Source organism: Aquila chrysaetos, chromosome 10, assembly GCF_900496995.4.
Source record: "Aquila chrysaetos chrysaetos chromosome 10, bAquChr1.4, whole genome shotgun sequence".
Classification (NCBI taxonomy): domain Eukaryota; kingdom Metazoa; phylum Chordata; class Aves; order Accipitriformes; family Accipitridae; genus Aquila; species Aquila chrysaetos.
In genome coordinates this window covers 4,415,740-4,487,622 of record NC_044013.1, presented here as the reverse complement: position 1 = coordinate 4,487,622, position 71,883 = coordinate 4,415,740, and the positions used below count along the sequence as shown (strand labels likewise).

General features: G+C 43.3%; 2 protein-coding genes across 4 annotated transcripts; one reads left to right on the top strand and one right to left on the bottom strand.

The window, feature by feature from the left end:
- Positions 1-39,032: 39,032 nt before the first annotated feature.
- LOC115346925 (WAS/WASL-interacting protein family member 3-like) lies at positions 39,033-56,370 on the bottom strand. 3 transcript variants are annotated; one of them, XM_030027562.1, is made up of 3 exons: positions 55,337-56,370; positions 51,796-52,138; positions 39,033-39,211 (listed from the first exon to the last, which is right to left on the bottom strand). In XM_030027562.1, the coding sequence occupies exons 1-2, from the start codon at positions 55,954-55,956 to the stop codon at positions 51,802-51,804; spliced, it is 957 nt and encodes a 318-aa protein (XP_029883422.1). In that variant the 5' UTR covers positions 55,957-56,370; the 3' UTR covers positions 39,033-39,211; positions 51,796-51,801. The 3 variants fall into 3 exon arrangements, with proteins under 3 accessions (XP_029883422.1, XP_029883423.1, XP_040982592.1); XM_030027563.2 differs by lacking the exon at positions 39,033-39,211 and adding an exon at positions 43,446-45,516 and having other exon boundaries at positions 51,900-52,154; XM_041126658.1 differs by lacking the exon at positions 39,033-39,211 and adding an exon at positions 43,446-45,516 and having other exon boundaries at positions 51,900-52,138; positions 55,337-55,687.
- On the top strand, positions 56,363-61,354 carry SLITRK3 (SLIT and NTRK like family member 3). Its single transcript, XM_030027561.1, is given in 2 exon segments — positions 56,363-60,541; positions 60,543-61,354. Coding segments are annotated over 2 exon segments (2,901 nt in total). The 5' UTR covers positions 56,363-58,342; the 3' UTR covers positions 61,245-61,354.
- Positions 61,355-71,883: the final 10,529 nt, after the last annotated feature.

Genomic DNA, 71,883 nt, shown 5'->3' with positions numbered 1-71,883 from the left:
CGCACAGGCTGGTGACAGTTACAAATGCAGAGGAACGGGAATGTGTGGAAAGCACCAGAAGAAACAGCAAAACAGGGGTTAAAGGAATGACATTTTAATCACTACAGAAGATGGAGACCAAATGATATAAAGATAAGTGACGGGACGATGAAGAACCATAAAATAATGAGGCAAAATATCTGGCCAACATCAATTTCTAAAGCATATAAAAGGCACACCCAGAATTAGTTTACTATCTTCACTCAAGAAGAACCCAGAAGATAAAGTGAAGATGTCAGCAATGTCCTTTGTCCTCTGTCACACACAGGTGATCCTGACTGGACCACTTGGGCACACACATCTCAGTCCTTAGGAGCATGCAAGGGTAAGACTGAGCAGGTCAAACAAACCCAGACATTCGGCCAAATCCTTCCCCTTCTTAAGGTTTTGCATTTTTGTATTGAATTTTGTTCCATTCATTTCCCACAGCTGCGCTACTTCTATCTGGGTCTTCTTATATCATATTTCAGCTTACTTAGGAAACATGCTCTGTTTTTTAATTGGTTCATTTGAGAGATTTCCATCAAAGCCAGTTCTTTAAAAGAAAGAATGCCTTTGCACATTTGAACCTCTTCACCGAGGAGAGCAGGAGACACAAAGCTCAGAGCAGTGCTGGTCACAATCCTCCCCAGGGAAAGCAGAGTATAAGCAACAGAAATGACTGTAACAGAGATTGCAAAATCAGTTTTAATTTAATAAGGTAGGATATTTTTAGTATCACAGATATTTGTTACCATTTGCAATTTATGACTTTTGATTGGATTGACAGGGACACTTTAAATGAATTGTCCATATTTTTATATGCTTTTAGAGAATTACAAAAGCAGATTATGGATTAGTTTAAAATAAAAAACTTATGCCATATGAGTTCAGATGTTCATCTCCATACATTCGAATATAATGCCCACTAATTCCACTAATACCTCAGAATTGTTTTATTTCCCTTAGTTTTCAGTGCTAATTTTGAAGCAAAGCTTGAACCTTTACTGGATTATCGCAAAAATCAGAGCACTTAAACCCTGCTATATATGAAGTGATTTTGTACCTCTATGAAGACTTTAATGTAGGGTGGAAAGCCTACATTTATTCCTCAGCATTCAATGCTTTTAAAAGAAAAGTCTGGCAAAAAAGTGTGTCACTGACGACTGCATTATCCAAAGTATGTGTTTGGTAAAAACCATCTGTGTGTGCTTTTCAACAAGAAGAGAAAAGTTCATTTTTTCCCAACTTTCTAATTTTGGGGTTAAATCTGTACAGGGGATTGAGAGGAGGAGACTCATGTGGCTGGGATTTAGAAGATGTTGTAAATTGGAAATCAGCTTTTTGATGATGAAGCATACAGAATAAAAGGCAGGTTTGTAGGGGAGGAAGAAGAAGTCTTTGCAAATTGTTGTGTCAGCTGGGTAGAAATCTTGCTAGGAACTTTTCTCTGCTGCTAGGTGATCTTTTGGGGGAGCTGAAAAGGAAAGGAATAGCAGGTAATTTGCCCCAACTGAGAATATTTTACAATAGATGCTAGTATAACAATGCGTAGAAAAATAGACTGATCAGGGAACAAGGGATACATAATTGGCAAAAATTGCTCTGTGGCGACCCAGCTGGGGCAACTGATAGCTTTAGGTAGGTGGCATTCAAGACTTTTGGAGTTTTATAGCTATTTACATATCAAAAGCTGCAATTTTCCTTGAAAATGAATGGCAGTTTCTCTGACTGAGCCCACCTGATTTTTATTTTCTCTAGTAAGACTCTTCAACCATTGATCTTTTGTATTAACTCTTCTTTGGTGTGGGCTTTTTCCCTATTTAGAGCTACTTTTTTGAAAAAAAAGGCAAATCTGTTCCTCTATTTCTCTAGATGAGGCTTAAAGCTTTGGCTGCTTACTATCTTATTCCTCCCTGACTTTTAAAAATTATGTTTTGTTGCATGATGACAGTTCAGCAAGCATTTCTGTGCAAGCTCAGGAGAAGGTGAGTATGTTAAATAGCTCTTTTACTCATTCTAGTGTAAGAGCTCCAGTAGCAGAGGTCTCCCAAAGAAAAGGCTCTGATAAGCTTGGCTTTTAAGTAGGGTTTCTGTTAAACAGCCCTTAATCTTCTTTATCCATCCCTTTTTAGAACAGAGAACACATGAATTATATGTCTAGCATGAAGACTTCTTTTCTAATTCAAATACAGTTTGAATCTTTGTGGATGCAGTAGGGACTAACTAAAGGGACCATGTCCAACCAAGAGCTTCCTCAGAAGGAGCAATGTGGTCACCAACGGGTCAAAGCTCGCCCTAGTAAATAGTCAGATGTGATTGCATGATGCAAGATAGAACTTTCAGCAATACTAGAAAGCTGGTATCTTTAGGACATATGAAGTATATGCAGATGAAGGATGCCTCAGATCATGGAAGACCTTGAAACAGTATTATTCTTATTATTCAGTAGCTACAGATTTTAAAGGAAAGAATTATTTTCCTTTACTTTGCTGGCTTCATAGAATCATATAATCATAGACTAGTTTGGGTTGGAAGTGACCTTTAAAGGTCATCTAGTTCCACCCCTCCTGCAATGAGCAGGGACATCTTCAACCAGATCAGGTTGCTCAGAGCCCCGTCCAACCTGACCTGGAATATTTCCAGGGATGGGGCATCTACCACCTCTCTGGGCAACCTGTTCCAGTGCCTCACCACCCTCATCATCCTTAAATCTAGTCTGAATTTACCCTCCTTTAGTTTAAAACCATTAACCCTTGTCCTATTGCAACAGGTCCTACAGGCTTCTTGGGTAGAAGTTGAGAGGATGGTTCACTGTTTTAAAAAATGATAATTACATCCAAATTCCATTAGTTGAGTCTGTGAGTATGCTATTTTGCGGCTAACTCTGTCTTTCTACCTCTGCAAGATTAATCTCTCTAGAAAGTGGAGAAAGAAGCCATGAGATTTTTCAGATGCTGATGATCTATTTATTACCTTGATGAAGAAACTAGGATACCAGAGCCTCTGATAAATTTCTTGCTCATCTTACAATGCTTTAATTTTTTTTTTTTCCCCCAGCTGCACACATGCTGGTCTTGTGAGGTTATTACATGATTTTTCAGGAAACTGCAATGTTCTTTACGGTTGTCATGTTCATACAAATGGATAAACTCACTAGCTAATCCACCTTTTGTCAATTAAACTGAGTGGAAGGGGTGGGGATGGGGAGAGGATCAGCAGCAACCCAAAAAGACAAATTAAATAAGAGTAGGTCATTTTTGATAGAGCATCCTTTATGGGAGCTTAGCTGCCCAAGAGTTTTCCTACACTAAGCTGCATTTGAAACAAAAGTCTCCTCACTTTGGTCAAACATGAATTATCTACTGAGCAATGGAAGGACTTAGTCCCTTCAGTGTGTTTGATTACATATATCAGGTGATGTATGCATGTGCACCAGCAGTTGGTGGTCTTAATCTTATAGAACATACTAATTAGATATCCCTTTTCCTGTTGTCTTTGGCAAATAAATTGCTATCATCATGTTCACAGATTACGAAAAAAAACCCTGCAAATAGAACATCTGCTTTTGATTAAACACATGCAGAGACATGTCAACACATACCCATTAATCAAACTTAAACTTTGCTTTTCACCTCTTTTGGTTAGTCAAACAATTGTTATAAAGATCTACTTTTTATTCTGTATAGCATGGTCAAAAATTTACAGGGGGGCAGTGTGGTGGGGGAAGGACCTGGAAACATTAAAGGGTTTTTTCCCTATATATTCCCTCACTTGTACAATTCACTTTGGTCTAATTTTCAAAATGGGTGACCAGCTATTTGAGATAATGCAGCTAGGGCTGAATGCCTCTAAACCCAACACTTCTAGAGGTTCATCACTGCCAGCATTATTAAGCTCATTGCCGAGGAAAGAACGATTTGCTGCCTACAGAGGCAACTGCGAAGCTGATTTGGGAGCCTTGCGAAGAGTCATATGAAGGAAGAGCTGAGGGAACCTTTTCTGCCTCCAGCTCTTCTGAGTTCTGTCAGAATTAGCTGAAGAGTCAAAGTTAACAATGCCTTAAACATGCAAGTGGTAGAAGGTCCTAAACTGTAGGGTCAAAATGTGCTAATTAGGTAACAACTAATTTTGAGTGACCTCTAGTGGTGCTTTCCCACAGTTTGCCTTGGAATAGTTAACTGGGATCCCTAATAGCAAGTTCAGGCTCTATATTTAATAGCACTCCCCCAGCAACAGGGTAAATAGTCTGTAGCTAAATGGGGAGGCCACATCATAGGTTTGTTTTTCTAAGAAAAGCTTTGATACCTTGATAAAGAAAATCAAAGTGTTCTTTATTTATACCTTTTTGCTAAAATCCTTTATTGTTACACCGAGTATAGCAGTACACTGGAACTCAGTCCGTGATACAAGCTTTCATTGCATGAATGAGGACAAGTATGCCTGTGCAGCAATAAGAAGATATGATTTTCTCCAGATGCAAGCACACTGTTATTAGCTTTATCCAAACCTGTATGGGCAATAAAATCTGTGACGATGGTTAAATCCATCTCCCATGGTATTCCCACCTGCAGCAGCTATAGCAAAGCCAGTGTGGGACTGAAGTCATGGCTGTACGTCGCGACCTGTAGACATGCACGGAATGCAGCTGTGCAGGTTGCAAATTGAAGATCAGAAAAAGAGAGCTGTGCATAGCAAAAAGTGGGGGATTTGCCATCTTTGAATGAGGCATTTAGCTCTAACAGTTATTTGGGGTTTCAGGTGATACAAAACTATTTTTTATTACCCTGACATTTGAGAATGCACCATCTATCAGTGGGTCAGCTGTAAGTGAGTGCCTTGCAGCGATTGCATTTACCACATTCCCTATCCAATGCGAAGGCAGGACAGTTATTAGCTAATTGGCCATCATGGACACAGAGATTTGTAGGAATATCAGTGGGTCTGTGTCTTTTCTGAGTCTCTGTCTCAGCCCTCCCACACACCTGGGGTTCTTCCATTAACACGTGTGCAATCCAGATATCTCATTCCAGAAACATAGCTGGTACCCGGAGAAGTGCCAAAGGGTCACCTGGAGGTGACCTCTTCTGATGAGACATAAGACCAGGTCCCTGACTACTTATGACTGCAAAAAAATCCCATGAGGTGGTTTATAAACGTGGCAGAATGAGCCCAGGTGTCCAGATTAAAAGGGTCAAGTCTCGCTCTCCAAGTGAGATGCACATACGCATATTAACAGTTATGCATCTCAAAGTGATGTTGGGAGAGGCTGCAGCCAGACAAACTGCTCCTGTGGCCACACTTGCTCTCCCATGGGATTGCCCAGAATTGCCTTACAGGCCAGCAGCTTCCCTGCAGACAAACCTGCTCCCCAGAGAAGAGATAAATAGATATTAAATCACAGGAAAGTCAAAGTGCTCAAGATAACACTGTGCAACGATGGAGATGATGGGAGCGATCTGACTCTCAGGCTCCCTGCGTGGCAGTGTCTAATTGCAGGAGGTGAGGCTTTATGCTAAGTGCTAGTTTCAGTTCAGTGAGGCAAACCTTATGTTTTCAAATGGTCCAGAACACCAGTCAGGTAATAAATTAATCCCCTTAACTTTTCCAAAGCTCTTACCTTGGGGTGAGTTTTGAAGCACATGCCAAGCAGAAATGCTCGGTGTTTGTTCTGTAAGAGTAAGGGGCAGTAAAGAATGTCTCATGTGGGCCAAGGACTTCAAAATCAACAAAAAAGTAATCGTAGACTGTAAAACTTTACTGTCTTCACAATTACAATCCCACGACCCCATGAAAAGTCACGGTAAAATATATGAGTTAGTTCTGGTGTACAGGTTTGCAGACTTTAAATTTGCACAGGTACTGACGCTGGCTTCAAAATACATGACTGAATATTCAAATGCCTTCCTCAAAATGCACCAGACCTGTAGGATGACATGTGACCTGTCATTTAGATGTTAATTTTTATGAATGGTCTTGAATTATTGTGGTACATAGAAAAGTCACTTTTTATTTACATTCGCTATATGCAGTGGTTTTTGATCAAGATTTTCGATCAAATTGTAGCTGACTGACAGTTTCCTTCACTAAAAAGATTTAAGTCCAAAGACACTGTTAGAATATATGACATAATTATTTTGCCTAATGGGAAAACATTCATTTTGATAGCAGTCTTAAATTACTGCTGCCTTAAAGGCAAATGCTTTAGTATATTAAGGATTTGAAAATTGGCTGATTAGGGGTGTAAATCTTGAGCAGGGAGGGCAAGGAAAGCTTGTATTTGGTCCATTATTTAATTCATCATTGAACAACTTGCAAGTATTTAATCCTCTCTTTATTTATTGGGGTTTTTTTCATGCATATATGACCTGCTTGTCTTATGGGCTGAATTTATTTGTTTCTCACTTAATGAAAAATCTTTTAGCTCTTTTATTTCATGAAAAACAGAGATACCCAATAGTACTCTATGGACGATGAAGTAAGTTTTACTAAATACCAAAAAATTTGTATTTTTAATCTTCTTAAGGTGAAAGTATTTCTATAATTTAATCTGGCTCTGTAAGATAAAAAGTCACAGTATTATATTTTAAAAATGCATTTATTAATTCTCAATTATTTCCTAATAAGAGTTTGGTTTTATTATCAGTGGGAGATTGCTATTATTAACTGACTTGGCCCTAGGACAAAGTCGTGATCTTTTCAAAACACACAAGAGAAAAAAAAAATGTTTCCATAGCTTTACAGCAATATAAAAGTAAGCAATGTGATCTCTTCCTCTAGAATCTTACAGCTCTGAAAAGACTTTTAAATCAATTTTACTCACAGTCAATGGTTAACTCTGGTGTGACACATGTCAGTTTGCACTTAATCAATTTTTTGAGGATCTGCTCTTTTTTTGCTCTCTATGCCAGAGTGGGAGAAGCACAGTTAAACACAGGAGCTGATGGAAACCCTTCAGATGAAATTTCATTTTTCAGAGCAAGGCAGGGCAGCTCTGAGAGCCAGATTTGCCTGTCAAAGGAGAGTAAGTTGCTATTCGGTGGTACTAACTACAGGCAGAAATAGGCGTGAGGAACTTAGGCAATGGTTTAGCTTTAAAAAAAAAAAAAAAGACAGAAAATAAGCAAGAAAGAACTCTTCAGATTTCCAGGCTGTAGAAAACTTCTCCAAAACCATGGAAATACAGAAAATTTACTTGTACAGCTCCTGTGGGCTAGCACAGCCTTTGCAGCATGATTGACCTGCATTTTGGGAAACAAATGAGACCTTCTCGAAGAAGATTGTGTCCAGAAGCAAAAATCCCACGGGCATTCCTAACAATTACGTTCCATTAACGACCATAGTCCCCAGTCTGCCAGGTACTGGGGGACGAGCTCTGTGAGCAGGCTGTCTGTCCTCCCTGCCTGCAAAATCTATCCTCTGGGCATAAAGCCAATTTGGGGTAGTTATGGGGTTTGTGCATCCCTTGAAACAAGTCTTCCTTACCGGCGTAAATCAGAAGTGACTGCCCAGAAGTCATATTAGAGGTTATATTAGAGCACAGTGTAAATGTAGAAATTTTTAGTGATTCTGCCCTAATCTCCTCCTAGTTGGGTAATGCAGAGATGAAGAAGGAAATCTGGCAATACATTCAGGGGGTGAAAAGCTGTTCTCACTCATAAGTGTGTTTATTTACTGTTTTTAGGGGAAGTACATAATCTGAATCTCTTGGTTTTGCTTGGGTTATGATTTAAGCTTGCAAGGGTATGGCAGGCTCAGCTGAAACTCTGGTTTGCATTAGGATCCAAGATGATAGCTTTCCAGTAAATAAAGTACAGCTTTGAAGCTGCTTCTTCACAAAGATTGCCACTGTCTTCTGCATCTGTTTTGTGGGGATTTTTTTTTCTTTTAATTCATCAGAAAAATAGCAATGAAAGAAGGATTTTAAAAAAAAAGTTCATAGATAAAAAAGCCACATATGACAGACTTTCCAGATAAATGAAAAGAGAGAAAGCTTTCAAAACCTTCTTATTCTTGAATTGTATTTTATGCAAATGCTGTTGAAAATACAGCTATGCAAAAGAATTTTTGCTTACCAGTAAACCTACAGTTTAAAGATTTATGCTGCAGTTGCAATGCTCAAAGTCTCAGGCTTTCTGCAAGGCAGCGAGATGGATTCTGAAGTCCTTACGAAGCCTCTGCAAAACATCGTGTGTCTACCACAAATTCCTGAATAGAACAATTTAAGTCGCATCTCAGAAACCAGCTAGAAACTCTGAATTTTTGGCACGCTTTAAATGACTGTGCTTGTTGTTATGGTAATTCTATGAAAAAGACTCTCAGAAATCAATTTGTTGTTTGCGTATAATTCCCCAAACTGAGAAAGAAGCTGCTGGATGTTGGGTAGAAGAAGGAACTGCCACTAGAGAAGCTGTTGAGCTCAATTTAAGCCTGCAAAATGTGCCAGCATTTAAAAATCAATGGGCTTGATTGCACCATGTCCGGAGGGTGGGAGAGAGTGAAGATGCTAATGGCACAGCTTGGATGATCTCAAAGGTTATCTCACAGCACTTCTGCCATAAACTGGGTTGCACTAAGCCCAGTAAGGGCAGGACCACTGCCTGCATTTATTGCAGGTTATATAGAGAGGAGACTCTCCGTGCCTACAGATGTGAGCTGTTAAACGATAAAAATTAGACAAAACTTCGAGCTAGGTTGGAACGGAGCATTATAACGCCAATGGGAAAAGAAAGAGTCAAAGCTGAATTAACCAAGCCAAAAACTGTGCTGAAGGAAAAGTGGTAAGAACATTTACATTTGTTAAAGGTATAATTGTACCGAACACGGGCAAAGAAACCGTGGAAAAGCAATAGCAGGGGTTGGAAGAGTGGGAATGATTTTACATGTGGAAGTCAGGGCGTGAGCTGCATTCAGTGTGCCCATTAAAAATCCCCAAACCACAGGATTTACTTATAAAACTGGCAGAGGGAATAGAGTTTTCCAAACCACGCTTGTCCAAAGCCTGGCAGCAACATAGGAATCAGAATTTTGAAAAAATACTAATTCTGACTGAACTCACACATACGTGCCTGTTGAAGTATGAAAGATTACCCTGGGGGGGAGCCAGTTACCTGCAGGATTTCAAAGAAGAATGGATTGAGTCCTGCAGAGAATAAATAGTATTTTCTGGTTTTTGGATGACATACTAATACCTGGGAGGAATTCAGACGAGTATTTACAAAACCTTGAGGAAATTCCAACGCATTATAAAGCTATGCTTTAAAGCGAACAAAAATAAGATAGTAGGTGTGGGATTTTTTTTTTTTTTTTTTTTTGTCTCCCTAAAACCAAGTCCCTTGCCTAAGTTTCAGGAATAAAAGCTTTAAAAGAGATGATAAAAACTATGGAGTGTGCATAAGTACCTTGGTGTTGCATAATTTCTGTTGGTTTTATTCATGTTAAGTGTTTCTTATGGAAGTTTCAAATTGTCATTGCTAATTCAGTTGATGTCTTTCCTGATATGGGAAACACAAAATAGATGTGGGTGGAACAGTAAAATAAGATTTTTGGAGGAAGACAACAAAAAAAAATCCAAAAGCTCTAACCTATTGGCACCCTTTAATTTGAGGTCATCCAGGACAACCTTAAACTGTAATTTTCTGAAGGAAAAAGGGCTGTTGCTTCATAAGACTGTAGGAGCAAAAAGTTCCCAGTCATTTGTCTTTTAGATCATTGTCAAAATCTGAAACTATATCTAAATTTTTAAAAGAGACTTGCAGTCTCATTTAGGAATTAATAAATTCTATGAGCGTTTATTTGAAAAAATACTCTTGATGCAGACAGTAAACCACTGATAAAAAAGACGGGTGACTAATTTACATATTTTTGGAGGCAGGCAGTTTTGGGGACTCAATGCTTTTATTGATGGCTTACTATTGTAAAATTCCTTGTAGACCATCAGAAACACGTGTCAGTCATATCCCTCCTTCCAGTCACCAACAAATTCAGCTGGAGACAGAGAAGAAAACGTGGGTTTCTGGAAAGAAGTTTGACTTTCTGTGGTTTTTTTGGAACAGCCACATCACAGGAGCCATTCAAGCCCCAGTGCTTCGCAGAGCAGCGTTACCTGGGCAGGAGCGGCTGTTTTCCAGAAGGGAATTTTAGTAGTAGCACCGAGGAGCTTATGAACCTCTATACCAGCAGAATTATACAAGTAGCATCGGGGACAAATAAAAAAGGATAGTAAGAAGTTATTCTTGGTGGCAAGCTTTGACCAAGGCATCTGAGCCCTCCGTAGCCCGCGGGAACAAGGGGAGGAGGTGTTTCTGCCAGCGCCTTCGGACCGTACGTCTTCTGCGTGGTTGCCTGGGCTTGCAGCAGACTCCTCTGCCAGCAGTGTTTGTTACAGAGGACTTTCCTGAAAATCTCTGCAAGGGTCTCCTGAGGAACACTTTGGCCCCAGGGACACTTGTGTGCACTTCTGCCTCGGCCCCATCCAAGACCCGCTGGAGAGAGGCTCTTTGGTTACGTCCCTTTGCTCCCCAGACTCAAGAGAAACGGGGTCCTGAATATTTTAGTACAATCTTGTGGCCTGCGCGTACAGATTAGTAACAGGGAGGAAAAGAAAACATTATTGTCCTCAGTTAATTGCTTCTTTGTGACAGAATACACTTCAAAGACACTTTAATCTCAAGTGCATCTTAGCAGAGAAAACCCCATATTACTTATTTTAAACCCCTCTATTTCCAGCAACACAGATGAATGAATTCCATATAATAGAATATTCTTCACTGAGCATCTCCACATGCAAAAGTGGAATGCGAAATTAGTTTGGGGTTTGGTTGGGGGGTTTTTTGTTTTGTTTTTTAAAGTACTGTTTTAATGAGGTGTTTAGTTTAGCACATTTGGCTCCTCCAAATTACCTCAAGGGGATTCATATGTTAACGAACAACACAGCTGTTGTTTGTGAAACCAGCCTAGCACAAGCAGAGCATGTTGTGCAAAGATTTAAATGCTCTGTTGGAGAGGTCACTGCACTCCTTTGTCTGCTGTCAGTTATTAATAATGAGCCTACTACTAGATTTTAAACACTAAGTTAATTTTTTTTTAGCGTCAAATATGTTCCAGATTGGTTCGGTTTGGTATTGAATGCTTGGGTCGAGATAGGAAAGTTGCATTCAAAGGATGACCTGATTTTTTGCAACTGATGAAACATTTTGGGTTGGGGAAGACTGGCAATGAAGTTTCAGGCTTTGGTGGTGGCCTGAAGAGGCTGTATTGAGCAGAGATAACATTTGCAATGATAATTGTTTTATAAACATGCCCTGATATGCTTCAAAAGCTTTAATTCTGAATTTCTTAAATTAAGCAGGCTTTGCTCCTGGCAAGCAATAAACAGTTTTCATTTTAGAGATGTCACTTTACATTTAAGGAAATTAATAACTGGGAAAGAAAAAAAAAATCGTGTTTGGTAAATAAGAGCAAAGAATCTGTTTCTTTTATTTCAATTCAAGCATCCAATTAAAATCAACAGAACTCCTCGTTGAACAAAACCTCGATTTTTAAGGGCCAGAGTGACAGAATTTACATGCTAAAACAGGAATCCCAGTTCTCACCATCTCATGGGAAGCAGGATTGACCGAGTGATGTGCTGGCAATGCTCTGCTGCTCCTGGAGCCTGCCTGGCTGCCGTGGCTGCAACACGGCATTGGAAAACCCCGCGGGCAGCAGGTTGTCCAGAAGACATGGACTATGGACTGCTGCTTCACAAGCTACTCACACATAGCACATTTCATATCATTCTGGCTCGTAGATCATTTAATCATTTCAATATTTGTGTTTGATTTCCTTCATGTGCTTTATTACTGAAAATAAGTTCCATGATTAATCATTAACATCAGAGCAACCTCTGCTGGCTGGTGGAGACGGAGCTCTTTTCTTAGCAGCATAGCACATTAAAGGATTTGGGTTTGATATATCTGCTGCTCAATCCAGGCTTTTTTTGCTCCCTCAAAGGCATTAGTATTTAAGTATAAGAAATGATATTTTGCCTAGAATTTAGGTAGAATATAAAATAGATGTACAACTGGAGCTTTGCCAGTTTGAAGCACTTCGTATTGGCACTGTAGTACTGAGAACAGTGGCTTCTGTCAAAGCAAATCCAAACGTGGAGCAACTTTCTTGAACACAAAGCAAGAATTTCATCTAGGCCTCCATGATACAATTCCAAAAACATAATTAAGCTGAGACTGGAGAACAAAGCCTTTGCTGAAGACAGAGAGGTTATCGACTATTGTCAAGGGGGTTTTTTGTAAATCAAGCTTTCAGAAAGATTTGGTGTTCCTAGAAGACCCCCTTCTAAAAAGAAAACAATCCATGTTAGGGGAAAATAAAATAACATTTTACCAATGTCCTTGTACTGTTATTTTACAGATGGGAAACTGAGGCACAGAGTGTCCCTGAGACCCGGCTCTCCCAGGTTATTTACCTTGGAAATAACATTGGAGATCAGTGCAAGCTCACAGCCGTTCAGAGCACAGCTGGTTTTAAGACTGTGGGACACTTTCCATCCTATGCCAAGGCAACCACCTGAGAAGGATGGTAGGGATGATACCTACGGCGTCTGCTCATTGAGTGCTCATCTGTCCCCAAGGAAGTGGGCTACAGTCAGCCATTCATTTAACACAGACTATTGAAAACCATCCATGCACAAGCCTTTTACTTAAGCAGATGAGCTGGATGCAAACCGATAAACTGGATCGGTAAAATTATATTCATCCTTTCGAGTTTGCAAACCCCTCTTCTGAATGTTCATTGAATGGAGATATACAGAAAGTGGTGGGGGACTTTTGCTTTATTTTTTATAAAATTAAATTATACATTAACTCTGTATAATGGAAGTATAGCAAATGCAGCATGCGGGCTATTATTTGGACATTACGAGTACTCAGTGCAAAGATATGTAATACAGTGAATAAGAGGCTGTTCCCTTGCTCAGCATGGAACTAGAATGACTGCCAATCGGGAATGAAGTCACCTTCCATTTCAGGCTCTTTTATCAAAAAAGGATGAGTCTTCCTGTGGATCTGGATTTGCCACATATGTTCCCTAGGAAATGGTTGAGAAACCCAACATTTCTGGAAGGTGGGGAGCTGGGAAGTACATTTACACGCTCTTCCCCATCGTTCAGCCCAGCCACTTGTGTTCAGCTGATGTGAGAGAAACCCTCTCCTCCAGAGGACAGCTCTTGTCCCCACCGTGGCTTTGCAGCTCCAGTAGCTTTATGGCTATCTCCTAGGACATGACAGGCCTTTCCATAGGGAGCTAGGATTAGTAATGGGTCAGCAGAAACCACTAATGATTTCAGAACCTCCCAATACTTCACCTGGTTCATTTACAGATTCCCCAAAATATATATGTTAACAGAGATTAGAGGTTCAGGAGGGGATGGATGGCTGGCAGATACTGGGGGTTCACCAATATTCCTACAAGTAGAAACCCCTAGCCAAGAGAGAAGGATTTCCTATAAATATTTAAGTAGCAAAATTAGAGGTTCTTTTAATAATTAATTAAAATTTTCTAGATATTTCTACTGATAAAGCCAGCAAAAAGCTAATAACATCTGAAGGCATAACAAGTCCTGCAGAAAGGAACTTTTTCGAGTCCTTCAGAAGAGAACATATCTAGTGATAAAGGTGCAGTCATCTCACTTGTGGCCATTTCCCATAGCAGCATACACAAACATTTTCCCATTTATATGAACAAGCACTGACTTTCTGAGATGGTTGTTAGACCCTTGTATTTAAATACTAATAGCTCACTGATGCATCGCCACTGATGCAGGGTGTCATTTCTGATAAAAACCCAACTCTTTTCCTGTATCAAAATGCACTTATTGTGCAGTAATTTAATGACATAGCTCTTCCCTTTTATGAGCTCTGAAAATATCTCATTAAGAGTTTCACAAATTACAGCAATAACTTATGCTGACACACTCATTTGTTCTCATCTCTGAATAAATCTAGTTGACAACTTTAATAGAATAAAGCAGGGATTTCCCAGACTGTGATTCAGCGTTGAGCTTCACTCAAACACCTCAATGTTATCTTGAGCTTGAATGTTTGATTAAGCCAAGGTGTGAGCTGCCACTTCAGACAAGCTCAGATGAGACCTGTGCATGCTGTATGGCAGTAGCGTGAGAAAACTGTTGAAATGTTTTTCCTTCTCGCTCAGATCTACTATTTCAGCACTCTTCACCATCTGGTGGAACACTTCAGAGAAGAAAACAGTCTTGCAATGTCTAATTTTGCCATGGTTTTGGAACATTATTTTAATGATCTTTGTGTCATTTAAGTATGATTACTTGTCCTCCAAGGCTTTTCCTGTTTACACTTAAATAGTATTGGAGCATAGCCAGATACACTTTAAAGGAAATGGTACAAAATACTACATTTTTATCATAAAAGCTTAAAAGCAACATTTACAATTAGGGGACATAGCTGGCACTTTGCATTCTGGTAGGTTTTTTGTTTTGATCTTATTGTAGTAGTAGATAAATAAAATTAAGCAAGCAAGCATAATTACCAGTTAAATTTTACAAAATACCGAAGAAATGCAGGGCCTAATTCAAAGGGGTGGTAATGGTGTAAATAATTAAGTCAAATTGTTTTCATTTTCATGCTGCATATTGTTTTCTTCAGCCTGTAACAGTACAAGGCAAAGTATATGCAGTGCTAGAACTAGACAAATAATAGATAAATTTATTCATAAACACTTTGTGGATGTAATTAGAAGTTCACTGCAGCAGCTTTCACTAGTCTTTATTTTTTTTTCTCTAGTTTCTATAAATATTTGCCTGGGTAAATTTTTTCTTTTAAGAACATAGACAGAAGCAGAATCCACTACAAAAGTTTTGTGAAACCGTCTTTGCTTCTCGGCTCGAATGGCAACCGGGTCCCCAGCGGTGTCCACGCCGAGGTCTGCATCCTCAGCACGGACCAGGCAAGCAGGGTCCTCTGCCTGCAGCATGCTTAGCAAAGGGGATGGTTTGGAGGGTTTTTGGAGACGGTGTGAGATTCATTTCCCTTCTTGCATTGCTTAATGTCCTAAATAGAGCTTTTCCAACCGGGAGATACAAATTACCTGGCAGATACTGCCAATAAACTCACCGAACCTCAGGGCTCCAACAGTAATTTCTGCTAGAAAATGGAGCCTGGCAAATAAAATGATTGTGCAGGGTAAATACAGTGCTGAATACAAGAGGAGAATGTGATCGCTTCAGTTCAGTGCTGGTGTACTTTTCTTCAATGAACTCATTTCGGTGCAGAGCTGCGATAACACAGGGAGGATGCAAGCTCAGGAGATCCTTTGGGGGTTGGCGCTTACCATAGCAAGGCTTTGAATGCCGGGTAATGATACTGAAAGGAGCATTTAGAGCAAATACCACATCGGCAGCTCCTGGGCTGAAACCTGTTTGTGTAACTACCTCTCGGCTTATTTTGAGCATAGTACAAATTTATTAAAATTATAGTTTTGAAAATTCAGGGACACAGAAGCAGGTGAAACCTACTGAATAAACCTGCCATTCAGCATGCTCTAGATGCATTCGCATTTAATGAAATCAGAGATACTATTTGAATTACCTGTACTTCCTCAGATTAGGGGGACCTTATTCTGCCCCAATGCATCCACCTAGATCCTATTGGTGTTATTAAGCCATAATGGGAGCAGCAGAAGAGACTGTAGTACTGCTTGCAGCTCTCGCCCACAGGTAGCCCGCACGTGTCGATACCTCGATCATCTCATGAGCATGGCGTGCAGCACTAGGCAATGCCAACCGTTAACTAAAAAGCTCCGGATGGGGGTCAAAACGACAGACTCCTCGGGTCTGCTAATTCATTGCATGTTCCTCCGGCAAAATAACGTGGTGCTTTCATTCACCTCTCGCTGCAGTGGAGCGCAGCTTCTGCATAGCACTACTGGCCTCTGCTGCCAGCATGGGAGAGGAGGCGAGGAGAGAGACTGTGCAGGGACTTACCACATTTCTGCTTCTCCAGAGGGCCTCCTGATCCCTGCATATGAGCTGGAGGAAAAGCAATCTTTCATCTTTACCTTATTTTCATGCTTACAAATAAAGGTCAAGGCTCCTGTGCTGTAGTCAGCGCCGTACGAGCTTTAAACAACCACCCTGAAATGTGATTGTAATTAGTTTCCTTTCAATCTTGATGTGAACAGTGATCTTAAAATGCCAGGACTGTAGCAGTGCATATGATTAACAAGCACACAAAAAGGCAGTCTATGGAAAAATGTGGATAGAAACGAACAAAATGCAAATGTTGCACTGCTTTAAATTTTATTATCCTCCCAGCTCTTCATAAAATACTGTAGACATCATTTGATTATATTTTTAGTCTAGGGAATTAATTTTTAACTAGGGAACTCGTTTCTGTCTTATGATTACTCTTCTCCGCAATGGCCTGTAGGTCTGAACTAAAAAATCACAGTTTTAATTGAGCTAATGATGCCCAGAACTCAAATTAATCTCACTTATGTGTGTGTCATGCCATGCAATATGTGCTATAGCTGCAGGCAATGTGTGCATCTTTTCATATCAATGATTCCTCCAGGAGACTGAGGGTGTAAATCCTGGCCGGGGGTAAGTCTGCGTCCTGCTACTGTCACTGCCTGGGAGACTCCTTGGAGGTGCCTGATGTCTGTGCAACCAGTGGAGGGGAAGGAAAAACAACAAAACCGGTGATACTTTGTCATCATTTCTCTGATTTCACCCCAGTTCTTTCAAGGGCATGACTGTAACTCACAGAATAGCCAAGGAGATGGTGAAGAGGAGAGCTGAGCCATGTGCTCTGGCCACATCTGCTCGCAGCCCCCGGTCCAGCTCCCGCCTGCACCCATGGATGGGTGGGAACCGCTCCCAGGGAGGCAGGGATTCCCTTACCCCGCTGAGAAAGGGCAGCAGGGCTGCTCCTCCGCTTGCAGCAGAACAAATGGCAAGGGGAGAGAAAAAGAAGAAATTGCATGGGGACTATTTTGCTCGTGAAACTATCAGGCTGTATTTTCTATCTGGGAAAACAAAGTCTTTTTTTTCCAACTGCCAAGAAAATTCGCTTTATCAAGATACAAGTCTTTAAAAAAATGTTTAGAGAAAGAATAGAACTAGAAGGCCCTGGTAGAGGCACAGAGTGTTTGTTTCTATCCTGAGATAAAACAGAGAAAAGTATATGGAGGAGGAACATGGTTTAACACTCTGCAGGTAGCTGTTGCTTGCATGCCCGGGAGGCTAGCTCGTCCTCCAGCACCCTGAGCCAGACAGGCACGGGTATCTTAACCCTGACACTATCGTCTGAGCCAAACCCGCACACCAATACCTACCCGAACATTATTTATTTTCTCCTCCAAATAATTTGAACTTAGATACCACTGCTTTAGAATAGCATCATATCTTAATACAGCTGAGACTGTCTCCTTGCTCAGAGTATGTGGTACCCAACATCTAGATGGACAGCTCTGCTTGTTTATCTAACCCCGTGCCCACCATCCCGCTACCTTGGGCTTTCACTCTCCACACTGAAATCCACTTTAAACAGAATGGTGAAATTCCAATTGTTTGTTGTCAAAAAGTTTCAGTTTTGTGATGAAAGATGTGACCTTTCTTGCCAGCAAGAGGTTTTTTTGATTGATTAGTAAACATGAGGTAAAATGCGGGAGCATGCCAGTGTTAACTTGATACTGCCACAGGCTCTGTGCATCAAATATTTTTGCTTTATTTTGAACATCCTGTTAATGAGGAAAATATTCTAATCAAAGGAACGTGTTTCCTTCGATTCTCCTCAGAGTGTTATTTGCAGCTTCAGAATAGCATGCTCAATTATGTCGGTTTTATTCCTAAATTAGGAAAAAAAAAGCTTCAGAAAATTATTAAGTAAGCCTCTCAGCAACTGTTAAGCAACATCCAGTATTAATTATTTAATCACTTTTTTATTATTTTCCATCAGGTAAGAAAAGAATAGCACACTTGCTCAAAGGATTTCTTTTCACAAAACACCTTCACACACCAGAACAAGCTCTCAAAGCAAGCGCAAGGTAAGATGCCTTTGCCTAGGCAGATAGGCAGAAACCTTTACTTAAAAGCTGCTGGAGAGGCTGGTGTGACCGAGAGCAAGAAGCAGCGTTTCTTTATGCGTTCTGGCACTTCAGTAAATGGCTGGTAAAGGCTCACATCCAGGCTGAGCATAAGAGGGATGTGCAAAACCTGCAGAGACAGCAGCAGATGGGGCTCCTCGGTGCTTAGCAGCTTCTCAGGGTAGACGTGGGCTCTCTGGGTATCGGACCTAGGGGCCTTTTTTGGTTTTGCTTCACCGAGAGCAGTTACCTACCCTTTGGACGAGGATTCATTCACGTCAGCTCTCCCCGGCTGCTGGGAGAAGCCTCCCACCCCGCTATCACATTGCATTTCGGGGAACCCAACCATGCCGGGGCTTCCCCTCCCAGTGCTCCCCGCTCTGCATCCCCACGGAGACACCAGCCCACGCTCGGCTTACAGACAAGGCAGCAGAAACTGCTGATCGCTGATGCAAGATCTCAGCCCATCACCACATCTTCAGGAGACTGCCCGAGGCAAGAAGGCTCCTGAGGTTTCCTGAGAAGAGTGAACAAAGTCAGCACAAAACACAGCAATACGGGCTGCCCGCAGAGCAAGCATTGGCAGGGGATTCACCGAGCGTTTTGGGGCTCATGCAAAACAGTCCTGTTTCCCAAATCTCCCGTGAGCCAGGCTGAATTAATTCCTCAAATATAATACATTCTAACAATATTGGCTAAGATGGCACAGACCCAAGTAAACTTACAGTTAGCATTGTTCCTTTTTTCTTCTTCTTTTGCAATTATACCTTTTTTCCTCAGCTCCTTTTGGGCAGTGTGCTGATACCTGCATGAACGTGTAGGGACGTTGTGTGCATTTCAGCTGTGAAATGGGCACACATCTTTCTTAGGTGCATCTTCCAATCATTAGCATTATTGGTAGCATTTATTGCTATTTTTATAAAATGCCTCTGGACAAACGTTGCAAACTGCTGATTGAGACTGAACAGCAAATGGTGGAATGAGAAGTCTTGAAAATTCCCTCTGCAAGGGGTGGGAAGGCAAAGGACCACGGATCCTGTGAATTACTGCCATAATACGAATTTACATTTTGACATCTATAGCTTTCTTTTCAGAATCCTGCAAACCTTTGGCTGTCTTGTTCTTTTCTCTAGAGTTGCATCTACGCACTTACCACTACGGCTCCGTATTGGTGGGATACAGAAAATCACTTGGCACCTTGGCCTATCTCTTGGGCTCCATCACCAGAAGAAGGATAGTCTTCAAGTCCACATGAAAATTTTTTTCATACTTCAACAGCTAGGCCTTATGCCATTGAGCTACCTTCACTAGCATCGCTGAAGCCCTCTTTGATACCCGGAATGAGGTTCTCTCATCCTCATTTCTGCTAGGACAGTAGATTGTACCAAAGCTCTGTAGCTCTCCAAGACCTGCCCGCCATGGGTTGGAGGTCGTCATCTAGGTCAGGACCGATGCTTATAAAAATCCTTGTATGGCAAGCCCTGTGCCACAGCTGCCTGGCTTATACTTGATTACTTGATTTACTTATCTTCATAAACATGCAGTTCTTTCCTCAACTTTTTTAGAAGTATTACCATGGAATAGTTCCTCCAAGAGCAATAAAGAAGTCTCAATATTTTTAAGTCCATGAAAAAGACTTTGCCACACTATAAAATATGGGTACCTTAAGGGATAAGCTTCTTGCTAGCTAAAATAGTCCCTCTATACATAAATACAGAGTCCCAATGCTCTTTTTTGTGTCGTTCACAATTTCACTCATATAAAAAACTGTTTACAGCAATTCCATCAACTGTCATTTAACAGCACTTCTATACCAAGTATACCAAGATGTCATTAGTCCCTCATGTGAAAGTCATGAGTTATGTCAAAATAAATGACAACCAACTGGTCAAACTACTTGCAGCAGGGAAGAAAATTCTGAGAAAGAGGAGCTGAGGACAGTAGCAACCATCAACAGGACGAGTACCAGGTACATGACGAAAAAGTTTCAGATTTGCATTGGATGCTGTTCCTTGGTGAGTTCACGTCCATCTGTCAGCTTCATTTGGGACCACGCTCGCTGATTCAAACTGATAGCAAGTATCTGAGTCAAATAAGTGAATATTTTTGCTAAATGTTGTCTGTCACATCATGTTACTCCACTTTGGTTTCTTCACCATATGTACTAACATGATGTGGTGTAACATAGCATGATGCAGAGTAAATGATTTAATGTGACATGACAGAAAAACATTGCTGCAGCTTTAAGAATAAACACCTGCTTTTAGCAGTTATTTTATCTGCTGGAAGCAGTTTCTTAAAACATGTAACCTGGGTGCTGCTAAAGTACATTGCACTTTGATGTTTGTACATCTCTAATACTTTCCATAATACGTACTTTTTTCATTTTATTTTATTCCAGAAGCCATGTTCCCTTATAGGGTTGGGGGTTTGTGTTTTTCCTTTTCATTAGAAGGAAAAAAATTGTCTTACAAAAACTGGGGTGGAAGGAACTAATCTAAACCATGAATGGAGACACACATGGAAAAAGTTTTTATTATGGTATGAAAACACTGGGTCTATTAACAGCAGAGAACATATTTACCCACAGATAATAATAATAATAACAGTAACAAAGTTTAGAAGACTTGTTTTTCCTTCAAAAACTTCAGCAGAATGTTATAAGTGAAAACTGGGTAAAAATCATCTCTCCTTGGAGAAATGCGGACACAGATAAGGCAAACATTTAGCTGTTGATTTTGTATTTGCAGATGTAGGTTTTATGAATGGGAACATTTTCAATAAGAAAAGCCAAAGTTTGGGTGAGCCTTCCTAGAATTTTGGTTCATTATCCTTGACCTGACTGACAGAAATATTAGCAGTGGGAAATAAAACTGCTGGTTTAGTTATTTAAAAAATAAAGTAGTTTATTCATATTGAATATATTCTTTCCTTCCAAAAATTCTTCCATCTGGGTATGAATGCGTGAAAGCTAATTAAATTGGCAGTCATAGCTCTGTACTTCTCATTTGGAGGACCTTCGTCTCAAGCTAGAAGAGCTTCATCCTCAAGGTCCTCGTTACAGCAGTGTTTTTCTCAAGCAGAGGGAAGGGGAATGAAATGCAAGTGACCTTCAGCTAATCAGATCACAAAGTTCAAAACAGAGACGGATTTCAGGAAAAATAAAATAAATAAATTTGGATCACCACGATCTCCTCAAAAGGAATAAAACTATTCCCATGAAGCCAGATACGTGTCTTCTGCAAGCTGGAGCTCGCAGAGGCATTTGGCGTGTTCTTTGTATAGCTGGCACCTTTTGAAGAAAAGCCTACAACTTTCACTGGGTTCCTATAAGGTGTCCACCAGCTCTCCTTCTTGCCCCTTGCCCAGAAACAGATGCCACCCTGATACATGGCATGCAACCCTCATGTTAAATTTCAAAGCAGTATCACAAATGCGGGGCTGGGGTTGTGGCCGGCGAAGAGGAAAGGGCCTTCAGCGCTGCAGGGAAGGGGGAAAGAGGCTGACGATTCCACAAAATCTGTCCTGCCACGGGGACTGCGCTGTCGTGCCAGCAGCGTGGTGGCCCTGGGGATTCCTGGGGATCCGTGGCCAGGCAGAGCAGCAGGAGTGCGGTGCTCCTGATCGGGAAGGGGACTTCTACGGAGCTGCAGGTTTGACAGCACAGAGAGCCAAAGCCTGCGGTTTTTCCAAAAGCAAAGCACCTTTTGACCTTCGGTAAAAATTAAACACTCGGAGGGATTGGGCTGAGCAGATTTTAATTTATAATAAAAGTGAGGACACCGTTGCCCGTATTTTTACAAAGGCCCCGAAGAGCTCCCTTGCTATGTGAGCCCAGCAAGTTGGCAATGTATTTTAATGTATTTATTTGATTATGCATTCATTCTTTCATTCATTCATCTATTCAGTCATTCATTCAGACACTTGTTCATTCATCCCTGTCCTTTTGCAGGAAGAGAACATAAGCCAGCAGTGGCATACTTCTTCACTGTCCTGATTTACAGCGATGTCTCTGAGTTTGTATCAATAAATCTCTTTGGCCCTCTTCAATCCAGCATTATCCCTCATTAGTGACTGGGATTTAAAAAAAGGATTAAAAATAATATCAGATTATAGATAGATAGATAGATATGTATATTGGTTGCAGTGCTTTGATTAAAGTGCTGGGTTGTTGGTGGTTTTATTTCCTTTACTTAAGACCTCTAATATTCACAGTTCTCTGCATCTTGCAGTTATTTTCACAGACAATCCCTGACTTCTGAGTAACTGGCCCAGGAATTTTGCTATCAGTACTGAATGATAAGGCCCCCATTGCCCTCCCAGTGCCTGCCCAGTGGCTGTCGATGTAGAGGGGAGCTCCAGTGAGCCTGGCTCTTACGTCTGCCCTCATTGCCTCTGTGGGATCTTCTGGTGTTTTCTGGCCCAGAGAAATATTTATTTAAAAATAACCTTTCTGGAGGGGCCATCCCTGCTCGGGTTGCTAGCAGGTAGCAACTGTATGGGCTATGTCTAGAATTGCCTCACCGTCACTGTGCAACTCAGCCCAAACATGTACATTTTATTTGCTTCCGAGTATGACTTAAACATGGGAATATTTTCTGTAAAGAGGTCTGAAATGAAGGGGAACTACTCTTTGAGTTGGGATTACTCACACTCTAAGAGCTGCTGGAACAATTTTTCTCCCATATCTCTGAAATACCCTTAATTAATCTTGCAGACAACTTGCAACATAGTTGTGTCCCTAAACTGTTAACCTTGAAAAATATTTGACAGTGCACCAACATCTTAGAAACTTGTTATCACAGGGAATATAATAAATCCATAAATATCCCAGTTTCTCTCAAAAGTCCCAGAATAATTCTTTGTTGTGAGTCTTTTTTTTTTTTCCCCTTAGTTTTCTTTTTGACCTGGTGGCAGGAGATGCAGGAGAGAAAGAGGGCATGTTAAAAAAAAAATGCAGTTTGGAAGAAAAGGTAGTTATATATCATCTATAACTTAGTATTTTTTATGAAAAGGAGATGTCCTTTGCATTTCTCACTCATTTGCAAGTCTTCAGGGCACCAGAGGACAGAGCCACTGGATGGCACAACCTGCCATCTGCAATCGGGTCAGAATTAGTTCCTGGTAAACAAAAAAGACAACACTGCAATTCACATAGTGCAGAGCCATAGTTGGCCTATAGTTGCAACTGCTTCTTCTTAAATAAACAACTCCTATTTAAAAAGAATTATGATGCCACGTAGGTTGACAATGTGCTTAAATGCCATGTTCATTTTGGCTGAGAAAATGAGAAATTTAAAATACATGCATTTCTCTGACAACGGTGACCTCAGTAAAGTCATGGAAATCCTGAATAACTGAATAACTTTAATTAAAGTTATTAAAATGCCTTCTATTGGTTAGTCTTTACAAGCTCAGAAGCTCTGTTATATTTAAGAGTCTGGCATCGACTGCTGTTGATAATGGAGACAGTCCTCTTCCAGGCCTGTCTGCTGTTCTTACTATGCTGCCATTTGAAATCATCAGGAAAAAATAATCATAAGCTTAAAAAAGCTAAAGCAGACAGGCTGTTTCAGATTATTTCAGTATATGTGTTTGCTACAACAACTGACTGTTCCTGTTAAAATCATAGTCTGGTTTTCCTCCTGAAAATCAGGTTATGAACAAAAGGATTAGACAAAGACAGACCCAGAGAGAGAATTTAGATCTGGGTTCAAATGTGCACTGGAAATTGTGGAAACACTTCGGTTTGAGGCCTTCTCTATTTTAATAATAATTGTTTTCCTAAATATATGTATTCTTTATGTATTTCTGTATCAGGGATTAACTATGTAGCTTAGCAGAAAACAGAAAAGGAAATCATTATTTTACAATTTAATTTAGAGGAATTTGAAGGCTGGGGATCAGTAGGGAAAGCAAGCACAGCTGCATTTTTTATAATTTTCCTGTTAGAACATATTAATTTCCACACTGCTGCTCCCTTATTTTCCGTGTGTTTGTAGGTATTATTCTCATATTTGGATCCAGCAGCCCAGAAAGCCTGAAAAGCGTGAGTCTGTTTTTCTCTAAAGGAACACCTTCTCACTTAGTTCAGACATGCCTTCAGCTTTTGTTTGCTAATCTTCATATAAAATGGTAAAACCATGCTGCTAAAATGACATTACATGTTTGTGAACTTGTAATCCGTATTCCAAAAAAGAAACTCGATATATCACGTACTTGTAAAACTTGGCTGTCCTAGAGGTGCCTCCCAGTCTGGACCATATTTTGCTTTATGACAAATCTGCAAGAGAGGGAACAACTTTCACCTTCACCGGACAAAGAGCTGGAGCTCGGAGTGGGTGACTGTGTTCAGGGTGGCTCAGGAAACGTGGGACACCGCAGGGAGATGAACCTGCGTCTTCAAAGCTTGGAAACCGCAACTGCTGCAGCACCCTCCTTTGCGTATGGCTTTTCTTCCTGGACGCAGTTGCCTTCTCCTCAATCCCCTTTAATGCAGGTTTTCAAGCCAGCAAACAGCCAAAACTTTTGAATGGCTTAAACTTTTAAACTATCCAACGTGTTAAAACATCTGCTGGGAAAATATGAGGGCTGTTGTGCATACACTAAGCATTTCCTCGCCCATGGTATTACATTTTGAAATGCTGGATTTCCTCTTTACAGGAAAGATTTATTCGACTCACTCCTTTTCACATACTAGAACTCCTAGAAGGAGGGGTTTGTACTTCTCACTAAACACAGTCACTAAACATAGCAGATGACTGAAAAATTTTTAAAAAAGCAGCTTTTCAAATATTTGAATTAACATTGACAGAACACATTTGATCTAGACATACTTCTAAGGTTATAATCTGAACTATCACCAAATATCTGAAAGCTCGCAAAAGGGGTATTTATGAAATTTTTGTAGAAAGTCAGACATTTCTATAAGTGCAATTATCATTTAGTACCCTACTGTTTGATATTATCACCTGGCCAGTGATAACTATGGCATACAGTTGTGATAACCGGTGATATCTTTTCCAGATATTATCACTTCGTCCGAAAATAAAATCAGGTGACCTGAACATATATATTCCCCATTTGACTGCCAGTTATCTAATATAAGCTCAGAGGTCACTACCTGTTCATTCAGGCTTTTGTATTTTCAAATACATTTTTTAAAGCATGAGATTTGCTTCCAAAGATTAGCAACCCCCCTCCAACCTGTTATTGGCTTTTTTTACTTATTTAAATCAGCTAGCTCTAACGATAGCAATTTCATCATCAGCACAATACCAATCATATCAATATATTTACACCAGGAATACCTTTAGCCCAGTGATATGTTAGCCCTCATTACCAGCTCCTTTGTTAGAGATTTTTTTTTTTTTTTTTGCACAGCATTCTGTTTATCCTACGTATGCCACAGCTGCCTATTGAAGCAGCACAGCAAAGGCTTCGGGGATTTCCCAACAATAAAGTTGAAATCTCTTTCCTGGTTAGTATTCAGCAATGCTGTAACATTTAGCAGACATTTTGCCTTCTCCCAGCTTTCAATAGGCTACATTTATCAGCATGGAGTAGCAATCAACATGTATTTGCTTGTGTATTTATATAAGTCAGCTGTACGCTTCCTCATTATTTGCAATTCTTCCTTTAAAAAACTTTGCTTTCTGTGTCTTCAGCAAGGAAATTCTGGGTATATATTATGTGTACACAGTTGTGTGTGGAAGGTACTTTTTGGTGTATAATAAATATATCAGTATCATCACAGGTATTTCATTAATAGCTAAGCGAATTTTTTATGTAACCCATTTTTTCATCTCCAGTTATATATGATGCTGGCATTATAGTGTTGGATAAGTTACCTTTTTATAAAAAAGGATTGTTATTTGTATCTCTGCATTTAAAATGCCAGTTTCCTCCTGGAAGCTAAATTCTAATGCTACTGGATTCTTGAGAAAGAGAAAATAATATATTCTGCAAAGCTCTGAATGTGATCTAAGATAGCTGTCCTACATACAATTAGGCTATGAATGGAGACCATGACCCTTCTGAGGAGTGTAAGGAATGACTATTCTTACTCGTTGAAGAGAAGAACAACCATTGTCTACTTTGAGTGGCCAAAGGCATTCGACTTCAGAGCCGACAGAGTTTCCGTGTTTTGCCAGAACTAAATACTTCCCTTCATGGGAAAGTGGTGCTTATTCTTAAAGTAGTTGGGTGAAAATGAAGGAACCCTTTTTTTCTGGACTGGTTGTTTTAAAAGAATGAAAGGTGCTTGAAAATTGCTTGAGGGTTTGGAAGACAAGTCATCCCAATGAAAAGACAGCGGTGGGCAGAGTGCTGACTGATAAATATTCAATGTTTTATCACACTCGAAAGACACAGGCACTGTTGCAGATGCTCTCACAAGGCCAGTGCACACATGGAGACAAGAGGACACAGCAAGACCTCAAAGGTGCTGGTACAAGGGCCTCCTTGCTGCAGTCGCCAGCTACTTGCTCAGCTCCAGCTGGATTCATCGCACATGGTTTTACTGTCACAACTGAGGTGCTGAACAACCAGCCAAAAAATGGGGCGATGAGGAGGAGTGGGAGTGAAGGCTGCTTACAAAACAATGGTGACCCCAATCTACCTATTTCAAAGGGGCAAGATTTCACTTCCATCACTGATGTGTACTGGTTTGGCCCTCCAGTAATATTTTTCCAGAGTAAAGGATGCAAAAACACACTATCCTTGAGAAAAGCCTTGATAATTTAATTTTAATAAGTCACAATTCGATTTATTTAGTGCAGCTTTTCTCAACCAGTTTGTCGCAACTTCGAAGGGTCATGAAAGGCAATTAGAAGATGCAAGGCACTTAAAATCTTATTACCGTCTAAAATAAAATAAAAAGTCTAAATCCGACTCCCTCATTCCACTTATACCATAATCCCCCAAGGTCACACCCGTACCCTTCTGAAACACGCCCAACTACACTACAGAATTTAGAGTTATGGTCACAGATTGGAGGGGGTTTAATTTCACTGTAAAGAGAAGGGGGTCTTAAGTAAGTTATACATGAAATAAAGGCTCACTTGACTGGAAAGAGTGAAAGATTGAATTAGTCATTCAATAAATGTGCAAATTATGCATTAATTTATCTTCCCTCCTTATCTCATTGACTTGTCTCACCAAATAGTTAAATACAGTGCTTCCATACTTTTATATCAAACCACAAAATTATTTTTTAAATAATATCCAATTCAGAAAAGCACTTTGGCACCTGTCTGGCCCCCACTGTCTCCAATTTAATGGGCATTAACTGTCCCAACTGAGTTTCTGGAATAAAATCCATTGATCTGTGTCAGTCAGGATCTTGAAAACTGAAGACCTGAGGTTTAAGAACCCAGCCTGCTAATATGCATTAAAATGAGGTAGGAGCCTGCACTGCACTTCGGTTCAGGCTCTGACAACCCCAACTCCAGCTGACATTCATCCAAGTAAACCTCAAAATAAAACTGAATTTATTTGCCTGGGCAAGATTAAAAAAAAAACTATTATCATCCTTACTATCATTACCACTACTACTACTACTACTATTATTACTATTAAGGAGTAATCCTTTCTCTCTGCTCAGTGGGATCTCCCTCTGCTCTGGGTTTGTGTGGCGCGGGTTTTCTTGGCGGCGGGGAAGGGTGGGCAGGGCCGGCTCCTGCTCGAAGCTGCTCGAAGCTGCCCCGGCCCCAGGCCGGACCCGCCGCTGGCCCAGGCCGAGCCCCTCGGGGGCGGCGGGAGAACAGACTGAAGAAGGGGAACCCCCAGCGCGGAGGGGACTGGGACGTGAGAGGAACCCCTCTGCAGGCACCGCGGTCGGCGAGGAAGGAGGGGATGCCCCCGCGGCGAGGCGGCAGGCTGTCCCCCCCCAGCCCACGGAGGGGAGCGGAGGCCCCCCAAGATGGCCGCGGCTCTGTGGTAAAGCCCGCGCCGGAGCAGTCCGTGACTGAAGAGCGGCCCGCGCCGGAGAAGTCGGTGAAGGGCCGTCTCCCGCGGGAGGGACCCCACGGCGGAGCAGGGCCGAGCGAGGAGGAGTCCTCCTCCCCCTGAGGAGGAAGGAGCGGCGGAGACGAGGGGTGAGGAACCGACCCCGGCCCCCGGCCCCTGCTCCCCTGCGCCGCCGGCGGGAGGAGGCGGAGAGAAGCGGGAGCGGAGCTGAGGCGGGACGGAGGGAGGGCCGGGGGGGGAAGGTGTTCTCAGGTTGGGTTTCGCTCCTCGTTGCCCTTGCTTTGGTTTGACTGGTGGGAAATGAGGTCGGCTTTGTTTCTTCCCCAAGCCGAGCCCGTCTCTTGCCCGTGACCGCGAGTGGGGAGTGATCCCCCCCAGCCCTCGTCTCGACCCACGAGCTTTTCTGTGTATTTTCTCCTCATCCCGCCGGGCCGGGGACCGACGACCGAGCGGCTGCCTGGTGCTTTGTTACCGGCTGGGCTGAAACCACGACACCCTCCCGGGGCTGCAGTTTGGGATTTCTGTTTTACAGACCAAACACCAAAGGCAGTGACATAGAGATGAGCTGGTGAAAGCTCAGTAAAATGATCCAGAGTTGAATGGATTCATTCATGACGTTTTCCGTGTTTGCTCGTACACATAGAATACGTGTAGCTCAGCTGAGCTATAATTATAAGACAACATCAGGAGTGGTCTAAAAGTACCTGAGGCAAACACCCTGAGGAGGGGAAGGATCCTTTGGGGTGGTACGTGGGGCTACAAGTAGGATGAATGGGATTAGAGGGGAAATGGAATTGAATATTAAGAAGAAATTATTCCCAGCAGCAAGATCAGCTAAACTAAAATAGTCTCCCAAGGGAAGTAATAGAAACGGTGCCATCTGACATCTCTAATGCTAGATTTGGCAAACTGTTAGAAACACAGCGTGGAGAACAATTTTACATCTGGAGAGAGGTGGTGAGGACAACTTAAAACAACCTCACAGAATCCCTGACCTTTCTAACCGAGTGTGCTTATTTGCAAGTAGTATGGATAAGGTCCCCACAATACAACACTGCGTTAGCTACATATGCACACGGTAGATCACAGCGGGTATGCAGATTTAATGAAGCACTATAATTAGATTTAAAATATATTTTTTTTTTTTTCCCAGATGTGGAAATTTCCTACGCACCGAGCAGGGTTAAAAAAAAAAAAAAAAAGAGTGTATTTGTTTAACGTTTCTCAAGAAATGCTTCTCCGTAGAGGCCAGTATTATAATTAAAACTACTTAATCCAACCCCTTGAGATCTTTCCATACATATTTCCTATCCCAAGGCAATCTGAAATATAAACTTATTCAAAGTAAATCTGTCAGGAGGAAAACTGGAACGGTTTTCCCGATCAGATCCCAGAGGGGCAGGCTGAGCCTGATTCCAGCTGCGACAGCTCCGTGGCATTACTGAAACCAGGGCTGCGAAAGAGGAGGTTTGGCGTTGCAGGGTTTAGCAGCAGCTGGGCAATCTGGAGGAAGCATCTCATGCTCTGGTGAGATGTCCAGAGCCTAAGGAGCAGGAGAATTAAGTCTGGCCTTTATTAAATCCCCAGTACTGGCCTTTTAATATGACCAGTCTGTTTCCTCGATTATCTAAATCTTAGTTAGCCTCGTCACATTGTATTTCTGTGCGAATACAAAAATCGTAAGGCACAACTGAAGCTTTGCAGTCTTCTTTCTCCTGCCATTGCTGACAACTTAGATAATATTTCTTAGAGGTTCTAACAATGCAATACTTTCTCCAATTCACTCGTTTTAAGACTGAGTTCATTAGCGACTTTCCAACGCAGCATTTTTCTTATTGAAGTCAATTACATTCTATTGTAATAGCAACCTTGCAAGTCTCTAGACCGGGCTGTGGCAAGACAAGGCTTTAAAAGCCTCGGGACGTGGCTGGTGACAGTCTCACCACCCCAGCCTGCGTGTCCAGAAGGCCAAGGCAAAATGCCTGCAACTCTTCTTCATGAACCATGCACCAACCTCTGTAAAAGCCTGGCTGGCTCACCAGCATTTGGTGCCCTGGGGAGATGAAAATTTAACTTGGTTCTCTTCCAGAAAAGATGCCTTTTTAACTCTCCAGATAGACCAACTACAAAGGGTCCCCAATGACAGGAACAACACAGAGCTGCAGGGAAGAGCGGGTATGGTTCGATATATGGCCAGACTCATCATGATGCAAAGGTTAACGGGAGCAGTCTAAAATTCAGAGAAGATTAAGGGAAAACAAAGGCAGCAGAGAAGTGTACAAAAAGCTACAGAGTGACAATATGAATCTTGCAAAGGAGGTGACCTCACCAGCAGGCACAGCCAACAGAAGCCTTGAAGCTTTTCCTGCTCAAATCAAAACTCCCATGGTCTTCAAGTGAGACCAGGGGGCAATACTTCAGTCCCAGTAAATTACATTACTTATATTAATAGTAACTCTTACAAAGTTTGGAGTGCCTGAAGACCCAATCCACATAGGTGTTTGTTTATATGTATGAATAATACATGGTAGATAATGTAAATTATGTATATATCACCAATCCTTTCCAGACAAAATGAATTACTGAGATTTTTTACCAGCTCGTATCAGACTTGCTGATGTCAACATTGGCAATGTCTTGTCCTTGCACTGGAGGACGTTCCATGGGAACGGAGCTCCTTAGCTGGTCCAAAAGAATTAGGAGAACTGATGGAGTAAAAAGAAATTTTCAAAAAACTTGAAAATGACTGGAGATTTACTGCAGTGCCATATACAAAGGAAAGTAAACAAACATGGCTTCATTACACAGCTCACTACACTCAGCAACTGATATGCAATCCCTATTCCCCGGCCACATACAGTATCTCATCAGTGATTTCTGTCCAGGAAAGCCAATAAAATAAAAATGTATGTTGCCAAGGTGAAGTTTTAAGAGTTACAATTTTAAATTTCCTATTAGGGATAAGGGAAGATTTATGGATGATATACTGATTTATAAAAATATTTAGACAGTAAGTATTTTTGGCTTTAGGCTGGAATCAGAAAGCTTGGTGTAAAGAAAGATTTTTAAAGGTTTTGTGGTACATAAAATAAATCCAACTTATTCTTTCAAAGAGCCGTCTGGCTCTATAGAAGATGATGACAGTGACAGTGGAAAAAAAAAATTTGCTTATATCTACAATGCTCTATTATTTTCTCATTAACTTGAGTTTTAAAGGGAATCATATTAGTGCCTCCAGAGGATGAGCTATATAAACAAGAGCTACAAATTTATCTGTGCATTAAAATGAATGCTATGGTAACAGGTTTGATTGCTTTGGCTGCAATTTAAAAACCTAAAGGGTGTATTATCCTGAGATAATCTCACCCTTGGGTCCTTATATATATTATATCTCATACCTCTAATCCTGTGAGACAGTGCCTAGCTAATAATATCCCCTCTGCCTTTGTCTGGTTTGTCATACTGCAACTGAAACGTGCCTCTTCCAACTTCAGATAACACATTAGTTAAGTAATTTTATTCTGATCACTCTGAATCATTAGTTTATGTCTGGAGAATGTGTAAAGATTTATTTCCTTGGACAGTAGGAAAAATTTTCCTAGCAAGAGCATAGTGCAGCATGCAGCACTCAGTGGAGCAGTGAAATTGCCATCCTTCGAGGTGTCCAGGACTTGGCGAGGCAGAGCCGCAGTGGAGCCGTCTGCTGCAAAGCTGTGCAGCCTTGGGGGCCAGTTTTGTACCAGTGACAGATAGCCAGTGCCCTGGGTATCGGTACCTCACAGGCTGGATTTGCCCGTCTTCACAAGGGACACCTCAATGGTTGCAAACCATCCCAACACAATTGCTCCTTTGGCTACGTCTTGGCGTACTGTGTCTTGTTGAGGTTCCTCCAAACCCACCAGGGCACAGGCGAAACTCAGGGCCGCTCAGGTCTACGCTGTCTTTCCAACCATCTGGGAGCAACTGAAGTGGAGATGGTCTTCCATCAGGCTGTGGAGTTGTTTTATTAAATCCTTCTTTTGAAGTCCTATGGATGTAGATCTGCTGGAAAGATTAGGATGACTTTAGCCTACATCAATAATTTTCAGGTCCTCACAGCAATCTCTTCCCATTGAAAGCTGGCCTGTGTGTGATAAGGGATCCTCTGTGCATTGACTGGTAGGTGACGATGGTGGAGCAGTGTTTGGACATGGTCACTGCACACCAGAAGAGCAGGCAGATGAGGAGACAGGATCCAGTTCTTTGTACAGCGGATGAGGTAGTGCCAGAAAGGCTCACATCCCATTATCCATAAAACAACAATCTTGGAAGCTGAAGGCATTTTCCATTCTCCTGGCCTGAGCCTTTCAGTAGCCAAACCCCTCTTAGAAGAATCTCAAATCCTACAAAAGTTGAAGGAAATCAGCATCTCAATACATTCACTTCATGCCCTGAATTAGTCAAGAGAGTGGCAACAGCTGGTTTTCCTGCCTTTTCACTCAGTCACAGCTCTCCTTGTACTGTTTATTATTCCCTATTAGTCATTTTCCTATATAAACTGCAACACGCTGACACTGGAGTGTGATTTACACATAGAGACAGTGACATCTTATTAAAAGAAAATGACCTTGCTTTTCAATGTCTAAGGCAAATCCTAAGGGTTAGCAAAGACTCCTCAAGGTCCTAGTCAGCTGTTGCATGGTTTTATATACTGTTCCTGGTATAAATTGCTTCTGAACATGCCTTCACCTGTCAGTTCTGTTGAGATATTTTTGAATGTCATAAACTCCTACATCTTAAAGCCAGGTGTTGAAAGAATCCCTATTATTATCACTACATTGTCAGCGACAATAACAACAGTTAATAAGTGATGATAAGGATATAAATGTCTGGTTCCTGTGTACAGCTTGTCATCTGCAGTCAAATCTAACACTGCTAGAGGAGTCTTTGGGAGCGAATGCTGAAAAAATGGATGTCTTCTGGGAATTGGCTCCGTGAAAAAGGCATCCATGTTTAATTCCGCTTAATCTTTTCTAACTTAAATGTGCTCTGCTCATAAAAAAATAAGTGTAAGCCAGTGAACACGTACATGTGTATATTAAGGACTTTTTAGTTTAAAAGGCCTGTCCCAGCCTTTCGTAGGATGAGAACAGGGCCTTGACCACATTGGCTTGGGCAGTGTTACCAAAGTCATGTTTAGGGATGGAGTCAGTGGCTTTGACTCACAATCCAGAGGCAAATTAAAAAAAAAAAAAAAAAAAAAGGTAGCTTGTATACATGTTGCTACTGCTCTGAACACAAGATCACATTATTCCAGTGCCTTGTTGCATTGTGTTTTATTTGTTCTCTACTTTTTATAGGTTAAAATTGGGGACTCACTGATATTTGTCTCAGAAAATTCTTTATAGTAGTTGTTTTGGCACCTGTCATACAAAAAATTAAAAATGGGCATGAAAGGGAATTGCCTACCACACCTGGGTGAGACAAGTCCTTGTGCTTTGCCTTATCCGTGTTCCTAGGCTTTACAGGTCTGTTAAATATCTTTTGCAGGAAATCTCTTTCCCTTATACATACTGTGTATATTTTGCTTCTTACAACATATTAAATAGCCCATGTAAGAAAAGTACATGAATTATTGATACTGTACCAGGAGAGAAAGTGTAGGGGGAACAGAGAGAATATTACATGATGTGGTAAAGCAACCACACGTTTCAGTTAGATGCCTGGGTAAACAGCTCTGTAAGAAACCCTGTGGTTTCTTGCTCGGTGCATATCCAGTTGATCTCAGGTGCTTTCTTGCTCGCTGTGGTTATCTCTTCCAGTTTTTAGGTTTTGAGCATAAGCTGATACAAAAGCTTCTACAAATTATTTAAGTGAGAAGTTCAGCTCTGTCTTTAAATGGGAAGTGTAATTCCTTGCCTGTTGTAAATTCAAGGGACAGGGAGATCCAGGCTTCCCTGCTTCATTTTGATCTTTTTGCAGGATTCATTGGTTGAATTTTCAGCATTGTTCTTTCTGATGACTTATTCCTTTCGGCTGGGAGGGGAATCCTTTGTTTTCCACATCACTCTCTATTTTCCCACCTCAGCTAATTTCATTAGCTTGCATAAACATGAACTCATTCCTGCTTGACTTGAGGGCTTTGTAACTAAATATTGCCTCCAACTGACCACAGGTAAATTACCAAGCAAGGCACAAAGTCGAGGAAAGCAATAATTCTGCCCACCATGGGAAAATGGCAACTGGAAGATAAGGGTCTCCCACTTCCAAAATAGATCTTTTTCTACCTTTTATAGTGTTACTTTTTTTTTTTTTTTTGTGTGTGTGTGTGTGTGGATGAGGGTCAGAGCCCATTTTTTCCTACAGTGCAGGCTTTGTGCTTTGTTTTGTGTCAACTTCATGTTATCAGTTCTTTTCCTTTGACTGAAGTCAAACATCAAACTGCAAATCACTCCTTCATCTATTATAGTGTGAGTCAGGGAAAAAACCTTTACACTTTTTAGGAAATAATTGGGTAATGCTATAACAGGACCTCCTAAGAAAATCATGGTAACAGGCTGTCATAGACTTTCAAAGCAGAAAGGGGAAAATTGTTTCATGAGAGCCTTTAAACAGTTGTATCTGCGGACTTCAGGTGAACAAATTGTACGTGGGCAGCAAGGAATAAATCAAGTACTTACATAAATTTTTTAGTCTGTATTGTTCCTGTCCCAAGCTCTACAATTTCGCATATCATTTGGCACATTTCAAAATTTGAAGTTATTTTTATCCTCTAAGAAGTAGCTTCTACATAAAGAGTTGTTGCTAATGTATTATAAACTAGGATTAGCTTAATTAGAGACTTTGCAGGAAAGTAATGACTATTTAAGCCCTGAAAACAAGCTAATTATTTTGTATCACATTGTTGCTGACTCTGTCCTCAGTTCTCTTAAGGTGAACATTCAGAAAGATGTATGGCAGACATGCTAATTAACAGATTTCTTGCAATCACATTACCAATTTTTTATAATATATTAAAACTCTTTTTTTATGCAACACTTCATATATATATACATTGCTACTCAGGTTAATCGACAGCCTGATTCAGTGCTTTTTGTAAGATTACATCACGATCAAAGTTGCTGGTAGAGTTGCACAAGATACAGCAGTGATTTTTCCCTAGTGCTCTGCCGAAAAATCCAATAGTTTCATTATTTGTGCCACATATTATCATAAACTCCTCCTATTTGTATTACTTCATCACAATTCATTTGAAACAGTTAAGTAAATCCAAATTAATACGTAGAATCTGAGGATCTGAACTTCCAAGAGACAAGATCCCTTCAACAGCATCTGAAACCCTTCTGAAGCATCTCTTCCCAATAGTCCTTCTCCTGCCATTCCACCACTGCCTGCTGTAGTTGGAGCTTATGTCACATACCAGGAGTTAAGAGTGGAAAGCCCATAAAATCTGCACATTTCATATAATGCATTGGAACGTAAACTTATGGAGGTTTTCTGTAACTAATGTGTTTAAAAACATAGGAATATCTAGCATTTAATTCTTATCTATGCTTTCCCCTTTTCTGTATATGATAGTTGCCTTTTCTTTAAAGTCACCTTTTACTTTTAAAGTCCTCTGTTCTTACTTTTCATATTCAATATTTCTTCATTGTTGCAGTGTCTCACATTGTCTGTACTCCCATTCTTTTGACATTTTTCACATGCATACGTATATATCATATACATATTCCAAGATGTCACTGGTGTATTTGCAATTAATGACTCAATTCATCCTGACACACAAACTCTTACAAAGTGACAATAAATGATTCCTGATTAGATAGCTGATTTCCATAAAAGAGCACTGGAATTGAAGCAGATGAATTCTCAGCTCTACTTTTAACTGGCACATTGGCTCTGGTTCATCCTAAATTTCCCATGGTGTTAGTCAATCTAAATCTGTGCCACCGTGCCTTAAAAAAAAATAAAATTATAAATGTAGAGATACATAATACAAAAGTATAGAATTTCAATAAATATAAATATCTCTATCTTAGATGGAATAATGCAAGCATACATATTCTGCTGCAAACCAAACGGCTGACAGAAAATGATTACACTATTATTAAGCATCCATGCAGTTTCTGCTGCTAGGTATTGTCAAATCAAAATTATTAAGCTTCATTAGGGAGCTGGTGCGTTTAAAAGAATTCTTCTGAATGTCCTAGATGAAGGCCTGTTCAATAAGGACTGATAGCGTTTCAGCTCTGCAGCATACCCATTCTGGCTTTTTTTCCATCTTGAATTTCCCATGGTGTCATCTTATCTAATCATTGCTTGGTAATGCTGGCTCCATAAGAAATCTTCCATAGAAAATGAGAGTTCATACATCTGTCTCCTGCTGAAAATGCTCATGAATAATGGGATGTCACAGCACCAGTCAGTAAGAAAGCAAAGAGCGGTTCCAACTCTGTGTGAAAGGCAGGAGGCTCTGAAGGAAGAGAAATTCGATTCTTATTTTAATTTTGTATCGGGGGCTTCCTCAGGTCTAGATTGTCCCAAGCCCTTGAAGGAATATTAAGGGGGAAGTCACAAAGAAATCTTTTTTTCTTCTCAGAGCAACAGCCAGACAACAGTTATACCTTCTGTGGCTGGTAAAGTGCAGTGACAGCCCTGTTTTTTATACCCCGAAAGTAAAGCTCCGGAGGTGAGAGGCCCTGAGCACTCCTTGGTGAAAGTCACACCAGCCTGCAAGGGATCGACCGTGGCAAGGAAGCCAGTGTCCGGGTGTGAGTGTGTGCGCACATGTGTGTGTGCGCGCGCGCGCGTGCAAGCAGGCAACTCCAGGCACATGCATTACATTCATATTTTCTGCTGACATTCCCATCAACTGAATGTTGTTGCCATTTATTACTGTCATAACTGGATGCTTATTAATTTTATGTTCAATATTTTGATCATAAAACAGATCCCAGCCTTCATTTATTGTAAGTATAATCATCACCTTCCTCATAAGCCCAGCTCTGGAGGCTGAGGATCCCTGGCAGACCACCTTGGCTATGGACCCTTCTCAGACGCTTCTGGCTGATGAAACAATTAATTTTTTTAAGTCTCTTATTGACATTGTGATCCCAAGAGCACAGTATGAGTTAAATATTTGCTTATTATAATTGCACATTTCACATGCTAGAAGCAATTTCTGTATTATATTACTGGTACAATATTCTGCACTGTGGAACTCTCTCTAATAAGGAATCAAATTCAATCAGACTTGAGAACTATTCATGTGAATGACTACCATTACTTGATATCATCTGTAATGCAATAAACTGAGTGTTTGATATAATGCTGTTATATTAGGCATATGCATAACCTATTTGTTATCCATCATTTGAATCGCAGAAATGGTGTGATCAAAATTAATTACATTTTAGGGTATGTCTGAATTACAGCTAATCAAAAAAACTTGGTTTAAATGTGTTTTTCAGGAAAAAAATAGATGTGATGCTGTGATCTCATTTGCAGAATAGCTTTTCTTAAGAAGCTGTGCATGTCACCAAGAAAGTCTGTTCACTGCCTAAATGTCTTGCATTGCAAGCTGCAGCGATGCTGGCTACAGAATGTGAACTTTCAAAGAAATATTACGTGATATGAAACATATTACATCAGCTTTCAAAATAGAAAACTGAAAAGAACTTATAAAAATAAAAGCATTTCCAAGTGCAATATTTTATATGAAGTGTTACCCATGGGAGCTTTTTTCATAAATACATAAATACAGCTTTTGGGGAATGCCCATAATTGCTGTATTACATATTCTTACACTTGGCAAACTGATTCCTGAATTTGAAAATAAATCAATTTGGGCTTTTTCAAGTAATAGGGATAGGCACAAAATATGTTTGCATTTGATTACAGTAGTTACTTATGTACATAAGTAACTTTTAGGTCTTTAAGAAGTTCACTGAGAATGGCTTTTATCTTAAAGTGCAACTGCACCCCAGCCAGTGGGACAAATGTAACGTACAAAGTAGGCAATCCCACAGGACGCAGATCTGATACTGAGCTACATCTTTATCAGATATGTATATATATAAATAGAGGGATATAAGGGGTGCAGACTGAGGTATCACAAGGTGAGTCAGGGAGTGGAAGCAGAGCTGATGCTCGGCCTTGAAAGGAACATGTAGTGAGCACATTGCAGTCTTATGGGAGGGGAAGATAAAGAAAACAAAGGAGAAAGCAGAAATAGAGGTCAAGTCCTCTGGCCCCGAAGGAGGAGCAGCTATAGCCTGGGCAGTATTGAAAGAGCACCTGAATAAAGGATGGGGAACACATCACGCACAGAACAGGAGTTGCTTTAAAGGAAATGCTCTCTTCTCATCAGTAAAAAAAGGTTTCATGTGTGCAGCTATACCAGACCTCCAAAGAGAAGCTGTGCGAGCTGATGGATGGGGCCCGGGCTCCCAAGCGGTAGGTCACTTCCAGCGGCAGCTTCTGGCTCCTGCCTGACCTGCCTGCCGCTCTTCACCGTCCTTTCCGTGTCTGTCCTGCTCCCCATCCACCCTGCAAATGCTTGGAGAACGCTTGGTGTCTGCACCTCGCACAGCTTGCTTGGGGTGCTCTAAGTCAACCCAGGAAATATTTAGCTAGCAATAAGAATGGTTACGGTTGTAGCAACCCTGACACTACATCGCTCTAGAAGCTACAAATAATATTAGTCATATATGGGAAGTATTTTGGCGTTTGTGAACTGATCCTAGTATCTTTGAAATATCCGTAGGATTTACCAAATGGTTTCTAACCTGTTTGGTGAAAGGCTCTTCGAGCAGTTTGCATTTTCTCCCATTATTCCTGCACCTGTAAGACACGTGGCTCCTTTTGAACTGTTTTTCAGGCAAAATTTATTCTTCTTCCTTCTATTTCTTTATTGAGTTATCTGAGGCGTATTCAAAACAGAAAAAAAATGTAGTTTCCTGGTTTTATTGACATCTGATAGGAGTTTAAAATCCAGTTGAATAGTTTTGTTGAATTTTGTCATGTTAGACTTTGTAATAATTCTGCCCTCCTCCTTTTAAGTCTTCACAGTTTTGCTCATTACCTTCCAGGTGGGTGTGGATAATCCTATTGCAGATGCGTGGATTCTCTGATCATATGAAAAGTTAAGGTATCCTATTAAATCTTAAAAAAAATTATATCCAGGGTCATACATTAGTGAGAATTCTGGAAATGTGAAGAAGAAATTTTAAAAGCTACTGAAAAAATAACCATTGACAACCAGCACAATTCATCCTATATTTGCTTACAGTTCTGTTTTATACATATATATGAAGTTTCAAACTCATTTATTCACTTTACTGACATGCATAACCAAGGGCATGATTCATAATGATTTGTCATCCAGTATTAGATTTAAAAAAGTTTAATTAATTTTTCATTAGCCACAGTTAATGATGGGCTTGTTAACTATCTTGAGGTGAAGCCAAGAGCTATTAGCTATATTAAGGACCAGTTTCAAGAAAATTACTCCTTTTATAGTCCCCAAAATGAGTTATAATGTTTTTTTCCCTTTCAGAAAACTGTTTTAAGGTATATAGATGTATTAAAATCTATACAGAAGACAGGCTTTGAGGAAAACTGATTGTGCAATAAAAAGTATCGACCAATTTTTGCACCAATTAAAATGAGATCAAACTGCTTGAGGATTATTCTAAAGAAATAGCCTTGTGAAATTAGTTACTAGTTCTTGTACATAAAAATCAACATATCAGTTTATTGTATAGCAGAGGACTGAACTAGGGCGGGTGACTATTTGGAGGAACTTCTTCACTGCCAGTAGACTTCTGCCAGTTGTTTTAACTGTGTGTCTTACTGAAACAGAAATCAGGGTTTGAACTGAAAATGTAATTGAAAATACAATTTAATTGAAAAATTAGTTTGTCCTGCTCTGTGGCCCCTGCAGGGTGGGAAGGCTGAGCATGGCAGTGGTCATTGTGCCATGATCTATGACTCAGAGAACTTGCAAAAGTATAAGAACTATGTATAAGTAATTAACATGTAAAAATGGAGGGGGCGAAGAAACAGAAATTATTCTTCTAGCAAAGCTCCTTCTGATTTGCAGAAAGAAGGATTACATTAAAAAATAAAATCAAAATCTTAAAAATAAGTGTCTAAACATAGAGTGCTGCAAGGTGAATAGTCTTAAAGCTTATTTTGAATAGATGGGAGGGACAGACCTATTGAAATCACTGAGAAAGGTGACTGCTTGGTAACTCTAAACCCTGTGGGTTTGAACAGGAATTTAGAAACCTAAATTTTAGCAAATCTTGACCAGAATCTACATTCAATAAAAATGTACTTAACTTATGTAAACAACTATATGAGAATGAAAATACTGTTTCATAAAAGATTTTAAATTCAGTTCCATTCCAAACTGCAATAGATTTTCAACATTTCTCCACAGCAAATATGCGAAAAGGTGGGAAAGCCATTTTCCATGGCTTCAAATGTTTTCATTAAGTTTTCTTCCATTTTTAATGTCACCATAACATATATAATACAACCCCAAAATGTTAGAAACTCAAACTGAAAGTTGTTTCAAAATTTAAATATTAAAAAAAAAAAAAAATATTTTTATCTTATGAGACCCTTTTACCCCTTTTTTCCTCAATGAAATTTCAATAAACTTGGCATGAATTTGACACAGCTCCAAGAGCTTCCGTGTGAATTTCAGTTGAAATTCAGACCAAAGCAAGCCCCAACACAATGACCGATGCAAGAAGGGAAGAGAGAACAGAGCAGAATCAGCCCCCAAGGATGGACCGCGTCCCCTGACATTTTAAAAGAAGATGTTTGGCCTCAAGCCGACAAACTTGGACAAAACTGACCTCATTCCTACAGCATGGCACTCCCCAAATAAAACGCTGCAGTCATCCAGTGCTTGTTCTGTGGACGTAGCATGGATTTATTTAACCACCTCTGGAATTTAACTGTGTGGCAGCGAGTTCATGAACCCAAATCCCACCTCCTGTTCCCCATTCACTGGGATTGCCGCTGTAATACCACTGTAACCCCAAACCCAACCGAGTTGCAGCCGGACTTCCCCCCACACACGAGTGATTCCGGCTGTGCACCTGTGCAGGTGGGATGCTGGATTTCCAGCTCTGCATGGTGCCAAGGTTCTCCATGAGCACTGCAGACACATCTGTGTAGGCAACACCAATAGAAAAAAGACATCATCCAACCTTAGGAAGTGCAAACGTGAGTATAGGGAATCTTTAACCTGACCCAGAAAGGAATTGTGGAAAATAAAGATGATATGCAGCAATATCTGGATGCACGGTGACCTTCCCATGTATATGGATTTCTCTCTATGAGGATGACCTAAACAAGTGCTTACAGCTCAACGGCAGGTGTGTGCAACACACAGCGTCTCCTCGTCCAAGGCCATTCTGGAAAGGCAATATTTCACTGAGAGCAAGAACATGCACTTTAAAAGCATAAAGAGAAGTATAAGACCCTCTAAATGTCTCGCCTGAGGCAATCTGTTTCCTTTCACAGGATTGCTCATGAAACAGGTCTACGAGGACTGTTCTTAGCACTTTCCATCGGCACTGGAGCGACGAGGGCACAGTTCTCACCCCAGATCCATGCAGAGATCCCAGAAATGCCGGTGGCTGCCGCGGCCCCATCACAGCTGTGTCTCCCGCATGTCCCAACCTCTCTCCCCTGCACATGGGACCACACAGCCACCCACCCCAACCCTGCGCAGAAGGTTCCTGCCAACCGAACCACGAGCTCTTCTCACCGCACGATGCAGATCCTATACCTTTCCAGCAGCTACACTACCAAATCCCACCCCAAAACTAAAGTCGAGAGCCGCACGTGCATCCCTGCTGATGCACTGCAAGGGTAGGACACAAGGTTGCAGGATCCTTCCTCCTGGAACGCCAGGCACGGGGTCCCCTCCACGGCTGGGCGTCCCTCCGCCTTGCTGCCTCCAGAAGGCTGCCTGTGGGGACACGCCGTTCACCCAGTTGGGGAAAGCTGCTGAACCAAATCTGTATATTCTAAAACGGGATGCTGAAATCAAGCCATATACAAGGAAGAAGAAGAGCTTATATAAGTAAGCACAAAAAAATGTATTTGTTTTAAGCCAACTGCACTTAACTCATGCTTAGATTTGCTACTGAAATATCCTGCTAGCCACCTTGTATTTCTACTGAAATGATCAAATATATTTCTCCGTCTTCACTTTGTGGTTTTTGACCTGATAAAACCAATGTATATGTTTGGTCAATACAAATATTTGGTCAATTTAAATAGCACAATGCATACGAGCAGAAAATACGTAGTTTGCTCCTCATAGCTCTTCAGTACGCAGTTACTTTTATGTACGTGTAACTGTGCAGCTGAAGAGGATGCATGGAAGGAGCAGAAGTAAAGGTGCACCAGTTACCTCAACACTGGCCTGTCTCACCATTTCTGTGCTTGACATTACAGCCTTAATAATGCTATTTTAAAGCAGGACTTTGGCAGGAGTAGAGGTATTGATAAAACTATCCAGTATTAGAGCAAAGTCTTGGTTATGTCTTGTGAAAATTATAGGCTTTTATTCCTCCCGTTAGCAATAGTAGGTGTCTGTCTATCATTTGTTAATCAGTCTTTACTGGATACTGTAGTGGAAAGAAAGAAATTGCAGATTTCACAGCTAAGCAGAAATAGGGGGAAACAAGCGTAGGTGGAGCCTCCTGGGTCTACACTGTGCTCTCGTGGACCTGGGAAGGGGAATGTAGGGCACGTCGTCTGCAAGAGCAACAGATCTTCACCCTCCATGTATCCTCTCGGGTCACCTTCTCCAAATGCCCCCTTATCTCTGCGACCCACAGCTTACATGATCCAGAGGGAGGTTTTTCCAGTGCAGACAAGTAAATTCCAACAACTTTGAAAAATCAGGCATTTGGCTTCTTAAAACAGAAATTGCTAGAGTTTTGGTGAAAATAAATTCCAGCTGGTTCTAATGAAGTGATGTTCTGTCCAACAACGCCTGGGCAGAAGCCATGCCTATATGCCCATTCGGGGAACATCAGGATACTACACTAAGGCTTAGGACTTACTAGGTTGTACAGATGTCAGAAATGAACTAGTACAATGTCCTGGGGGGGGTGGGGGAAACCATTTTATGACCTATAAACCACATAAAGAAGCAAAATCAGAGACGATTTCAGATGAAGATAGAGGAGAAAATGTGCACTGCTAAACTCCCAGCTTAATGTGCTGTATGTATATTCTGAGCGAGAGGACTAAATTTAGCATCCCTGCCAAAATTACAGCAAAGAGATTAGAAACATGTCCCCCAGTGTTGGTACCATTGCGTTTGGCACCGTCCCTCTCACACGACCCATTAGCTGTTCTGCCCAGGGCTCGCGCTGAGGACAGGGCCATGGTGTGCCACGTCCAGCACCTCCCAGAACATGTCAGGCAGTGAAGGATGGGAGGAAAAACCCTAGCAGCAACACTAACACTGATGTGGGAATTTGTCATGGTGACACTGATGGTACTGAGAGTCCTACATTGTAATGATTGGTTTACAATAAAAATTACTCCAAATGCTGGATCAGAAAAAGGATGGTTCGGTCCATCAAATCACTGTCAGCTGCAAATTAGGTTGCCCATCCCTAGGCAATGGGGAACATAATTGGCTTTGTCCATCGCCGGTTTTATTTTTATCTGTTCTGTTAAAGTCAGGCTCTTTCCTCACTCGCACTGGTACAAACAGAGAAAAAAGGGCTTAGTGCAGAAAGGCTCTTTCTCTCCTTACACCCGCAATAAATGGGGCAAGTTAGCCCTGCGTTTCTAAAATTAGCCAAAGATTCTTTGAGGGACTGCTTTCTGTCAGAGCGAGGTTACCTTCATGGAAGAAAGTAAGAACAAACGTGTATTTTAGCACATGGACTTCCAGGAGCCTTAGACTGAAACAAGCCTTAAACAAGAAGTGGCCAGTGCTCTAGTTCGGTCCTCAGGGTTACACAAGAGGGGCTGGGGGGGGCTGGAAATGTTCCTTTCTCTTTTCTAATCCTGTAAGTATCGCAGTAACTTTAAAACGTGCTATAATCTGCTGAAGACAGGATGGAAATACACACATCTAACGCCTCCCTTCCTAGGTACCGATCATTTTGACACTGTCAGTTGCAAGGCAAATTTGTTGCAATGTGGTGTCTTGGTGTTTCTACAAAATGTGATAATGTAAGATGAGGTTATGAAGTTGTGTTGGACTGAAATAACCACCAATAGACTTCACTGGGAGCATGTGAGCAACTCGAAACCATTACTACCCCCAATGTGTCGGGAGATGTTGCTTTTGTTGCCGGGAATACCTGTGCTACAAACTTGAAGTGGAAGTAGTCTTTATCCCCGGCGTGACATACAACTGTCAGACAGTCGAGAGTCTCTTTCCAACCCTCCTTCAAATTCATATAAGTTAGTATTCAGCTGTCTGTAAGCTCCAGATATTCCTATCTGGTTTCCTCCCTGTGCACAAGTTTTAAGACTATGCCCTTCCCTGGGTAGCAGAGCTTTCCTAACACATTTCCGTGACATTGCAGGGTACAGTGAGACCCAGAAGAGGAGAAAATCCAGTGAAAAAATAAATATAGCTAAGTAGGAGGGGGAACAATGTCTGTCATCTTAACCCGTCTGTCATCTTAACCTGGAGAATTTGCTGCTCTACTTACTTGGCTCTCCCTTTCTCTCGCTCTAACTTTAGGGCCATTTAGCAGTCACCTGTGTACCTGGGAAATCCGCTACCGTGCTAAAGGCTCGTCTAAGCCTTGGCTCTGCGTGGAGAAATAAGGGCATGCCTCAAGTGACGGGAGCAGGAAGGCAATCAGACCTATGTCTAACTAACCTTCATGTTGCACCTAGTATAAAAGAACTATGTCTGTGAATAACTACTCATAGGATTATGTTCATCAGCAAAGGCCAATAATTCAGAGTGAGGACAAATTGGAGACCTCTGTAAGGTACGAGTGGCTATAAAGAAGTAACAATTATTTATTGTCCACCTACTCCTGTAGGTTTGTGTCCTGTATCACCCTTGCCTTGCTGCGTATGTGCATGTATGGCAGAAATTATGCTGTGGCATTGCCTCAGCTCAACTGGGAGTTGCTGCAACTTCAAATGCAAAGCAAAGGGCAAAAAAATAGTTTGGAAAGATGCATATAATAATGATCAAGACTTAGGAAGAACTAGTGAAAGGTTGTTACTGTTGTTATTATTATTGTTGTTGTTGTTGTTTTTGTTATTTGTGATGATAATGATGATGCTATGATGCTATGGTAGGTGAAAATCATGGAGAGAAAGAGGTTTGCTTTGAAGATACCTACTTGCCCCCTGTCTCATCCTGGGCTGGGAGGCAGCTCTGCCGCTAACCTGGTGCCCCAATTTCTTCTCCTGGAAATAATAGAAATAATAGAAATAATTCTGGCATAGCCAAAACCCCGCATCTAACCTCAATAAATAAAGCATCCTGCGCTGGGGTATCACCCGTCTGAGAGCTTTGCGGCTCAGGACCGTGCCGCCGTTGCAGATGGGCTTCGGGGGGGTTTGCCATGTTAAGGCTTTCACGTGATGCTGTGTTTAGGTTGTCAGTGAAAGTCATGTGGATTAGTGTTCCCTGAAATCTCTCTAAGCAGCTTGCTCTAAAATGTGCTTTATGTGGATCATTCGGAAAACTGCATGAGACAAAACTTTAATTATTACTGTAAAAATAGATATATTTTTTTATATAATTCTGTTTAGCATGCACTTCTACACTTGGGATGTGTTGCTGAGATCTTTAATAATTTTTAAAAAGTCTGTAAAGAAATTCAAAATGTGGCCCTGCTCTACACTGTAAAATGAAAATCAGAAGCAAAAGCCTTTTACCTTTCTCTTTAATTGAATCCAGCTGGCCTCCTTCTACCCTGCCTTGCAGTCATTTACAGATATGCAAATGGTTTGAAAAAAATGTTGCCGTTTTCATCTGCATTGCACACCAGAAAATCAGACAATGCATGTCTTTTCATAGGTTTTTTTGTCAGTTCTGCCACTCTGCTGCTTTCATGTTTTAATCCAGTTTAACAGTACAGTATGTTTTAGTCATATATTTAAAAAAAAAAAAAAAAAAATCAGTCTCTACCTGGACAATATTGATGATGTCCCTTTGACAACCTGAAGACTTTAACATCTACAGGGTAATTTTTAGCAACACCTGTCAACACAAGGAGCAAAAGTGAGAGGCCCATGATTGCGGGGAGAAGCGGTGGAAAGGGATGGGAGGTCTGAAGCCCAAAGGGAGACGTGTGGCTCTGCCACTTGCGGTGGCTCCCGCTGCTATGGGCTGATGAGATACACCCAGGGCATCTCTCCCCTGTCCCTGCGCTCTCCGCTTGCTTAGATAGCTTACATCAGCAGCAAAAATCAGATTTTTCAAGATGCCGCAGAGCAAGGAGAGACGGGAATGGAGCCGTTTTGCTACCTGTGTGTGTTGGGCAATTGCCTGTGTCCAGTGTTGGCCCTGGTAGGACCCGCGTGCACTACAGGTCAGGAGTAACAGGCGTGTGGCAGTGATGCAGTTCGGCAGTAAAACCGCTCTGGCAGGGAGTTACAAAGGGCCTTGTCTGGCTTGTGTATTTAAGTTGGAAAACCGTTAAAGTTTGAGGGACTCTTCAATGGCATTTATGTAAGGCTGGCCCCAAATGGCTTCAGCAGGAATAGATTCTCCCCACATGACTTAAATGGCAAAAATATAAAATGACATTTTAAACAGTGCAATTTAACAACTTAGTATTACTATCTTTAAAAACTAAATAAGCAAGAAAACAAACAAAAAAAAGATTTTGCACTAAAAGGCACGAAAAATCCATAAGCCGGTGGGCTCTCCTAAGCAGCTGCTGAAAGAAGTGCCTGGTTTAGCAGGATGGGATACACCCCTGAAACCAGTTAGAGGATTATTTTGGACCTTTTGTAGAGAGACATCAAATGTTGGATCTTCCTTTATGTCTTATTTAGAAAAATAATGAAAAACACCTGTTAAAATTAGCAACCTTTGGGAGAACTATACTAAGAGTTTAGCTGGATTTATTATGCACTGAGACAGAGCTGTAAGTATGAAAAGGAATATTCACAAGTAGATTCACGTACATTGGTCACTGGTCAGAAACTTTTATGTGTATCGTTCTTTGTACAGTACCTTGCATGGAGGGAATCCTTGGCACTCCCACGGTGTAAATTATTATTATTATTATTAATCCTTATGTTAGACTATTTCCACATTCACAATAACCTCTGTGGGAAAGTGCAAAAGCTTGCTGGGTGGTGAAAACAGTTGCTGTAAACATACTTTCATTGATTTTTTTTTTCTAAAAGGGTTAACACCATAAAACATAATTAGCCTCGAATTTTCATGGGTCTGTTGTATATTTAGCTTGATATATTAACGTCACCTTGGCTGCAGCCTTTGCAATGGCACTGTATCTCTTAGGTCTTTCACTTTATTCCTTGATATCACTCAGCAAGGAAGGAAGGACAAATCAGACAGCATCAGCTTGAAAATACGTTCAGAATATAACAGCTTGATTGCTGCTGACCACCCAGAGGACAGGTGTGACACGTATTTATGGGCTTGATTTTAAACCAATATCCGTTCATTTCATTTATGAGTCCATTACATGTTTTATTTTGACAGTTCCACAGTGGTGTTCCTGCAGTCTTATGGCCATAAACTGTTCACAGTGGGTTGTGTAGCTTATTATTTGGTGTGTAGGCACTGTGCACCCCACAAGCTGATGAACTATGTACAATTTATTCATTGGATTTTAAGCCTAGTTAAATCAACAGCTAAAAGGGAGCCTTCCTTGCACTCTTGGAAACTTGTAACATTTAGGACTATAAAACTGGTTAGCAAATGCTGAGTATTGTTATGGATTTTACATTACAACATGGTACTCTCCTTTTTACACTAAGATTTTCATCTATATTCAGGAATCCCAATGCTCAGAGCTTTTTGTAAATATCCTTATAGTGAGATTTTTCCTAAAATTCCAGTTTCTGGAAGGTGACTACCTGTGAAGCTGGTATTTCTAGCTAGCTAACCAACTGGAGGTAGATGAATGGTACAGAAAGAAAGAAAATGAATAGAAAATAAAAACCCTAAACACAAGAACCTTGAAAAATTAAAGATACGTAAAATCATCCAACAGTGTAGGTTTGCGTGCATGTGTGTGTGTTTGTATACACATATATATACTTTCAGGATTATGATTTTAGGCAATTGCAAGAGTTCAGAGCTTGGATATGCTTAGAATATGACTTAGCCATGCATATACTGTTGAGCTAGAAACCTTCAGTTCTTTCACGTTCGTTCTTTTATGTCATTGTTTCTATTGGAATCTGGTTCCAAAACTGGTTTTTATTAAATTTTCCTACTGTATTTAATGAGGAGATGTATATTTTAAAGGGTGTAGTATAGGATCACAAACAGTTGACCCTCAACACGAACAATCACAGAAATGTAGGGCTTGGAGGATGCTCAGGGGATCACCTAATCCATCTCTGGGCCACAGGAATTGCCCTCTGACATTCCTGACACAGAACCTCACCTGCCTTTTTACAGGCCTCTTATGCCAGAGGCTCTGCAACCTCCTTAGCCAGTCTTTACCATCCTCACCATCAGAAATATCTTCCTAATATTTGGCATAAATCTGTCTAGCTACAAATTAAGGCCAACTTCTTGTTCTCTCTGTGATGCTATTTGTAGACAGCAAAGTATTCCCTGTATTTTTCAGCATATTTTTGTATAATTCAAAAGTACGACCATGTTCCTCCTACTCTTCCGTTTAGACCAGTCCTAATTTACTCTTTCCTCACAGGTCTTACTTTCTAGACCTCTGATCCTCATACATCTACATATAATGACTATCTGGATGTAGTGATCAAAAATGGTGGTTCCCACTGTTCCCTGGAAAAGAAATTCAGTATTATGTAAAATAGCAAAAAGACCTATCTCGGTGGTTGAAAAATGAAAAGCAGCTATTTTCCTCAGCTTTTCCCTCTTGTGCAAAATGACACTAGACAAGGAAATGGGGCTCTACTGCATGGAAGGGATAGCCACACGACTCAATTTTTAATGCCGATTTCCATTGCCTAAGTCAGAAGGCCAGCTGCCTCCTTCCCCGGCTGGTGGGAAAGCCGGAGAACAACACTCCTCCAGAGGTCAGTTTGGAGCCGAAGGCTGAGGAAGACACGCTCAGGTACTTTAGCTGATTCTGTTTCTCGCCATTTAATAATTTTAGCATAATAAAAATAATATCTTAAGTGCATGCTAATGTGTTAATGCATCATGCACTAGAAACCCAAGTATTACAGTATTACATGCTAGGAAAGATCCATGAGTTTAAGACCAAATTCTCTTTGGCCATTTTTACAGACATACATTAGTCCACAACTTCCATTACAGGTAACTGAAATCGGAGTGAGTCAGCTCATTTTGAACTTCATAGCTGAGCCCATTTAGGATGAAAGATCACCTCTTATTCATAACTAGGGGCTACTGTAAGACTTGTGTCATCAGGAGCGAAAAGAAAGGAGGGCAAGACTTGCAAGAGCAGAGAAGACATCATTCTCACCATCTCTTCCATGACTATTGAACTACTTTTTCTAAGAGATTAAAATGACTATCCATCTTGCTGCCTCTGAGCTGAATGATAAGGTCTATCTCTACGTCTTAACTGTCCTCAGAGAGGAACTGCACGGAGTGGTGCTGACAGGGAGCTTAGGAAAGGGAGGAGAGGGGGAAGAGGAGAAGTAGCTAACAGTAAACGGAAAATTTTGGCACCACTGGACTGGACGGAAGTGTCACCGTTGACATCACTAAAAGTAGGATCAAGACTGATCTAAAAAGCAATTTAGAATATGAGCTTTTCTTTCCAAATGAGCAGTAAGTGCCTTCCTTCACACAGAATTCAGTGCAGCAATAGTGCCTTCTATTACATTTTAAATTGATTGGCTTTATGGCCCAGTACTGGGGAATTGCCCTAGCATGATCTCGTCGGGCTCATGTTTCTAATTCTGGCAACTCTAAATCCAGATGCCCTGAAAATCCATGCTTTTGCTTACAGTGTGTGCTGTAGGGTAATCTCCGTTTTCGTGTGCCCAGGCAAAATAAAGGAACCAGGATGTATGTAAGATTAGCCCACAACGTGAAAAGAAAACCAAGCGAAGCAAACTAGAAATTGCAAAAGAAAATGTTTACACCCAGAGTGCGTACGTGTGAAAATAAACCATAACCATCATTCTGCAACAAGTGTTTCAGCTAAGAGAATTCAAACACTGGTTTTGCATTATCTAAGCTTTTTCTTATGGGAGCAACGAAGCAGTTATCATCTGGAGGTCTGTGTGCTGCCCCTGGGGGCTTTGGGCGATGGATGCAGAGATTTAGAAAACACAGTTCCAAGTCCATGTTCTTCCTTTGCATGGTCCATGTTCAGCCTCATTTAGGACATCAAAACCTGTACTTCTGCTCCCAGGTAGAAATAAGTCTCTGAACTGAAAAAAAACAGCTTTAAAAAGATGCAGTACGTTGTCATGAAGGAGGATGTGGCTGTATGGCTGCAGAATTGCCTATGTGAAGTATGGGAAGAGCTGAAGAAGCCCCTCTCTGCACTGGAGCAGAGCTCATAACTCTGTAGTTCGGATGGGAAGAGATCACCCTAAGGGAATTATTCTACCTTTGATCCACGCATGAAATTCTGGCTGCTGTCAAAGGAAGTTGTGCATGCCTAACCATGGCTGTATATCATTCTAATAAAGGCCAAAGAGAAGCTCGTATATAAGTGGAGTGCGAAGTTTTTTGACACTGGCTATAATAAATACCAGCACATTTAGAAAAAAATGCAGGCTTACGTGCCTGAGGTGGGAAAAAAGCTATAGCTGTGCCTGATTTACTGGAAGGAAATATTTAAGGCTGTTGAATCATTAGGTAAAAAACTGATCTTGAAATGTCAGGAATCGGTGAGGATAACTGAACTGTCAGTTTTGTCCATTAAAAACTCCCTTTTATTTTGCCTACTTTTCTCTTTTATTTTTAATAACAATCCATTAAAAATACTGCACTTATGATTTGCTGGTATTTGCTGTTCTATTTTAATACTATCCATTAGTTCTTTCCTCCTTTCTTTTTAATATTTACACATATCATCAAATACTGGGCAAAACTTCTCTACTGAAAAAATCCCATGAGTAAAAACCAATTACATATAGCTTGTTACTGAGGGCACGGCTCGGGTTTCTGTACAGCTTCAGTGTCCTTTTCAGTTTAAAGTAGCTGAGGACCTTTACATTAGAACCAGTCCACGATAATATAATTTGGTGCATTGTTATTTCTTAACTTCATCTAAAAATCATGCGTCAGTTATAGTCAACATAACTGCCCCGGGAAGAATCAACAGGTATTCCATAGGATAAATTATAACTGATAATGAGGTGACTAACAGTAAAAATTGTGGCCAGGGGCATCAGTTTGACATAAGAAGCTCTCCAGCCCAAAGGATTCCAGCTGGAGAAGCCCGGTTTCAAATTCTTACATTTCCTCCATTTCACGTGTATTCACCAATGCTTATGCAGTTCCAATAATCTGTGCCTGTACTTATACATGGTGTGTCAAATACCAGGACTGTATGCAGGAAAGGATACCAGCCTTCAGCTGAGCAACCAGTAACAGGCTGAAGGTACCTGAGGGCCTCCTGCAGCAACCCTGGAAGTCGAAAGAAGGACTGAACCTTGGCCCGAGTTCTCACCGTCCAAATGTGATCCTCCAGCTGGCAATGAAACCTTCGCATTGACTCGAGGGGGACAGGACAGCCCTCTGCATCGAGTTCGGGTCCCCTTGAAATGAGTCTGAACCGTTGATGTAATAGCAAGGGAGGTCGTGGTCCCTGAAACAGTGCTGGCACAATGTGACATAGATCTTAACAGAAATATTCTCCTCCAAAGAAGGACTGTAGGTAAATTCCACCTGGTAATTTTGTTTCTCTGTCTGTTTGGTAAATGAACTAAGTAACAGAGAGGGAAAAAGAAAAGTTAAGCTTCATAAACTGCTTCACTAACTGCTATGCAGAGAAGGTTCTCTATTCTGATTTTCCTCTATCAACTACACTAAATCACTAAAATTTCTCAGTTTGAACAATTTGTAATATACAAAACCAGGAATATTTGAAATGTTCTTTTAAAAAAAGAAAAGGAAGGGGCGGGCGGAAATCTCAATTTTAGATATATTTATCTGAGCACACCAGACAAATGGAAATCTCTTGGGGACACAAGAGGGGTCACCAGACCAGTGAAGGAATTTTAAGCCCTTGCTCCGCGAGGCTCAACTTTGAACCCAGCCCAGGCAGACCGATGGCGTTATCAGGCGCCGGCCTCTTGCAGCCTTTGCAGCTATGAATGTTTCTGCCCAGGACCGCTCTCTGCGTGCTGGAGAGCTACAGCACTGTATTTTCCACAGCCCAGCGTTCCGGCCTTTTCCTCCTAATCCGAGGGTTTCCATGTTACATCGACGAGGCCCCCAAAGGCCGGGTGCCCCGCGGGAAGCCGCCTCCGAGCCGCGGGCCTTGCCCTGCACCCCGACGGGAGCACACGAGCATCTCTCCCCGGAGCACCCGGCTGGCAGCTCTCCCAAACGAGTGCATGTGGGCTTTGCGTCACGGATTAATCAGCATCGCAGTCTCGCTCGTGCCTCTCTGCTCCCCCTCCCACACTTGGGTTCCCACATGTTCACCTGCCCCGATAAATGGCAGCTCGAGGCGATGCCCTTGCCTTGCCGCCGGCGTGCAGCGAGCTGGGTGCGAGCGCACGGCAGGAGCCGGCTTTGCCGGGGCTTTTAGGCAGAAAAGCAGCTGGAGCCCAGGCGCTGGCTGTCTCTAAAATCTTTCAACGCTCGGATCCAGAACCTCTGAACTACTCTCTAGCTTTAACAAAATATAGAGAGCCAGGAAGCAGCTCCCATCTATAATAATTACAAGAGAGTTTCCCTTGCCCTTGCGCTATTTATTGCTTTTGCCCTTACCATAGATTGCTCGAGACGGAAGAGACTATTAAAGATCAGAATATTTCTTTCTGGACAGGCAGGGCGAGCTTTGGTAGAAAACTCCCTCTTTCTCTCAACCGTTGCCACTTCTATTAGAAAGCGAAGGGGCTGGTTTGCACTGCAGACTGAATGAAGCATTAAATGACTGCGTTGCAATGACTGCAGTGGGGGGAATGGTCGCCTCCAGTGGAAACGTAATGCTGTAATGATACTTTCGGAAAGGTACAATAATTGTTCAAGTGTCCTTTTCTAATTTGTCACAAAAGTTATCCGTGGCTTCTCTCTCCCTTATTTTCACAAGGCTGTCCGGGGGGAAAAGGTGCGTATCAGTAATTACAACTGAGGCTGGAAAAAGGCAGCCAGGAGGGCACCTGCCAGCCTCCCACCCAGACGACACGCATCTTCACCGACTCCCCAGCTCCAGGACAGGCTTTTGCAAGGAAATAGCTCGCTTTCCAATACTAATAATTATTATTAATAACCGAGCGGTGTCCTAATCTTGGTTACATCAGTCCTCCGTACCCTTAGCCAGAGCTCCTGCCAATCACACTCACGCTGGTCTCGTTCTCAGCAGGTTGTGTCGACGAAACGAGCAGAGACAGCAAGGCTGGGAGCTGCTTGGGCTGGAGGGAGATGTGGGGGAATGGCCCACGGCGATTTCTGTCTCCCGGCGTTGGGGGGGGGACGGGGACGACAAGGGGACCCAGGTCTCTGAACCCAGGGCGAGCTCAGATCTCCTCCTCATCCCTCTGCGAACCTGTGGGACGCAGAAAGGATGCCAGCGGGAGGTGAGGGCCGATATCCACCCCCTCCGCTCCCCTGCCCTTCTTCCGAGGGCATCCCGCGGGGGCTGCCCCGGGTGACAGCCGAGCAGGAGGCGAGGGGAGTGCGGGCAGCACAGCCGGCCCAGGGCCGGGCCGGGAGCCGGCGGGATGTCCTTGGGACATGCAGCCAGCCCTGCCTGCGAGCAGGGGGACCCGGCGGGGACGCTGCCATCCCCGAGGAGCCCTGCAGCGCCGGCTGATTTGCATTCAAGGGCCATCCCCCCCCCCCCCCCCCCCGCCCCTTTCCTTCTCTTCTCCAGCCCATCTGCGAAACTTGAAGGCAGAAGCCCTGAAAAGGATGACGAGCCTTATTCGGTGGCATTTCGGAAAGTTGCCGGCCGGGGGAAGCGGCAATGCAAGGTCAGGGCAGGATGGCTGCAGCCCCCCCCCCCTCTCCCCTCCCTCAATCCCCGCCCGGCACATCAGCATCAAGCCCTGCCCGCACGGAGCGCAGCACCGGCCGCTGCCACCCGGCCCAGCGTCGGGGTGGGGGGCACCTCACCCCCCCAAAAAAACCACAGCAGGGTGCAAGGGCGGGGGGGAGGAGTGTGCCTAGGTCATTTCTCCGAGTTGCTGCTAAAGCCGCCGGGCGAGCTTGTTACCAGAACAAACTGTCGTGATTTCCCCTTTCGCCCTTTTTCTCCGCCTTCCCCCCCCCCTCTCTTTTTTTAAAGGGGGGTGCCAGGTGCATGTTGCCTGCTGGTACCCCATCTTCCTCCCGCGTCAGAAAAAATGAATGATGCAGCAATTTAATTAAGGAGGGAGCGGTGCGTCCATATTGCACCGCTGAAGAAGAGCTTCTCAGGCTGGGAAAGATGGTGCACGTCCGCGGGCGCGGAGGCAGCGCCCCTGCCCGCGGAGAGCGCCGTCGGGGGGGCAAGAGACCGCGGACCCCCCGGGCTCTCCCTTCCCGCACCTGCAGCTTTGCCCGTCAACTTTTTCCTACCGAGCCGCGGTTCCAGTTAAGTCTCCTCCCGGCCGACTTACCCCGGGCGTGTGGGAAGGGGAGTTTGGGTTTAAGGCGAAAACCGGGAGCGGGGGCGGGCGGTGGGGGCTACCCCCGGGGAATTACGCGGGGGTTCCCGCGGGGCGCGCAGCCTTTCGGCCCCGCCGTGCCTGGAGATACGCGTTGGATGCGCGCCCGCGGATGGGTGCGGACACGAAGGGGGGGGGGGATGCAAAAGGCATGGCGGGGGTCACCTCCTTCCCCGACACCCCCCCCCCCCCCCCAGCCTCGGCGCATCTCGCTCGCCAACTTTCAGCCACGGGCGAACCCGCGCAAGCCTCCCTCCGCGGATTCCCCCCCCCCCGGAGCCCCCGTTACCTGCCTGCGGCTCCCGGGGCGGGCAGATACCGGCCGGCGGCGCTGCCCTCCGCGGGCGCGGTCCTCCGCCTCCGCGCACATTCCGCGGTAGCGGCCGCGCCGGGGTTGGAAGGATGCGAAAGGTGCCGGGTGTTTTCCCCCGAGGTTTTTTTTTGGTTTTTTTTTTTTTTTTTTTTTTTTGGCTTTGCCTCCCTGGCGGGAGGGAGGCAGCTGGATCCTGGAAAAGGCGGAGAGGCTGGAGCCGCGGCGACGGCACCGGGACAGGAGGGAAGAAGGAGAAACCGAGGGAGAGGAGGACGGGGAGGAGGAGGAGGAGGAGGAGGAGGAGGAAGAGGCGCTGGCAGCGCAGGGGTGCGCGGCGGGGGGGAGCCGGGGTGGCCGGGCCGGGACAGCGGTGTCCCTCTCCGGGGCCCACCGGGCTGCTCCCCGCCGCAGCCCCGGCAGCTCGGCTGGAGCTTGCGGTCAGAGCATCTTTGATTTCCTCTAGAGTTGGGCTTTTTTTTTTTTTTTTTTGTCTTTTTGGGGTTTTTGTTTAGAAAGGGAGGGGGGGGGGTGCAAATTGTGACCCATCCCGGCGGCTTTTTCCTCTCTGCTTCTTCTTGGGTTTTTTCCTCCCCCATCCGCTCGTTTCCCACTTCCCTTCCTCTCCGCCAACCAGCCCCCTCCTTCCCTCTTTAAAAAAAAAAAAAAAAAAAAAATTAAAAAAGGCAGGGGAGGGGAAAAAAAAAAAAAAATGTATAGTCAGGGCTTCCCAAATGCGCGCCCCCGACCCGGTGCCAAGCGCGCCCCCTTCATTTGTTCCCCTTCTTGAAGCTCATTTTCATGACGTGGAAAAGCCTGATCCAGGGCAACAACACCACCGCACACACACGCACACACACACACGGACACGGACACGCACACACGGACACGCACACACACACGCACGGAGAAGGAGAGAAGCCCGAGATCCTCCGCCGCGCCCCAGCCCTCCCGCTCCGCGCTGCCGGTGCCCGGAGAAGGCGGCGGCGGTGCTGGAGCCTGCAGCAGCCCCTCTCCTCCCTCCTCCATTGAGTGTGCCAAACAGCAGCTCTGCATCCTAAAGAAGATCATTGAGGGGCTCATTGCATTCCCAGCACGTCTCAGGCTTGCTTTTTTTTTTTTTTTTTTTTTTTTTTTTTTTGCCTTTTTTTTTTTTTTTCCTTTTGCCTCAGCTTCAGCAGGAGTAGAGAGAGAGGGAGAGAGAGAGACACAGAGAGGGAGAGACAGAGAGAAACCAGCAATCTTTAAACTCGAGCCTTTTTTTCCCCCTTCCCCTCTTTTTTTCTTGGTAACGATGTGCTAAAATCTCTCCTGGAAATCGGTAAGTACAACCTTTCTGGATCCCTTTTGTTTCCGCCTAGGGTCAAAGACACCCCCTCTTCCAAAAAGAAGATATAATAATCCTCTTTATTTATTTTTTTATTTTTTATTACAGCCCTTGCAGAAGAGAAAGAACTTAAGTGGCTAATATTTTGTAAAGGAGACAGAGAGACTGATACTGCAATGTAGCTCTCATCTCTCTCCCTTCTTCCCAATTAGATGCTGGTTTTAATTGCAGAGGGTATTTCTCTTTTCATGCTTTCAACCATCTCCTCTTTCCCACAGGGGAGGGTTTCATTTGCAAGTTGATCCTCAGGATTTCTGTTCCTCTGGCATTTCTCTCCCCTAAATGCATCTTTCTGCTCTTAAGTTTGCGGATGGGGGGCAAAATTTTCTAGTTCTTACACGAGGAAGGCAAAAAGGACCTTTTCTATTGAAAGATTCAGACTAAAAGCAACGATCGCTCCGAATAATTCTAATGGGCATTTCAGTGATTCAAGGAAGGCTGCATCACCGCCGTTATTATTACCATCCTTAGCATTTCTCTGTGCCCGTACATTTAAAATCTCTGGTGAAAGGAAGGGTGAAACCATATGTTGAAGGAGCTGCATCTCATTAGTACAGTGTTATTTTCACCTGATTGGAGAAGAATGGTGTCTTCATTCGGAGACGTATATAGTAGGATAGATAATTTATCGGCTGGTAAGTGTCAAGGTATTTTTTCTTCCACTTTCAGCTTTTTAACCGGGTCTCCTGCTTGGTCCTGGGGGCGCAAAATACCCTAATCCGAGGCAGGCTGAGCGTTTCCATCCTAGGTGCCTCTTCAGCTGTCACTTCCCTTTAGATCTGCTGATCGCATGGGCATGTGCTTTAGAAAGATTAATCATCTCTAAATGCTTTAATCAGCTAAAATGACTAATATGTGGTATGTATTTATCTGATAATATACCAGTTGCATTAATTCATCGGCGCATTTGAAAGGGGAAGATTTTTCTTTTACCTCAGGGTTGTTAACCGTTTACCGTTTTAAAGATGCTGTGGGGATTTCTGAAGGGAACCGTTCTGCCAGGGACATCAGCAAACCTTGCACATTCCTTCGAACTTACGTATGGCATATATTGAGCCGGGAGGGAGAGAGATTCAAGGACCGAGATTCAATAACTTTGGGAGTTTGCATGTATGAAAGATGTAGTGCGACACTGGAGAAATCGACCCACTGGTACTTCCCCCTGTAGCCAATGCGGGCTATGATGGCTACAAAGACTAAAATTGCAAGCGAGTGTGAAAGCCGTGTAGTTCCGAACACCGGTCCTACGGTGGAAAACACGCAAAGACGCAACACGTTCAGAGCTGTGTGCTCGTGTTGCTGTGTGGGGCTGCATGTGCCGTCCTCTTTATAGGTGGCATTTACCAAAGGGGGGGGAGAAGGGCGGCTGATATCGCGTGATTAAACCTTCTACCATCTCTTAAGTGTAAATCGGGGCAAGGCTCGCCCACCCGACCCCCCTAGAGTTGGCTGTGGACGTCTGGCCAACAATTGCTGAACTTTCCAGGAGCCTAACCCGAGTCTAGCAGGTAGGGGTTTAGTAAAAGGAGCGGGGCGGGACAGAAATACTGAAATCTGCATTTTTCTTCCCGTTGCAGTTTTGTAAACACCAACAAACGATGAAACCTTCCACGGCAGAGACGCTTCATAAAGGGAGGATGTTGTGGATAATTCTTCTAAGCACAATTGCTCTAGCATGGACTACACCAATTCCCTTGATAGAGGACTCGGAGGAACTCGATGAGCCCTGCTTTGATCCATGTTACTGTGAAGTGAAGGAGAGCCTTTTCCATATACATTGCGACAACAAGGGATTTATAAATATTAGTCAGATAACAGAGTCGTGGTCGAGACCTTTTAAACTTTACCTGCAGAGGAATTCCATGAGGAAATTGTACACCAACAGTTTTCTTCACTTGAACAATGCTGTGTCTATTAACCTTGGGAACAATGCCCTGCAGGACATTCAGACGGGGGCTTTTAACGGGCTCCGAGTTCTGAAGAGGTTGTATTTGCACGAAAACAAATTGGACATTTTCAGAAACGACACTTTCCTGGGTTTGGAAAGTCTGGAATATCTGCAGGCAGATTACAATGTCATTAAACGGATTGAAAGCGGGGCGTTTCGAAACCTGAGTAAATTGAGGGTCCTTATCCTAAATGACAATCTTATCCCCATGCTTCCCACCAACTTATTTAAGTCCGTGTCCTTAACCCACTTGGACTTGCGCGGGAACCGGCTCAAAGTCCTTTCGTACCGCGGGATGTTGGACCACATTGGCAGGAGCCTGATGGAGATCCAGCTGGAGGAGAACCCGTGGAACTGCACGTGCGAGATCGTGCAGCTGAAGAGCTGGCTGGAGCGCATCCCCTACACCGCCCTGGTGGGGGACATCACCTGCGAGACCCCCTTCCACTTCCACGGGAAGGACCTGCGGGAGATCAAGAGAAGCAAGCTCTGCCCCATGCTGTCCGACTCGGAGGTGGAAGCCAGCCTGGGCATCCCTCAGCTGTCGTCCAGCAAGGAGAACGCGTGGCCTACGAAGCCTTCCTCCATGCTGTCCTCCTTCCATTTCACCGCTTCCTCTGTTGAGTACAAAACGTCCAACAAGCAGCCCAAGCCCACCAAGCAGCCCAGGGCGCCCCGGCCTCCCCCGACGTCCCGCGGCCTGTACCCCGGGCCCAACCAGCCGCCCGTGGCCGCCTACCAGACCCGGCCCCCCATCCCCATCATCTGCCCCACCGGCTGCTCTTGCAGTTTGCACATCAACGACCTGGGCCTGACGGTCAACTGCAAGGAGCGAGGGTTTCACAACATCTCCGAGCTCCTGCCCAGGCCCTTGAACGCCAAGAAGCTGTACCTGAGCGGGAATTTGATCCAGAAAATCTACCGCTCCGATTTCTGGAATTTTTCCTCCTTGGATCTCTTACACCTGGGCAACAACCGGATCTCCTACGTGCAGGACGGGGCTTTCATCAACCTGCCCAATCTCAAGAGCCTCTACCTGAACGGCAACGACATCGAGCGGCTCACCCCGGGCATGTTCCGGGGCCTGCAGAGTCTGCACTACCTGTACTTCGAGTACAACCTCATCAGGGAAATCCAGCCGGCGGCCTTCAGCCTCATGCCCAACCTGAAGCTCCTCTTCCTCAACGACAACTTGCTCCGCACCCTGCCCACCGACGCCTTCGCCGGCACCTCCCTGGCCCGCCTCAACCTCCGCAACAACCACTTCTTGGCTCTGCCGGTGGCCGGGGTGCTGGAGCACCTCCACGCCATCGTCCAGATCGACCTGAAGCTCAACCCTTGGGACTGCACCTGCGACCTGGTGCCTCTGAAGCAGTGGCTGGAGGCCCTCAGCTCCGTCAGCGTGGTGGGCGAGGTGCTCTGCGCCAGCCCCGACCGCTTGGCCCGCCGCGACCTCCGCTCCCTGGAGCTGGCCGCCCTCTGCCCCGCCGCCCTCCGCCCCGCCGCCGCCGCCGCCGCTTCTCCCCCCGCCGCCGCCGCCCCGCCGCCTCCTCCTCCTCCTCCTCCTCCTCCTCCTCCCGCCGCCACCGGCGCCGCCGCCTACGAGCTCCCGCCGCCCGCCGCCGTCCCCCTCTCCGTCCTCATCCTCAGCCTCCTCGTCCTCTTTTTCTCCGCCGTTTTGCTCGCCGCCGGCCTCTTCGCTTTCGTCCTGCGCCGGCGCCGCCGAAAGCTGCCTTTCCGCGCTCCGCGGGGGGAACCGGCCGACCTGGGCGGCCTGCCGCTCCGCTGCCCGCGGCTCTTCGAGGAGGGAGGCGGCGGCGGCGGCGGCGGCGGAGGCGGCGGCGGCGGCGGGGGGGGGGGAGCGCTCCCCGGAGAAGGCGCCCCCGGCGGGCCACGTCTACGACTACATCCCGCACCCGGTGACCCAGATGTGCAACAACCCCATCTACAAGCCGCGGGAGGAGGAGGAGGAGGAGGAGGAGGCGGCGGCGGGCGGCGGCGGCGGCGGCGGCGGCGGCGGGGAGGCGGCGGAGCTGCTGCGGGGCGGCGGCGAGCGCTTCGGTCACCGCGGCGTCGCGCAGGAGCCGGGCACCAACTACCGCACTTTGCTGGAGAAGGAGCAGGAGTGGAGCCTGGCCGTGTCCAGCTCGCAGCTCAACACCATCGTGGCCGTCCATCCCCAGCACCCCGCGGGCGGAGGGCTGGCGGCGGGCGGAGGCGGCGGGGGGCTCGGGGGAACGGCGGCGGCGGCGGCGGCGGGGGGAGGAGGCCCCCCGCGGGACCGCGACCGCCCGCCGCCCTGCGCCGTGGGCTTCGTGGACTGCCTGTACGGCACGGTGCCCAAGCTGAAGGAACTGCACGTCCACCCCCCTGGCATGCAATACCCGGACCTCCAGCAGGACGCCAGGCTCAAAGAAACCCTGCTCTTCGCGGCCGGCAAGGGCTTCTCAGACCACCAAACCCCCACAAGCGAATACCTCGAGTTAAGGGCCAAACTCCAAACCAAGCCGGATTACCTCGAAGTCCTGGAGAAGACCACGTACCGGTTCTGACCGCCGCCCCGCCGCCCGCCCCGGCACCGCCGCATGCGAGTAGAGGATACAGCTGTGTGCTCTCCCCCGCCAGATGTGCGCGCTGCGGGGAAGGGCCGTTCTCAGATCATTAATCGACGAAGTGCCTTCGCAGACTTTTGCCAGCAGATGTTAATCAATCATTATTTTTTATACTGAAACTGAGACTTTGACTGTGCCATGTCTAAGGTATATTATTATTATTATTATTATTATCGGGGATCTTTGTATTGATCCTGATTGAGTAAATCCTATGTGTGTCTCTCACTCCTTTTTCTTTTTTTTTTTTTTCCTTTTTCATTTGTTTTCTTTATTGTTTTGTTGTTGTTGTTGTTGGTTGGTCGGTTGGTTTGGTTTGTTGTTCTTTTTTTTTTTTTTTTCTTTTCCGTTGCAGTAAACTTCCTTTATATTTTCCCTTGGAGGGGAGGGGGAGGGAAGATGGCATTTTGTGGCTTGCTTTCTTCTTGCCCATCATGGCACAGATTCTGTACATTTATTTAAAAAAAAAAAAAAAATGCAAAGAAGCAAACGAGCGCAGTTTGCTGCATGCCTGGAAACTGCAAGAGGGAAGGGAGGGGAGGGTCTTGCTCGAATGTCTCACTCCGGTTTCTCTCCCTCCCTCGCACGCACACTCACCCTCACCCTCACCCGCCACCCCCGCCGCCAGCCCGGCCCCTCCGCGCAGCGCCCGCCGCCGCGCAGCGCGGGAGCGGGGGTCCCGCTGGCCGCGGAAGGGGAAAGAAGCCCGTGGGCCGGGGGGGGGAAGCCACCCGGAGCCGAGCAGCCCAAAGGATGTAACCACGTGGCGCACACACCTAGGGGATGCTCAGTGACACTTCATCATGACGCCATGGGGTTTTTGGAGGACATCCGCACTTTCCTAATAAAAGCAACGTGCAAATATACAGGAAAAGGAAAAAAAAAAAAAAAAAAAAAAAAAAGGCTACTGGGCACCTATCACTAACAGCTTTGTAGGAAGCATTTTTAATGTTTTCTCTCATACACACGCACACGCACACACACACACACACAGGTACAACAATGTGCATATATTTATTCTGTAATTTCAAGTGAATATAAATTGTAAAGGTAATGTTTAATCATTGTACAGTGATGCGTCTGGTATAGCTTTCCTAATAAAACGTTTTGAAAAAAATGCATATATATATATATATACCCATATATATATATATAGGAATACAAAGCTTGAACCTGAAACTTCAGCTTCCCCCTACTGAGATTTCCTTCCCCCACCTTAACCTTGAAAGCTGTTTTATTAATAACAGTTCAATGCACTGTGATGTTAACAGAGAAAAACCCTGTACAGCTTCTCTTGCCAAGATACCACCCGAGACTTTTAGAAATCCGATTTACAATCTGTATTCCCACGTTGCACTGTACTTATGACGGTTCCCGTGTATTTAAAAATAGGCAGCAAAATTAAGACCGCGTCCTCGAGTGGCGTTTCTTGCAGGAGCGCTGCTTCTTCTGCCCGCTGGTAGCGGAGGAGGGAGGCGTCGCTGCGGCCGTTTCTCGCGTTCGCAGCGGCGGTCAATGCCAAGCGAGCGGCCGGAGCGGGGGCCGGGAGGGGGAAAAGGCGGCGCAGCGCAATTTCGGAAAAGGGCGAAGCCACCCGCAAAAGGATCCCGACGGTTTCGGTGGCGCGGCGCCGCTCCCGCTGCCCCGGCGCGGCCGTTTTGCACCCCGCTGAAACCGGAGCGAGACCAAAGACGATCGGATTTCCCTTCCCGGGCAGGTCCCGGTTGGTATCTTGGTCCCGGCGGGGCCCGCACCGCACCGCACCGGGCACCGCAGCGCACCGCCCCGGGCAGCGCCCCGGGCAGCGGGGCCGGCGGGCAGCGGGCTCCGGCGCGGCCGCCAGGTGGCGCCGTAGCTCCAGCGCTGGCCCCCAGCGGCGCGCCGGGGACTCCCGGGCGCCCCCGGCCCCGCTCCCGGCCCCGCTCCCGGTTCCCGCTCCCGGTTCCCGGTTCCCGGTTCCCGGTTCCCGGCCCCCGCCCGCCCCGCTGAATGTACTCCCCGGGCGCCTTAGAGCGGGGCAGGCGGGGCCGCGAAGGGGAGAGCCCGTAGCCGGGAGCCTGTGTCGCCCGGGCGCTACCCTAAAGACCTTCGGATACAGAGTTTTATACTGAAATAGCAAATATGTCGATAAATAGCATTTGTCTTAACGGAACAGCGGGAACGGTCGTTTATCCAGGTGAACTGCGATCATTCCCCCCCCCCCCCCCCCGCGTGAAAAAGGTGTTCCCCCCCCCCGGGGCATCTCTTCTGGTTGTTGTTAGGGGACTAAGGACCTCTGTCACCCTCCCGGAGCGGGGCAGAGGCTGTTGGAGCACATAGCGTGGTGTCACCTCGGACCCAGCTATCCTTCCTTCCTTCCTCCCTTCCTTCCTTCCTCCCTTCCTTCCTTCCTCCCTTCCTTCCTTCCTCCCTTCCTTCCTCCCTTCCTTCCTCCCTTCCTTCCTCCCTTCCTCCCTCCCTTCCTTCCTCCCTTCCTTCCTTCCTCCCTTCCTTCCTTCCTTCCTCCCTTCCTTCTTCCCTTCCTCCCTTCCTTCTTCCCTTCCTTCTTTCCTCCCCTCCCTCCTCTTGGGGAAAGACTTGATTTCACCCAGCACGATGCGTTTTAATGGAGATTAAACCCATGAATACTTGTTTTCACCCCCAGTGTCGCTATTTATAGCTTCGGCTTCTTGCAGGCTTTTTTTGTCGGTCCGTCTTGGAGAGGCATCTGGGTGCCACAGAAGTAATTTCCTGAGCCTTGGTAGTAGCTGTATGTGTTTTGAGATGGAGGGATGGCTCCAAATGTCTGTAACTCTAGCATCGGCTCCGTATTATTGGTAAAAATATTTGAAGTTCCCAGATCCCTCTGTTGAGTCGATAGTGTTGTATTACTACTGCCTTCAGCTCTAAGTCGTTGGGGTTTGTTCATTTGGGTTTTCCTAATGGATAGTAGAAGAGCATGCACGTGTTAAAAATAATAAACATCAGAGTGCAAAGGCCAGATCCTTCTTATGATAACCGTAATAATCACATTGATAAGACTACATGCAAGTAATGCGTGGAGCTATATAAACCAGGTTAAAGTACAACCCCTAGTGAGAGTGGTGCTGTATACATTTGGCAATGTCATCAAACCCCCAAGTGTTCATACTTGTATCCAAATATAGTAAAGCCAGTTGCAAATAATGTTTATATTTTAATTAAACTGCAGAAAGGCAAGAGAATTTCAACATAACTATAGGTAGTAATCTCACCCCCGAACGGTGAGGAAATCTATTTATTCAGTGGAAATACATTTGTTCTATGAGAATGGAATTTTGTATTAAAAGAGATAATTTTTGGCTTACGTTGAGTTATTTTTCTTTCCTTGTGTAGGAAACTTCCTCTTCCTTGTGTACTGGAATCATTTGGGGATGATTCGCTCTGGAAGTGTTGACAATATTTAACTGTGATATCTAATGTGTGTTATGACGACTTCTATTTTGCTATTTCATTGTGTTGAGCTGAGGCCGAGTGGGTGGCAGCGTTACTTTCCACTGCAGGAAGCAAAAGTGGATCCATCATCTCTGATCTGTGGCGGGTGACTCCTTACATGCTTCGACCTGGGTTACTCTGAATTAATAGGGAGTATTAATGATAATTATATCATTATCAGCAGTATTATTGGTAGCACTAATAATATTGGGAAGGAATCAAATAAAATCAAATGATCTGCATTTACACTGGAGCTGTTTGATGGGATACTATTTTAAATAAATAAGTATTTTTTTAGCTTGTTTCATTATCGTACAATAGGTAGCTGGTGTCGGTCTCAGCAGTTCAGCTTGTGGCAGTGCTCAGAACCGGGCAGTAAATCTTTCATCACATGTTTGTTTTATTCACTCATTGATTATATTGAAATTCTTCCTACAGGTGGAAAAGAAAAAAAGGCCAGGTAAGTCCCGGTCATAGCTGGTAATGACTGCATACAGGAAAACAGAAAGGGTAATAAAGGTGCTCAATTACCGGCGCTCTTTCGTATTTCCTGGTTATTGTCATTGATGTCACCATCATATTCTACCTGGGTTAGAAGATTTGGCTGAGACTTGGAAATTGCTTCATGGATCCTTTGACTGTATCGATAGTGAGAGAAAGATGTTAAATTTTATGGTGTGAATAATAATCTGACTTCTGGAAAGCGATCCACCTCTAAACGTCTGTCGCAGCAAGCCGGGACCCCTACTGCTCTAGTTAGGCGAACACTCCAGACAGGTCACTTATTACGTGATTCAGTGGACATGAGTTAAGCTTTGGTAGCTCAAGATTTTGTCAGAGACCTTTCCAGACAAAACCACTTTTGAGCACGTCATCACAGCTGATTTGGTTTTGAGCTAGAAACGTGCAGTTATGTTCAACTTGTGTTCTCTGCTGTAAAGTTTTACAGCAACAGGACGGAGAGGTCTCTACAAAATGCCAATATGCAGCGTTCCGCCTTTCGGAAGCACTAACGTGTGCAAGCAGTCGCTCACGAGTGCTGTGCTGCTTCTCCTTTGTTCAGGTACCTACTTCACGTGAACTGTTCACAGGAATAAGACACGATGAATTGGCTTTAGGCGCAACAGAAACGTTCACGTGAAAAAAAAATGTGTAGAATTTGGCCCGAAGTTTGGAAGTTCATTGCTTAGCTACATCACTCAGCCAAAGAGTGTGACTTCTGGCAATGCTCCAGCCACTTAGGTGGGAACTTGTTCCAGAACTGCACTTCTTCCAAACACATTTGCTTTTACAACTTGGATTTATGTACACTTGGAAATCAGGCTGCAACGCATCGCCTATTCCTATTTTCTGACTTTTCCAAGACTTGATTCTAAATCTGGCTTCCTCGTAACTAAGTTTCACAGTTTAATTTATGTATGGGTTATACAGTACAATGCAGTTGGTTCCATGGGAGAAATGTGGAGGAAATTCACCCAATGTATAGTTTCACTACTTCTTCATACTAACAACAGCTCTTTGTACAAAAATACGCTATTTTTTAGTACTGCATAATGCTGATGTGAGTGGAAATACATCTTTTTTTCCCAATTCTTGAAAAAATTCTGTTTTATTTGGGCAAGCGTAGCTACGCCACAACTGGAAGCCTGTTCGAGCTAGCGGAAGAAGTGGAACGCACTTGGAACAAACCCTTGTGTGGGTATGGACTGGAGGCCTAATTCTGCTCCCTTGAAGGCAGTGATGAAATGCTACAGTTTTGCTCAGTTTTAGTCAACAGACTTGAAAGAAGAGCAAAGTCTGATCTCAGAAAATGACAACACACATTAAGTGGATTCAAGTATTTTGAGACAAGTACTCCATGTGACTATTTCAGAATAAAACGAATAATGGTCTAGAGAAAAAGGTTTTGCTATCAATTTAGTCATTTTTCTGATTGACCTCATTCACAAATTAACCAAAAAAGTTTTAGCGCTTTTTATTTTAAAATAAGAGCATTCGCATAAAGACAAATATGAGTGTGTCTCTGCAGATTCAAGAAACGTGGAAACTGGTACCAGAGCTTAGACATAATGTCACAGGTAACCAGCTAGCCAACAAGATTATTAATGTAACAATTGCAATTTTGTTGGAAATACTATATTAGCATTATCTTTTTCTTTAAAAGCAAGAATATTAACAGGCACTGACAATTGTGTTTCATATCTTTTTTTTTTTAAAATGTCTTTTGCTTGATCCTTATGGTTTCCCACTTTTAAAATTATGTACTTCTATTTTCATTTTTGTGTAGGTTGTTGGAGGAGTTGGGGGGGTACCGATGAAAGCATTAGCTTGGCTACACATGGCTACTGGGGTGAAACCTGGAGGTTATCTCTGATCACTGTGAAAATATTTGGAAACACTCCCCTGTGGTGGTGGCATTTTTTTCTCCGTTAAATTGGTTGATATCATCATGGTTTTCAGAACAGTGTCAGATGGCTTATTTTTGTGGAAAAATGACGGGAGAAGGCTCGAAGGAACGGAGCCACTGGCATTGCTATAGGAATTCCTTGTCCCACAGTTGTACTGGGTAGTCTGTATAGAGGATGTTGAATCAGTCTTTATATTTTTGAATGCCAAGGATGTTAATCTTAAGTGTGGGATTATTTTTAGACGTCATGAAGAAGTATGTATATGCAATACTAAGATGTTGGGTGCCTTAAAAAGAATAGATAATAATAGAGGGCATAGCACAATATAAAATATTAATAACTCAGTCATATGTCATATACTGAATCTTTAAGGTTCATTTACTTTTTCTAACATCTTTATTTTTCTACTAGAATTTTCTAAATCTCTCAAGAATATCCTGTATATTCTATGAATTCTGAAGAAATATTTTAGGTTTGCCAAGGGTCAAATCTCTCTGTCAAACAAATACCACTAACTGTGGAGGAATATTCCTGTCCATGGCATGTGGCGTGGCAATTTGGCATGTTGTTGTAGCACTGTGCCAGTTAGGGAGGTTCTCTGCAGTGATGAGATTTTGCAGTAGGGTTTCAATAATTTCAAGCAGGAGTTCCTGAATTGTGATAAATCACTGTTGGACTGGCATAGACCTGAGACGTGCTGCTGCTTCTGATGGCATTGCCATCCCTTCTGCTGATGGTGGGACCTCCACCATTGCTGCTGGGGGCTCCTGTAACTGTAATTTTCAAAAAATCCCAACCAACCAACCAAAAAAAAAAGCAGAAGAAAGGTTTGGGAGTCTTTATCCTACAGGGACCATCTCATCTGAAGTTAATGACTTTCCCCAAATGTTAAAGTGGCATTAGTATACTGATTATGGGAAAATGGTTTTTTTTCTTGCTTTCCTCAGCTTTACTTTGCTTTTCTGGAGACAGTAGCTGGTTTACATGTTAGAGAACTGTAGGGATGTATTTGTTAATATTTTTTCAGACCATACTTGTTTAAAACAAAGTCAGTCTGTCACAACAGTAACTGTCCTAAACTGAGATGAGTTTTCTAGAAAGCTACGTGAACCTTTGGTTTTGTACTTGGTCTCTAAGTTGTTATATGTGTATATATATATATAATGTCCATTACCTGAATAATCCTTGAACCAATGTCTGTCATTGAACTTTGGAGGCTTTGGCTTTGCAGATCAAGGCTAATTAATGGGGGTTTTTTGTTGTTCTTTTTGTTCTGTAAATGTTTAGTTTGATTTTATTCAGAGTATGACTGGAGAGAGGAAAACATTGCAGTGTGAAAATTCTCATCAAACAATACCTTTTAATAGGACTTTCAAATTTAATTCTTTCATTTCTTTTCTGTGGAGAATGAAGGAGCTATGCTCAAAAGAGCGTAGGAATTGCCACTCAGGCTTAGAGTTGAAACGTGTTCACTTTGCTGTGTCCCCTCGTTCCTGAGAGTGCCCAGGACAGTCTGACTCAAAAGGAAGATGTAAGAAATTCCCATTAGTGAGATTACAGGGTCAGATGTGGCCAGCTAATCTGCTCCACCATTAGCTCTCACCCTGAGCAATGAGGTGCCTGGGGTACTGCACCACCGGAGGTACCGGTCCTGTGCCCACAGCGAGCACGGGAGTGCTGAGCACTTCGAAAAAATCATGTTGTAGTGTTTCGGTGAAAGATTAACTTTAAAAAACTGGACGTCAGTAATGGATGCTGGCCATTTAGAAGTTTGTCTCTGTCTTCTTTAGAAAACTCATCCAGAGTTTCTCTGGTGCTGTTAAACTGCCATGCAAGGGCCCATCCGATCAGTCGTCATCAAAGCGCTGCTGAAAAAGACGTATAGCTAATGCATTCTTCTTAATTAGAGGGCGTCATTTCTTGTGGCATCACTTCTGTTATGTTTTCTTGCAGTGACCCAAAAACCTGGCTGCTTTGGAAAGTGGATAGTATTGGCAAGCAAAGAAATATGGCAAGTAAAGGTATTTTTTAGATCCAGTTTATGTTAGTGTTTTCTTCAAAGAAAGGGCAAGTCATAGCTATTGGCGCCTTGTTCTGCAGCCCTCACTGAGAATAAGTAAAGGCACTGATTAAGGCAAAGAGTCAGTCATCGTTCAATCCATGTTTAATTCTCCCCTTCGGTTTTAAACCAACAGCGTAAGAACTGCGGATGTATCGAATTTATATATCAAAATATATACATATATTCCTCCTGTGAGCAATGAGGGGCCGCGATGCTACAGCCAGCGATGCCGATGGAAGGAATGGCATTGGCATCGCTGGGAGATGGGTTAAGTTGTGACAAGTGGGAACTGTGCCAAGGCTAACAATGCGAACGGCACCGGAAAGTCAAGCGTCCCTCTGGGTTAGACAGTCAGTAACAACATGGAATTCTTGTTGAAACCTCTCTTTTTAGAGCAGGTAAACAAATATCTCACAGAACTCTATTTTTCCTGCATTTGGCCCAAGTTCTCAACCAGCCTCCAGATTGTTGGCATTTTCAGCATTGCTTTTACCTATCTGCATGCACAGATATTCATTTGGCTGACAGTAACTTAGGACACCTCGGTTTGCACATTGACCGTGTGCATGAAACGGAGACCAATTGAAAATATGGTTATCTTTGTTGGGTTTTTCTAGAGAGTGGTGGTTTGCACCTCAAGACTTCATTCTGTAAGATGTATCGACTGGATTGCCTACCTGTAACTCAGCTTTGTAAACAGCCTCCCGAGGTTAGCCGTGGTGGTATTACATGCCTTGTGCTTTGCCAGCCCCTACAAGCCAGCCAAAGTCTGTTAAAGCCTTCAGAGCACAAAACACTGATAAGATGGATCTCTAACAGGTATGCATCAGGGATAAAGCGGAGATGTTCCATTTGCAACAACCTAAAATTAGTTGCTGGTAACTCAAAGCGGTAGTAACTGCCTCCTATGTCATTACCTCTACTGAACAGGGTGGCTAATGTATGCAACGGAAACGCTGATACTAAGTGTGTACAGTATATACATATATATACTGTGTGTATATATATGTGCGTATACATGTATATGCTAGCACGTTGAAGTGTAGCAGTCAATTTTTGGAACGTTCTGGGAGATTCAGGTATATGGCTTGCTTCGGCCCGTTATTAAAAATATAGGCATTTTTGGTTATGAAGCTAAAAATAGATACATTAAGACCTACATTCCCAATGTAGGTCAGTGGAGGCACTTCTCAGACTTATTAGCATTTTGGACACTTAATCTTAGCAGCACATTGCATCTCCTAGAATAGGTTAGTAGAGACAATGCAGGAGAAATTGCCGCATCTGAAGTCATTCAGAAGGCTTGCCAAGTTTCTCAGGAACCAGAATGGCAGAATAATTAGTATTATATTTAATTTGGGATGGAAAGGCAACCGTGGCAGAGGCAACCGTGGCAGAGGCAACTCAGATTATCTTGGCTCTGGGGGGAGGGAGAAATTATAACTATAGCTAGCTAAAAAGCAGCAAGCTGTGTGTGCATTTGTGTGTATATATATATTTATATATATGTATATACAAATCTGTGTATGTGTATATAACACTGTGTGTATATATGTATGTATGTATATGCCTATAATGTACAATATGTGTATCTATAGATATGTATACATTTATATAAATTTATATTTCTCTATATAAATATTCATGCAACTATGGGAAATAACATTTCAACAGTGTGTCCTTTTCTTTAAAACCCAACAAAAAGCTGCTTCCATTAATATCATATTAGCACAAATGTCTTAAGTTATCTTTTCTGTGTAGAAAGGAGCGTTGCTTAGTGGTTGAGCATAAGCCTGGAAGGTTTTTACTATTCCAGAGGACTCTGAGTAAGTCATTAGCTGCTCCACAGCTGTTCTACATTTGTGAAATAAAGTGGTGGCCAAAATGACTCAGGGCTGGTTTGAAAGGCAAGGGAAGGTGCTCGTTGACTGTTTGAGCTTTGGAAATCTCTGTTATGCTCACAGAGTTTGGATGGTGGAATAGCTGCAGCAGTAATTATGCTGGTTGCTGTTAATGTCCCGGCTAATGCTAATGGCTTCTGAAGAGAGGAAAAAAAGAGATGAATTTCCTGCTTTAAAGTAAGTTATCTGAAGTCTGATTACTTTGACTCAGTGATGTATGGATTTCCATTTAGGGTTAGGATGTTAGGCTGTAAATCAAGAATCTTAGCTCAGTGAACATCTAGTTCAGGATGTGTCTTTTATGTTATCATTGATTTTAAATAATTTCATTTCATCATCAGAGCAAGCTATACCTTAATTCATGATAAGCTCAAAGAATTTCTCAGCCGGAAACCCATTCATATCAGGGTGGATTTTGCACTTGACTTCAGTGGGGTTGGATCAGATGAGAGTGTTTCATTAAGCGCTGACATTAAAACAATCTTGTAGTTGTGCAACTATTAATTAAAATTGTAATTTTGTAATAAAAGCGAGCCTACAAAATGACTTACTAGTTATGTATTCTATGATTATAGCATCTTTCTATCGATAAGACCTTTACGCAGTCGCTGGGTATTGACAAGGGTTTGGATTTTGTGCCGCTGATCGTTACTCTCGAGTTTTGCCCCTGATTTGAGCTGGAACCGGCTCAGCCCCTGGAATAACGCACCGTAATACGCTGCAGTTCAAAGGAAAAGCTGCAAAGTAATGATCTCCGT

Bases quoted from the DNA above. Each gene is read 5' to 3' on its own strand.
- LOC115346925 (XM_030027562.1), bottom strand. From the start codon at position 55,956: ATGGGGGAGGAAAAAACCCAAGAAGAAGCAGAGAGGAAAAAGCCGCCG. The intron at 52,139-55,336 runs GTAACGGGGGCT...TTTACCAAACAG, and splicing joins GCCCCGGGAGCCGCAGGCAG to ACAGAGAAACAAAATTACCA.